This window comes from Gastrolobium bilobum, unplaced genomic scaffold, assembly GCF_033153095.1.
Source record: "Gastrolobium bilobum isolate Gb01-03AN ecotype WA unplaced genomic scaffold, APGP_CSIRO_Gbil_v1 utg5045, whole genome shotgun sequence".
Classification (NCBI taxonomy): domain Eukaryota; kingdom Viridiplantae; phylum Streptophyta; class Magnoliopsida; order Fabales; family Fabaceae; genus Gastrolobium; species Gastrolobium bilobum.
In genome coordinates this window covers 43,900-115,988 of record NW_026899460.1, presented here as the reverse complement: position 1 = coordinate 115,988, position 72,089 = coordinate 43,900, and the positions used below count along the sequence as shown (strand labels likewise).

General features: G+C 33.0%; 5 protein-coding genes, 1 long non-coding RNA gene, 1 other non-coding gene and 1 pseudogene across 12 annotated transcripts; 5 read left to right on the top strand and 3 right to left on the bottom strand.

Annotated features, from left to right (window-relative positions):
• The first annotated feature begins 13,088 nt into the window (after window positions 1–13,088).
• Window positions 13,089–15,348, top strand: LOC133290535 (uncharacterized). Of its 3 annotated transcripts, none has more exons than XM_061488630.1 (2): window positions 13,089–13,530; window positions 13,564–15,348. In XM_061488630.1, the coding sequence occupies exons 1-2, from the start codon at window positions 13,224–13,226 to the stop codon at window positions 14,436–14,438; spliced, it is 1,182 nt and encodes a 393-aa protein (XP_061344614.1). In that variant the 5' UTR covers window positions 13,089–13,223; the 3' UTR covers window positions 14,439–15,348. The 3 variants fall into 3 exon arrangements, with proteins under 3 accessions (XP_061344614.1, XP_061344615.1, XP_061344613.1); XM_061488631.1 differs by having other exon boundaries at window positions 13,089–14,082; window positions 14,116–15,348; XM_061488629.1 differs by having other exon boundaries at window positions 13,089–15,348.
• Window positions 14,971–15,050, top strand: LOC133290540 (small nucleolar RNA Z122). Its single transcript, XR_009748684.1, has one exon. It is a non-coding gene; the product is annotated as a small nucleolar RNA Z122 (small nucleolar RNA).
• Window positions 15,349–20,182: 4,834 nt separating the features above from the next.
• On the bottom strand, window positions 20,183–26,070 carry LOC133290538 (uncharacterized). Its single transcript, XM_061488637.1, has 3 exons — window positions 25,702–26,070; window positions 22,080–22,244; window positions 20,183–20,450 (listed from the first exon to the last, which is right to left on the bottom strand). Exons 1-3 carry the CDS (start codon window positions 25,919–25,921, stop codon window positions 20,422–20,424), a joined length of 414 nt encoding a protein of 137 aa, XP_061344621.1. The 5' UTR covers window positions 25,922–26,070; the 3' UTR covers window positions 20,183–20,421.
• Window positions 26,071–34,183: 8,113 nt separating this feature from the next.
• Window positions 34,184–35,765, top strand: LOC133290537 (uncharacterized). The gene is made up of 2 exons (XR_009748683.1): window positions 34,184–34,304; window positions 35,443–35,765. It is a non-coding gene; the product is annotated as an uncharacterized LOC133290537 (long non-coding RNA).
• A 1,097-nt stretch (window positions 35,766–36,862) lies between these two features.
• Window positions 36,863–39,134, bottom strand: LOC133290534 (pentatricopeptide repeat-containing protein At1g79080, chloroplastic-like). The gene has a single exon (XM_061488628.1). It carries the CDS (start codon window positions 38,997–38,999, stop codon window positions 37,302–37,304), a length of 1,698 nt encoding a protein of 565 aa, XP_061344612.1. The 5' UTR covers window positions 39,000–39,134; the 3' UTR covers window positions 36,863–37,301.
• Window positions 39,135–42,548: 3,414 nt separating this feature from the next.
• Window positions 42,549–49,059, top strand: LOC133290531 (pentatricopeptide repeat-containing protein At1g20230-like; annotated as a pseudogene).
• A 4,548-nt stretch (window positions 49,060–53,607) lies between these two features.
• LOC133290539 (SEED MATURATION PROTEIN 1-like) lies at window positions 53,608–54,144 on the top strand. Its single transcript, XM_061488638.1, has one exon. The coding sequence runs from the start codon at window positions 53,651–53,653 to the stop codon at window positions 53,963–53,965; it is 315 nt and encodes a 104-aa protein (XP_061344622.1). The 5' UTR covers window positions 53,608–53,650; the 3' UTR covers window positions 53,966–54,144.
• An 8,099-nt stretch (window positions 54,145–62,243) lies between these two features.
• On the bottom strand, window positions 62,244–65,153 carry LOC133290536 (sm-like protein LSM8). 4 transcript variants are annotated; one of them, XM_061488635.1, is made up of 7 exons: window positions 65,034–65,077; window positions 64,879–64,917; window positions 64,431–64,527; window positions 63,996–64,036; window positions 63,822–63,896; window positions 62,773–62,825; window positions 62,246–62,642 (listed from the first exon to the last, which is right to left on the bottom strand). In XM_061488635.1, the coding sequence occupies exons 3-7, from the start codon at window positions 64,465–64,467 to the stop codon at window positions 62,552–62,554; spliced, it is 297 nt and encodes a 98-aa protein (XP_061344619.1). In that variant the 5' UTR covers window positions 64,468–64,527; window positions 64,879–64,917; window positions 65,034–65,077; the 3' UTR covers window positions 62,246–62,551. The 4 variants fall into 4 exon arrangements, with proteins under 4 accessions (XP_061344620.1, XP_061344619.1, XP_061344618.1 ...); XM_061488636.1 differs by lacking the exon at window positions 64,879–64,917 and having other exon boundaries at window positions 62,244–62,642; window positions 64,431–64,506; window positions 65,034–65,108; XM_061488634.1 differs by lacking the exon at window positions 64,879–64,917 and having other exon boundaries at window positions 64,431–64,518; window positions 65,034–65,153.
• Between the last annotated feature and the right edge of the window lie 6,936 nt (window positions 65,154–72,089).

Here is a 72,089-nt window from a genome sequence, read left to right as displayed (position 1 = left end):
AATTTTGAAATTTTATTTTTGTGCTTGACGGGAAGAGTCCCGTTCCGACGTATCCCTCGGTACAATAGGGAACTCAAAGCTACGTCGTTCTGTAGAAAATATTGTGAGTTGATTGATTTTATTTTTTTGAAAGTAGGTTTAATTTGAAAGTTTTGGATTTGATGGTTTCAGACTATCAAACTGTCGCAGCTAAAATAATCTGAAACGATAATTGTAGGATTAACAAGCTATCTCAACTCAGCTAATCCTTTTTTAATAAATTAAATTTCATGTTATTATTTTCATTATTGTGAATTTTAAGATAAATTTGAATGAATTTTGAATCACCAAGCCGTCACGGCTAAAATGAGTCAAAATAAAATACACGGGGTTAACAAACCGTCACGGTTAAATTACCCCTTTGTTGAAAATCTTAATGTTTTAAGTTTCAATAACAAATTTTAGATAAATTTTGAATCACCGAGCCGTCACGGCTAAAATGAATCAAAAGATTATGTAAGGTTAACAAGTCGTCACGGCTCAGCTAATCCTTTTAAAACGAATTTCATGTTACTATTCCAATTATTCTAAAATAGATTTGAATGAATTTTGAATCACCAAACCGTCACGGCAAAAATGAATCAAAAAAATATACACGAGATTAACAGACCGTCACGGCTAAGTTAACCTTTTTTATAATAAACTTGAGGTTATTGTATTATTTTAATAAATTTTCATAAAGTCTAATTATATTATATAAAAAAAATGATATTGTAGCGCACTATACACTTAAGATATAAAGAGATGTTAGTGTGATTTACTGGACAAGAAAGAAAAAAAAAAGAAAAAAAAAATGCTAGTGTGCCGTTAATAATATAGTTCATAATAAGGCAACTTTAAATAAAATAAAAATTAACGAGAACATAAATGGAATCATAGAAAACAAGATGGTGTGTGTTGTTATCAAGATATCTCCACTAGTTATTAGTATCATGCATGTTTATAGATCTTATGTCTAGTGATCCATGAAAAAAAAAAATTAAAATATTCCACTAGAAACATAAGCTCGCAGGTTTGTATGTTTAGTGAGCCACTAAAAGCATTAGAATATTTTCGCTAGTATCTCCACTAGTTATTAGTATCATGCATGCTTATAGATCTTATGTCTAGTGATCCATGAAAAAAATATTAAAATATTCCACTAGAAACATAAGCTCGCAGGTTTGTATGTTTAGTGAGCCACTAAAAGCATTAGAATATTTTCGCTAGTGCACCTAAAAGCCAACAAGGTTTATGACATCTTAGATAAATGAATCAAATGGTTATGTAAATGCTCAAACAGTATGTCTAAAAAAGGGTGGCAGAAACATGACAGCAATAGAACTCTATGTTGGTTTATCATTCTTTTAAAGCTTAATATGAGTCAAAAAGAAAACTTTAAACCCAAATGAAAAAGAACCTGAGCGAGGGTATCAAAGGCAAAGATCCTTGTGGCAATGGTCATTCACAGTGGAAAATATCACAAGAGATATGCTAGACAGATGGTAGAGCGAGGTGGTGCGTGTGACAGTGGCAGCAACAACAGTGGTGTTAGCTCTCCTCAAATTCTTTTTGTTTTTTTTTTCTAAGTCTTTTCCTTTCTTTCTCTAAAAATTCTTTGGGTTTTAGAAATCTGTTGTCTTCCTAAGAATCCCTCATTTCTCTCTTTCAGTATTTCTGTTTTAGCACTACCTTTCCTTTCTGAAAACTTCCCAACCAATCCACAATAAAAACCACCCCTTTTCACAATCAAGTTCTTTGATATTTATAGAGTGAAGGCTGCTTTTTCTATTATTTCCCTTACCTCCCTAGACACGCCTCCCCTGCTTTTCTTATCCTCTTCCCCCGCCCTCCTAAACACATCACGTGGGGTTGTATATAGAGATCAACAAAATGAATTCACAAGCTATTGTTTGATAGTCGGTTAACCAAAGATGGCGGTTTCATATATAGGGCTATTAATGCACCTGATGGGTTAAAGGATGGGGCATGCAGGTTATGGGTTCTGCAAGACCTGGCATGTCAAGATGATGAAGGGATGGAGGTCACGTGGAGCAGTGTTTATTTTATTTTTCATTATTATTATTATTATTTTTATTTATTTTTATTTTATTTTCTTTTATTATTCTTTTATTGGTTTTTAGTGAGGACAAAATTGAGTGATTACAGTACCTGAGATCGGAGAGTATGAATTAAGCAGGAGGCAAAGGTGCAATGTGATAGATCGTAACAGAAGGGAAAAAGGTTGAGAAGATGGTTTAATGAGGAAGTAAGAGGAGGGTATCGAAGTTGAAAGATTTCTCAACCTGCGAAAACCAAAAGGCAGAGGGGTATGGGAGTAATTTCAAGGCTGACAAGACAGTTGAAAGACGTTTCAGACAATGGAAATTAATGAGAATACGGCGAATGCCACACGACGCGTTCGATTAAAAGGACACGTGGAAAAGCAATCATTCTGGACAGGACAAGAACCGTTTCTGGGAAGAAATCAAGAAAGATGCTATACCACGGCAGAATAGCTCGGGTGCAATGGCGTTTGGGAAAGACCGAGAAAAACTCGGATGCAATCTTGAAAGCCGGGCTCATAAGCCGAGCTAAAATGCAGATGACACGGGAGCCAGACTTAGACATCCCGGCATCGTGAAGACTCAGTCTACCGGGCTGGGGGGCAACTGTTATGGACCTGGGAAAGGCCCATGCCAGTAAGAGACCCAACCAGCACAAGCCCAAAGGTAAATTCTATAAATAGGAGCTAAAGACCACAGGTATGACTGATCTCTCTAACCCTATTTCATTCAAACACGACAGTGCACACACGCACCCCTTCTGGCTAAGGCCATCATATAGTGTGTAGTGATTCGCTGTCTCCAAGATACCTAATTCATATGTATCTAGAGAGAAAGCTACAGATCCAATATCAAACACTCGACCTACGGTCGGACACATATGCACAAGGCAGAACAATGATTATAATCTTTAAGAGAATGGGTAATCTTTTTAGTTTTTACGGTGCACTCCTCAAGATGGGAATAAATCTTTGGTGCTATTGTTGCACCAAGATTCAGAGCATCCCCCCAATAGAAGCATTACACATCCTAGGAGAGAGAAAAAATTTAACAGAGAAAAAAAACTTCAGCTGACATGTAATATTTCTATTAGTGGAGTGTACTAAATCTTTGGTGCAACAGTAGCACCATAGATTTATTCTGAAGATGGGTGCGCTATGGACTCATCTAGTTTACTTATTAGTGTAAGTTTTAGTAATCTATAAAAGGATTTTTTTCTTCTTCTTATTTCACAGTAAAGTCCTGCTAGAAATAACAATTTGAATTCTAGCTAGTCCCTAATAAAATTTTAACCTGTCGCTCCGACCAAACTTCAGTGAGTAGCATGTAATAATTTATAGTCATTATATCGTTTTTGGGGGGAGGTTTTAAATAATACACCCATTTTATTGACCACTTTTTCATTTATAGTGTTAGCAAATTGACAAAATCTTGTGTTATAAAATAAAGTGAATAAATTATGGATCATAAACTTATATTCCTTAATTAAATATGACTGAGTAAAATTATTATGGATAGAGTGATGAGATAGGATTCAAGAGAGATGTGTGAATATTTGCTTAATTAATTAATTTAATTTAAAATTAAAACATGGAAAAAAGAGAGGATAAAAAACCTGATTCATTCAAAGGTAATAGTTTTTTTTTTAAGATATACCACAGGCAATCGTGTTCGTTCAAAGGTAATAGCTAATTGCACTTTCATATTTATTTTCCTTTTTTTTTTTTTGAGGTTAGAAAGAATTGAACACAACACCCTACACTACACACACTCCTAACACACACACCCGACATCACTAGGCTAACCCTAGTGGTATTTTTTTTCCTTTTCTTATGCAGCTGATTTCATTATAATATTATTAATATTTAAATCAAACTCAAGGCTCACTTATTTTTACTCTATACTATCTTACTAGGGCTAATCTCTCCTGTTAATTATACTTAAAGTGATAAAGGTTAATTAAATGAGCTTGATTCAAGTAATACATATTTGATTCCGTTTAAGTAAGATCTTGGATTCAAATTATTATAAATGCAAAAAAAAAAAAATTGGAGAACTAGCTTCACCATAATATAGATGTTCCCCACTCGAACATGATTGACTCCTATAAAGAATACATATGATTTAAAAAAATATATTAAAAGTTAATTATGAGGACAAACATTATCATGGATTGTATCAAAATAATAATAATAAATAAATAAATAAAAATTTATCATGGATTGTTTATGTACCCTGCGGTACCCGAGTTCAATGAGTATCGAGGGTTTATTGTTTGTCTCACTTCACTGTTATGCATGTGCCTGTGCAAATTCTTTATGAAATAGTAGTCACGCCTGTCTTAGAACTTTTTACGAGTCAAACTTGTTCTGCTTTCATTTATAAGATGAAACATCTACTCATAGAACAAAACTTTGGTACTTGAGATGTATTTAATTGAGTACATTTTTTTTTACATTTGAAAAAAAATTAACCATTATTTTTAATAAAAAAAATCTCGCTACATTAAAAAAATTTCTCCTTTTAAAAAATATATACCCAATTGAGTACATATGATGCACACAAAAAAAAAAAAAAAAAAGTCACTACTTATCATGCTTTAAAAGAAAAAACTATAGACCATCTCATTTTCTACAAGTACAAAAGTTACTTATGAAAAAGACTTGACTGGTCAACAAAAGCCTTGTCTTGAGGATGAAGTTTTTTAATATCCTCAACGTGCTAGAGAAGGCTGTGGGTGGAAATGTGGAATGGATGCCTCTTATAGCTTGCTCTTCCCATGAGTGTAAGCATAATTATGGTTTCATTCATGCTATCTTGGGCCCAAAACTTGTCTGTGTAAGCTCTAATGTGGACCTAATTAAGCATGGGATCATATCATTAGTTCATTACAAAACACAAAGTATGTTTAATCCTATTGGTTTTTCCCCTTGTCAATCAGCGCAAAAGACAAAGGGTTTTTCTTTTCTTTCCATATTATATTAGGGGTTTGCATTTGTCATTTAACATGACACAACAAACTTTCCTACACACACAACATTTTGTCAGGCCCACATTTTTTGAAGAAAAAAAAAAGAAATTACGGCACGCAAAACGAATCTCTTTATATTACACAATTAATTTTCCTACAACATAACTCTTATAAAATCCATTATATTAATAAACAAAGATACAAGCATGTAGTTAAAATCTTGATTTATTATTATATTATTATATTTTTAGGATTTTTTTTCATCAAAATATTATTACCAATATTTCAAGTGCTTTTGCATTTTTACAAAAAAAATTCATTACAATTTTATGTTTTACGATTTTTTATCTCTTTTTTATTTTTATGTAAAATGTCATTTTTAACTACTTTGACACTAAGTATGTGCATCAATTGATATATGATTATTCTTATTTAATGGTTTCGAATTGAAAACATGAATACCCAATTTTAATGAAAATTAGATGGGAAGAATTGGGTCAACTTTATAGTTCTACCCGACTCAATCAAATTAATCGATGAATTGATAAAAAAATCTAAATGGCATAAAAATATATTATAACTATTAATTTAAATGGCAAGGAAATTTACTTCTTTTAATAAAAAATGGAAAAAATGATATTGAGAAAGTTGTCTTCAATACGAGTCTGAGCAACCGAATTGAATAAAAAAAAGACAAATTAAATATTACTATGAAATTCATTTTTTGTACTTAGTTATTATCAATCTAGAAATATCTCAGCCATTCTTTCTTGAATGGTATTTTCATTCCGTTGCACCCTGAGCTAGTATGTATATCAGCCCCAACCCAATTCATTGAACAAAGGAAAAAAGAATGTAAAATCACAAATACTTCATTGAAAAGACAAGAGAGAATCCAAAACAACACATTTTAAATATAATTTCCAATTACATAACCAATTTTAAGTTTTGTAAATACCTGTAACATTTTTTAGTTGTTGAGTCATATTTAATTCCAACTCTCTGTTTTCAGATTGAATTTCAAATCATGATCAATATGACATTGAAATTTCATATAAGCAGTTTTATTTTATTTATGAAAATTATTTTTGCAATAATTTAAGAGGGGCCGCAAAATGTCTATATTATTTTATTGTTTAATATTGTCCTCATAGAATTGTAAAAAAATAAAATAAAATCAATTATATATATAGAATAGCCTCAAATAAAAAATCAATGATATACACAAAACGCCAAAGAGACTTTAGCTATCCATTTAGTTACATAAATGTTGTCGGAATATTGTCTTGTAAAAGTTCATTAAAGTGCATTGCATTATTAGCTTACCGAAAAAAGAAAACTGTATTGCATTATTACTGTTTCCTTTGTCGGTTTCAGTTTTGTATCATTATTTTTTTCCCTGTCTCTCCAGATCATGATCATATGTACGCAGCAATGCTGTTTGGATGTATATACATATTCATTCTCGTGATTGTTTTGATCTTCCTGCTCAAATTATGCTGTCTGATTTTTATTTACTTTTCTTGGGGGGTCTAAGGTGTTAGGCTAAAATATATGATAAATGGCTTAACTATAATTAAATCATAAATTAAACAATTTTCAAAGAAATTTAATGTGACAATTGTGTAATAGAGGTCAAGGCCTTGTAGCAGCAAGAGCATAAATCACAATTTTTTTCCCTAACGAATTAATAAAAAATTAAGTTAATATAGTTTGAGCACAGTCAAATATTCATATAATTTTTTAGGAAAAAATATTTCTTATGTGACAGAACAGGAGAAAAAACTATATTTAACAGCCCAAAAGATGACATTTTATGGTATGAGAAAAAAATATAGAGTATTTTAAAAAAAAATTACTTTTCTTTCGTATAATAAGTTTTACTAAAATATACCGTATTTTATTTATTAAACTCCAAAACAACGTCGTTTTGAGGTTGCAGAAATAATTTTATTTCCGATTATAGTAGAAATGTTAAAAAAAAATTATTCTTAAATCTTAAAATTGAAACTTTTAATTAAATGGAAGAAACTCATGTTAACTTAATGAGAATAAATATTATTGTTGAAGATGCAATACAGCAATATACGTTAGCTGGGTGTGTTTTGGCATGACTATAAACAGAGAGACATAACACTGACATTCCCTATCTTTATATTAGTTTGTATACTTCTCACTAATAAGTATAAAATTACGGCCATTTGTACATTGTAGTTTTACAAGAATCACAAAACAGCGATGGGTTAAAAATTCTTGTGACTGACAAATAAAGACAAGTGCATAGTACCACGAAGAACGTTTCAAATAAATCATCTAGATTCTAGAGTTTGGTAAAATTCAGCTGTCCACATTATCGCTGCATCATACTATACAAAAAAATTTATTTTGAAATAATGTTGTTAGGGAAAATGAAGAGAACGAAATTAAAAAGGTATAGAGAGATCAGAAATAGAGAGACTAGAGAGAGTATTAAGGAGGATATTAGGACATAAGGAGAGATATTTGAATTATTGTATTCTTCTTCTTTTTTATGTGCTCAGTGAACTAATAATTTTTAGAATTACAACTTAAGATAAATAAATTCTAATTTGAATTTAAAACTAATAATACTCATAAGGTAACCACAAATAAGAATAAAAGATAAAGTAATCTAATAATAAATAACTAGAATAGAGGAATAATGATAAATCTTATTTATTTCATAAAATACAATGAGATTCAAATCAGTTGTTAATATATCCAATAAATAAAAATACGGGTGGATATGTGCGGGTTTTGGAGCATTCTTACGGGTAACAATAATGGGTTATGTTGGATTAAAAACAATGTTTATTTGTTGTCTTTAAGTACGAGTTGTCTGGTTTGCGATACTTGAGTGCTTCAGATGATCTTCTATTTTGACTTGCAATTGTGTTGAAGTTTTGGTCGGTCGGCTTAGCGAATACTGTTCATCCTACTTTGTATGTGCTGGCCCTATGGTTGATTGATGTCGAGCGGGCCTGTTGATGAAAGTATATAGACATACCTAGATGAGAGTGACCGTTATGAGTTAATAAGTTGAGAGTTAAGGTTATAAGGTTGCTGATATTGAAATCGCCCAAAGAATGATGGTTCATCAGAAAAATACGGGAACCAGCTTGTTGGTAAATCTCGAGAGGTGAATGTTGCCTTGGTTGAAGAGAGTGTGCGAAATGAGCAGTCAGTGTTTCTTTATGGATATTATCCTTTGGATTTGATTGCAGGAATAAGTTGGTGGGTCCATGGTGAATCAAGGAGCCACGTAGGTGAGGATCTTAATAACCTTGAAAGATCCAGAGGTTTAAAACAGAATCATATGATGTAATAAAGTGACATTCACCAATAACAAATGTGCCGATTGAAATAAAAGATATGTAGTTAAGTTCTTATTTGTTCGATCATTATCCTGCAAACAGCTAACATGCTAGCATTTTAAATAAGTGCCTAGATGTGTCTTTGGCCATCTAGTACTTTAACCGATGGTGGGGACTATCTCGGTAAAAGATGTTACCGAGGGTCAGGACCGGCCCAGTCTTCCTATTTTTCGAGGGTTAGAACCGGCCTGATCTTCTTATTTTTCGTGGATGAGAATCATCCCAGTTATTAGTGTAATTGAGGGCTTCTTTCCGCCCATAATAGAGTAACTGAGGGTGAAGACTGGCTCAGTCTTCGGGGGTATTTTTTCACCCGAAATTAAGAGTTGTCTCATTTGTATCCCGGGGGTCCGGTTTGCATCTCATTTGTATCCTAGGGGGCGGTCTTCATCTAATTTGTATTCCGGGGGCGATCTTCATGTTATTGACCATGTGAGTGTTGTTGGACACTCAACGTGTAAATGCTGAAGGTTGAATGTTGAGGATGGAGCAATGTAATGGTTAGCCATCTTGTTGGCTGGTCGGATGGATAACATGAAGGGCTGGTCATCCTATTTGCTGGTCAGATATGCAGCATGGAGGGCTGGCTATCTTGTCAATGTGGAGACCGGTCATCTAAGCATCTTTGATCCTGGTGTGCAGAGCAAATAGGTTGGTTATTGTCAGTGTATCTTTGTTGTTGGCCTTCTACATTAGTGACTTTATCTCATGTTTGCTTTTGAAGATGGCGGGTCCACAAAGAAATTAATTGAAGGTTTGAATTGTCAATTTTACTTTTGGTAAGTGGCGGGCTCCACGTTAGTAGCTTTCTTCCATGTTTGCTTAGTTTTAGGACTTTTGCCCATGCAATGCTTATTTGCACTTTTCACAAAAGCAAGTGTTCATAGATGTACCCTTAGAGGCAGTGGCGGACCTAGAAAATTTTATTTGTGTATGCACATTTATGGCAGGAGTTCGAGGGCTGGGCCTCTGAATTTTTTTTAAAAAAAACTCTTGCCATGTACATGATTCATGGAAGGGTATACAATAGATAGTCTTATCTTGCATTTGCAAAAGGTTAAATATAAGAATAAAACATGTGAATTTTGGGTACATGACCACAACACAACCCTTAAGACAAGAGAAAGTAACAACCTAGTAAATCTAAACTAAGTTAACTATACCATTAACAGATGGGTACTTAGTAGTACTGGTGACCACAGCTGCATTTAGATGGTCTTTATCATACCGATAAAGAAACATAGTACAAGGAAAACCATGTCTAAAACTTAAGGTCAGTTGCAGCTTTGCTCTCTTCATTTTATGTTGCACATTTTGCATGTTGAGTGGTGACATATGCCTAAAACTTAAGGTCAGCTACAACTTTTTAATAGAAAAAAAAACAAAAAATTAATTACTTTAGCAAGTTACTGTCTGCACTTGCCCACAGGGGCAATAGTGCAGGTCCGCCGATGCTTGGAGGGTGTAGTATGTTGATATAGGGATACTTCTAGCAGCTATGATATAGACCAAGACTTTGTTAAAGTTTTCCATGTAGGTGTATAAAGGGAGACTGTGTGTGGATGGCTAGAGTGGCTCTGAGGCAAAGTAACAACATAAGTGTAGAAGAAGATGATGCTCCTTAAAGGTGTGAGGGGGTATTTAGAGAGGAAAAATTCCTCTCAAGAGTGGGAGAGAGAAAGCATAGGGCGTCACCTAGCTAGCATAGGGTTGTCACCTAGCTAATATAGCCTTTTTCCAGGCTAGGCATGCTAAACCCTATGCCTAATGAGCAGGGGCAGCAAAAAAAAGAGGAAAAGGGAAACCACCCAGTGATGAGCCTCTATGGCTCTTCATGGGTACCTTCTAGAAGGTTTTAGGTATGGGCTTTGATATTGGAACCAACTGATTGGGCCTACAGATGTGGGCCGGCCAGAACAGGAGGTGATTATTATACATAATTAAAAGTTTCATCTATTTATTAAAGGGTTTTATAAATGTCCTGTAACAAAACATTATATTCCTCCTGTCGGTGACACAAAAAGGATGGCTCCATTTTTTTTTCTCTTAAGTGGGACCCACATCAAATTTATTAGAGTAACATGACACAAAAAATATCTTGTAATATAACATTCATAAAACTCTTTATTAAAATATTGCATGTACTTTTTAACACCTCTTTAGTACATCATAAAATAAAATTGCCACATGTTTCTATTAAGCAATGCATGTACCTACGAAAACAAATTGAAATTGAAACTGAAATTTAATACACTGTCAGTATAAAAGTTCTATATAATATAATCTAATTATAAGTTATTAGGCCATTTAAAAGTTTGACCTTTACAACAATAATTTGGCAATTTTAAAACTTTTAATAATGTGCTAGTAAAAGAATTACATCAAATTTAAATTTAAAGAATGTATATTATACTACAATAAAACTATGTATTATGTAATTCACACATTTTTGTAAGATGTATTTCAAAATTTAGAATGCATCACATGAATTTTTGTTTCATACAAATTTATATGAAATCAAATAACTATACACATTAATTTTTTTTATTTGTTTAATACTTTTAAGCAATACTTGCATTCTTTAATATACGAAATGTCATTAAGAGAAGTAGGTTTTTTTTAACACCTTTTGGTTTTGAGAATAATTTTTATGCAAGTATCACAACTATCCTCCTAACAAGTATTTTTCAACGAGTTTGAATTTTAACATTACAATAACCCTTTGCTAGATTCAACCTTGCTTCCCATCTAAGTCACTCCTTGTACCCAATTGAGTGACTTGTTTTGATTCAACCATTGTCTCTTAAATGGCAAATTAAATGACCATTATGATACCGAAAAATAAGTTGGCGGAAAACTATAACTTATAGGATTGTCCTAGTGGTCAAGGAGGAGTACTCCATAATTGGGTTTGAATTTTAGACAATTAGAAGCTAAAGTGAGGGGTGTGTGCCCTCAATTTTTTTCATAGATTAGTTGCTATGAAGACTAACATGTTCTTATTTTATTTGTATGAAAAAAAATATTTGTAGGGAAGACTAGGGTCTAAGAGTGTAAATTAGCTAGACCGACCTATATGAGCCTACGACCTAGTCTATATCAGGCTATATTTGACCTATTACAATTAGTTAAATAGAATAAGTCTAAGTTTTTTTTAAAAATTATTTAGAAAACATGCTATATGCTTTTTTGTACATCTTAGGCCTATAAACCTATAGGGCGACCTATATCATATTATTTATTTTAAATAAAATGAATAACATTATTATTTTAATAATTTAGAATAATAAAATAAAATTATTTTAATTATTTTTAAATTTTTGAATATTTAATAGACTTAAATAGGATAACTGGTCTAGACAAATAATTTTATTTTATAAATATATGTTAGGTCAAACTTATAATTTTTATAGAGGCTAACAGGTCAAATATTAAAAGCATTTCAACAATCAAATGAAAAATCTTCGAAGGGGAAGAATATTCTGAGTGAAATTGAGTTAATGATTTTATTTGGGCATATTTTTTTCCTTTTATACTTGGGGTGGGTTTGAATATTGACCATTTAAGCATTTTTGGCCGTTCAAACCGTTTAAGAGTCATTTAATTTGAATAGAACAAAAAAGACTAAGCTTTAAATGTGATATTTTTCCATTTAAGTTTGTCTGAATTCATTTACTTCAATTTTTTAATTTTATTTCTTATTTCTCATACGGTATTTTCCTTTCAAATTCATTTAAATTCTAATTTATTAATTAAAACGCGTCAAAAATACCCTTTTACAACGTATAATTTAACTCATTTCTCTGGTATGTTATCTTTAAATTAATTATAGACCCATATATATATAAAAAAAATCAGGCCTTTAAAGGTAGTTATTAAATAGCTCGACTGTGTAATAGCAAAATCCTAATTGTGAATTGAATCATGTTGGGACTTGGGAGCATCAAAATGGATATTTTTAGGTTAAAAAATAATAATATGATTATATGAAAAAATTACAATTATAATTTTATAATTTTATAATTTATCTATTTCTATATTATATGAAAAATGATAAAAAAAGATAAACTAATTATTATAATTTTATAAAATTAAAATCCTAATTGTAATTTTATAATTACAATTATAATTTTATAATTATATGAAAAAATCCTAAAGGTAAATTTATTTAAAAAAAAGATAAACTAATTATTATAATTTTATAATTATCTATTTTTATATTTTTTCTATTTTTCTTTATCACCATTGATCCATCTTTAAATAATTACGAATAATTTTTTTTTTTATAAACTCATATTATATTTTTTTAATATGTGAGAATTAACTCTTTTATAAATAATATTTTTATTTATATTCATATAGAAAGAAACAATCTTGCATCGGAATCAGTTTTGTCAATCAAATAAACTTTTTCTTTGCTTAAATAAGCAAGAACAATCTTTTTTATCATTAATGACAAATATTACTCTTTATACATATTAATAATCAAGCTATCACATGATAAAATCTAGGGTTACAAAAGAAAAAAGAAAAAAGAGAGAGAGAGAGGGTGATAGACACGTGGCCCTAGGTGCAAAATCTGTTATATATGTGCCTCCATGTAGCAGCCACCATATACACACACACTCTTTCTTTCTCCACTTCACAACAACAACTTCACAGAAACACATAGAAAAACCCTATCAATAAAAAATATCAGAGATCCCTCTCTTTATTTCTTTTACTATTTTCTTCTTAACCTTTTGGTTAGTGTTAACTGTGCATGATTAACAAACAATGGCTTCAGCGTGCGTTAACAACATCGGAATGTCGCCGGAGAACTTCCCCTCCTACGCCTGGCTCAGCCCTCGCGTCTCCTTCAGTCATGACTCTTCCGGATCCAACCCCTCCAACCCGGATCCGGAACCCGATTTCGAGTTCCGACTCGAAGATCCCGTCGCCATGCTCCCCGCCGATCAGCTCTTCTCCGACGGGAAGCTCGTACCGCTCCATCTCTCCTCGCTCAAGCCTTCCACCGCGGCTTCGCCGGACACCTCGTCGTCGCCGGAGAATTCCAAATCGTACCGGAGAATCGTATCCTCCGGCAAAGGCGGCGGCTCCGGATGCTCCGGCTCAGGTTCCGATCCATACCTGTTTTCGCCGAAGGCTCCTCGGTGTTCCAGCCGGTGGAAGGAGCTGCTTGGGCTGAAGAAGCTCTACCTGAACGCGAACGGAAACGGAAACGGAAACGGAACGTCGTCGAAGTGCGATTCGCAGAAGACGACGTCGTTTTCGTCGTCGTCTACTTCTTCTTCGACCAAATCGCTGAAGCACTTTCTCCACCGGAGCAGTTCCAAACCGGCGCCGTTTCCGTCGGAAAACGCTTCACTGAGCCTTCCTCTGTTGAAGGATTCGGACTGCGAATCCGTTTCAATGTCTTCTCGTCTCTCGCTCTCGTCCTCTTCCTCAGGTCACGAGCACGACGATCTCCCCAGGCTCTCGCTCGATTCGGACAAATCGAACCCGAACCATAACCCGAACCCGATTCAGATCTCAATCCACAGAAACCCTAACCCTAGAGTGCGGTTGGTGAAGCCGAGGGCGGGTTCCTTCGACAACAAAATGGATCAGTACCCGAATAACCGGGCCGGGAGGAGTCCGATCCCGAAGGAATCATCCGGTGCGGTAGGATGCAGGGGAGTGTCAGTGGATAGCCCCAGAATGAATTCTTCTGGGAAGATAGTGTTTCAGAGCTTGGAACGAAGCTCGAGCAGCCCTAGCAGCTTCAATGGAGGACCACGATTCAAGCATAGGGGAATGGAACGGTCCTACTCAGCCAACGTTAGGGTCACTCCGGTTCTCAATGTCCCTGTTTGTTCCCTTCGGGGCGGTTCAAAATCCGGTTCGGTTTTTGGGTTCGGTCAGCTTTTTTCTTCTCCGCAGAAGAAAGAAGGTTCGGTTGGTAACGGAGGTGGCAACAACAAGGGTAGGCATCGTTGTGACCGGAATTAACATAAACACTCTTAAAAAAAGCAGAGTAAGAGAGAGAGAGGGTAACGGTTAATTAGGCTTTTTTTGTGTGCCCTTTTTGCCACTTAATTTATGTTCATGTTTTCTAATCTTGGAATGAAAATATTGCAGGAGGACATTGTTGATTGGGGGTTACTTTGTTCTTTTGTTTGATTAACAAGCTTTTGATTAATGTAAATACGCAGAGTGGGATTTTTAGATGAGATAATGTTGATGATGGATCATCAAGTTCCTGTTTTTCTAACTTAGTTGAGCTTTTTTCAGTGCAATTTCCTGGCTGCTGTTTGTCATTTTCTGACCTCAAAGATTTGGAATCTCTACATTTTCTTTCTATTTAGCTTTTTCCTAATTTAATAGTGAGAATTTATCTTTTTTTAATATAAAAATTTCGAGATCTGTGGCAGTATCATGTTGAGCTTATCTAGTTTGTCTTCTTCTCTCTTTTTTTTTTTTTATTGAACTTTTTTTTATTTTTAAATTGATTTTCTTTGTTGTTTATTTTATACTGTGGAGTTTTGGGAAATGATGCTAAAGATTCAAACAGAGGCGCCAGCTCTGCTGAATTATTTTATTGCACGTCAGTCTGATCCCAAAACTTCATGTCTACTACTATTTTAATTTTTACTCTCCGATTGCATTTAAATTCAGTACTATTTATTTATTTTAGCTAAATGACAAATCAATATATAAAATATATGCATGCATATATTAATATTATATTAATATTTCTTGGGACGTTAATGGGGTGGAATAACTCTCTGGCTGAGTGGTCGGTGGTCCACCCCTGAGCTTCAGTGTGTACCCTTTATAGAAGATTCAATTGGGTGGGACAAGTTTCTTTTCTTTTAATCAAAATGTGTACTTTGATTGGGGACATGGGATGTGTTCCCAGAACGGATTATCATACTTCAATGAATAATTTAACACGATTTCACTATTAAGTTTACCTTTTCTGTGCGTCCAATATTTTGGTGGATGGGTGGAAAAGAACACCCACAATTTTTGTCATCTTTGTCCTCAACGTTTTATTTGATGAATTTCTTCCCTTGCCCTCTCCCATTGAAGTGAAAAGATCTCCCAGATTTGATTATCCCCGTATGGGTCCATCCTATATTACGTCCATATTCATACGGATATGATGTTAATTCTAAAAAATATTTAATATTAAATAATATTTATAATTTATATAGTATATATTATATTTAATATTTAATAATTTAACAAAAAATAAAATTAAACTTATAATACTCATTGATTTTCAAAGAAAGAGATATTTCAAATATTTATATTAAATTTAATAAAATTATAATTGTAATTAAACTAATTTAATAGTTAGAATTAAAAATGCAATGCAACGTAATTTTGGAATTTTTTTATTTTAAATTTTTGCAATGCCTGTTAGAGTATTATCGAACATGATGTACGTCATATTTCTTGAAGTATCGATGTATCCCTAATTAGATATGGTAGGTCCATGTCCTGTTTGCTGCAAGCAATTTGGTACCTTGCTAACCAAGTGTATAATTGAGAAATGGATAAGTTTATAATTTCAATGACTTTGGACCCGTCGTATTCTCCCCCAGAGTGATAGAAATGGTTTTTAGTTCCGTGGTACTATGGGCAGGACCGAGTCACGTAAAAATGATATGCTCGTGGAATTAACTTGTGATTAGACCCTATGTGATTAGTTGCCTCTGTTGATTCATTAATTACCAAACCCAAACCCGGTAGGGCTTTAGGACTAAAAAAATAAAATAAAATAAAATGCAGGCACCAAGCAAGGAGATATAGTGATCACACATCAATTTCTTTTGAAGGATATAAATATGCTAAAGCCACTTGGTTAACGTGTTGCCATACTTTTTGAACCTGGCTACCTTAAAAGCCAAACCCATGTGAAAGAGAGCGGGGTTTAATTGTTTAAATAAATAAATGAACAGTCTCCTGTTAGGTTTAATGTAACAGATGGAACGGCACAAACTATTTTTTAAATTCGGTTTTAATAAGATTGTCAGTGTTTCGTTTATTATTATTATTAAATTGAATAAAATAAATCTGTCTTTTCGAAAAGCTCTACCTTCTTTTATTTGAAGTGAAATTCCTTAATTATATAAAATTGATCGCAGATTTTACTTCTATTGTTATTTCTGTTTGCCTTCACTCTTCGTTCTACGATGTTTGATTATAGCAATTTTAAAACAACCCTATTATACTTGTACAAAAACAAAAAAACCCTATAACGCAACGTTAGATTATAGCATTTTTAGAACACCTATAAATCCATTAATAAATAGGAAAAAATATTTATCTTTTTAAATGATACAATTTGTATTATTTTATACTTACAAAAAGGTGAGATGTACAATCTTATTTTTTTTTATCTATTCTATTCTCATTTATCTATCTCTTACTTTTATTTAAAATAATATAATTTTATATTTTTTTAAATGACATATATTTTTTTTTAATAAATATCTTTACCCCTCTTAAAGATAGTGTTTTTGCTAAGGGTTTTATAAGAATAATGTAACATGATATAAGAAAATTTTTCTACTCTCACAATAAAGAAGAGAGAGAAAGTAAAATGATGAAGAAAAAAAAATGTGGACCTCACCTCTTAATTATGTGTGTAGAGAAAATTTTTTAGATTATGTGACATGATACTAATAAAATCATTTTACTAAAGGAAGAGTTCTTAATACAAATCCATCTTTTTTTTATTTCTCCTCAGATTGGACTACTAGTCACCATCATAATTTATTTTGCAAGTTTCGTATAAAAAATCAATTAATTTGGTCCAGACATGTGAGTTCGTTTTGCACAAAATTCAGTTGTCGTTGTCCACCAGAGTACCGGGGTTTTGTCGTGCCGAGTCCCGTCCCATCTTTCAAATTGCGCGCATGCATTGGGTTTTGTTGCTGTTTCTAAGAGTATGAACTAACACCTACTATTTGATTTGACATTTTACTCATTTTGTGTCATAGGCACATAAAATAGCTTGCACCCAAGAATCTATTTGTTTTGTTCCGGTGCATAGAGGCATGCTGCTATACGTTGAGGGTGTTTGGTAGAAAAAAAAAAAAATTTATCTGAGAATCTTGATTTTCAAAAATATAATTTTTATGTTTATGATGATATTCGAAAATTTAAAAAAAAAAAGTAGTTTCTTGGGAATCTTGGAGAATGACGCATACCAAACGTCGGAACGGTGATCAAAATATCAGTGTTCATTAAGTTTTTTAATTCAAATGCTATGCGAATAGTGTTATTTCTCAATATGTCACCTGGGTAAGTTCGTTGAGCACTATAGCGAATTCAGTTTATTGACGTGTCACATTTTTAGTAGACACCAAATTCACTACCTGGAGTAGCGAACTTGGTTGCAATACATAAAAATTATGCATTTCAACCAAGTTCGCTATCCCAAGTAGCAAACTTAATACTTAATATCCACTAAAAATGTAACACATCAACAAATTAAGTTCGTGTGCTCATGGAACTTGTCCACATGACTATTGAAAAATAACATTCGCGTTATATTTGAATAAAAAACTTGAGGAAGAGTGATTTTTTGATCCGTGTTCCACTTTTAACTTTCAAGCTACTTGTTAAACCGAGCTACATATAAAAAACCTAACCTAAGCTACCTAGGCAGCATTTGCAGCCATGAGCCTACTCATTTTTTTAGGTGTTTCCATTCATGCTCGATTTTTAATGCATTTGATAAGATATGATATGATAAGGGTGTGGTGTTTGACCAGTCCTAAGTGTATGCTCAATTATCATCACATTTGTTCCCATTAGAGTTTGGGCTTTGTGACAACGTGGAAATGGATGTACCCACCATCACATCTTTTGATAGTCATGCTGTGCCACTGTCTGTTTGGTGTGTCCCAATACAGCAGCGCAAGAAGGGTAGTTTTGTCTTTTCGCTTGTAGAGTCGCGTGCCCCATAATGATTCCCTAAATCCAAATAGTTTGAGGATTCTTGCCCCATAAAACCTTCCTGGATTCTTGCCAAGTTTGTGGTAATTAATTTGGATTCTTAATTGCACTATGGAACCCCTGGTCAGGGAGAATATTTTATGTGATTCAGTTTTTGGTATATTTTTCACTTATAATATAACACGTATCTTACTTTTTATCAAATTATTCTCTTATTTAATTTTAAAATAAATTATTTATTAATAATTTGATAACATGCGTAAAAGATACACTAAAACCATAGCACTGAAGAAGTTTTCCACGCCAGGATAGTGTGATGTGACTTATAGTAGTTTTGGTTAGTGAGCTCAACTTTGCCATTACTTTCTATTCACTTTATATAGGTTTGAGGATACGTGCAATCATTTCTATCTTGCGAGGTAAATCAGCTGAAAAGCAACCACAGGTTAATTAATATTGGAAGACAACAAAGTCTAAAAGATTCTATCTAAACCAAGCCACAAAGGGCCCCGTTGGGGAGTGTGTGTATTTAAAGCATGATCTTATTGATCTGATTTTCTTTTTCTTTTTTTGGGTTAAAATTAAATCAATTTGTTTGTTGAATAATGAAGGAGCCTGCAAAAGGCTGAAGAGGGTTTTGGGGTATCAAAGAAAGAACGTGCTCATGTACAGACGGGCCTCTGTGTAGATTCCCCCTCCTCCAATCCCTTTGAACTCTATCTTATGCATCTCTGCCCTCCCTCTCTCTCTCTCTCTCTCTCTCTCTCTCTCTCTTGTATTTAGGGGTCAGTGCACAAAAAGGGATGAGAAAGGGAGGTGCTTTTCCTAAAATGCAAACGGCTAAGATGTGGAAGGCAGACAAAAGTAACAAAGAATTTCTTTATAGTGAAGCTAAATGGCTAATAAGTTTTATGATTAAATTAGAAACTTACTATTAATTAGTCACTCTACTTTTCAAAATAACTTTTTTGACTTAATTTTGAGGTAAGATATGGCTGACATGGGAAATTTTCTGTGTACTCAACTTCATCTACATTGCAGTGTCCCCATAATAAGATTCAAGGCCAGGTGCATGGATGGATGTTTTAAAACAGAATAATGCTACTCTCATGAGGTACGTACTACAGTGTGGGGCATGTGAACTACTAGAGCTTACATCACAGTATCTCTATATGAGCTGGACTGGGAAGGATAATTTGTTGTTGCTATGTTAAGAGTATGCCATAAACTGCTATGGGGTTTGGGTCACTTTGGAATTTAGTACCTGCATGGACAAAAACTTTTACAGTTTTACTGTAGCTCAATCAGAAAGGTTGGAGCTGAGATATGTAGCCTTTTCTTGTTTTTTTCTTCTTTTCTCTAGTAGTGCAACAAAACGACAACGGCAAACCAAGGCATGATTCAGGCCAATTGTTTCAAGTAACAAGATTTGGTAATGCTTGGGAAAATTTGCATGTGTCACCAAATCCTTCAAATCTTTTGCATTTATATAAAAACAATGCACGGCCTTCTTATATTATGAGTCTATATCACTATCTAGGTGGTGCTGTGCCTGGTGGACCCAAGAGTTCAATTGAACTGGGTTGCACACTTTGTTTCAGAAGTTCAAAGAAAATTATGGGGCCAATTTACTACCAACCAAACCATGCTTCTTTTGATGGGGGGCACCTGCTAAGTAGCCCCACAGTGCTATGGTTCCTGTTTTCCTCATTTATTTTCGTTTCTAGCTGTCAGGAACGGATGAGTAGATGACTAATTCTTTATAGCACATGTATTGAAAATAATAAATTTGGAATAAAATGACTTGTAAATACAATCAAGTGATAGAATTTTTTGAGATTTTCAAACAGAAAGTGATAATCAAAAGCAAGCAAAATACTAGTAACGGGATGCCAATTTTGAAGTCCTTAACTGACACCAAGCAAGTATATGCCTAACAAGAATAATTCAATTTATAGGGTTAAGGGTGCATTACATAGTATATATGGAAACAATGGAAGTTTATTAAGCTGATGACAATTCACCCAGAACCTTCCGAGGTTGTTTTCTCTGCAAAATTTCATATAAAACGAATAGGTAGTTAGAATTGAATGGAAAAAAAGGTTAAAGTATACAAATTATTATTTTATTTTTTTGGATAAACTACATGTATCCTCCACGAGAAATAATAATCCTGTTCGAGCTGGGAACATCCACATCATGGTGGGGCTAGCTCTCCCAAAGAGAAATTTTTGCATTCACAAGCACTTGAACCCAAGACTTTGCTTAAACGGAATCAAGCATATATCACTTGAACCAATCCCTTTGGTACAAATTATTTTTCAAATCAATGCAAACAAGGATTAAGATGATGTCAATAATTTAATGCAAGCTGCGGTACAAGCCATTCATCATTGCAACAAAATAGTTTTATAAGTACCTCGGCAAAACTAGCTATCAACTACTAACCGTAGTAATTCCAAACATTCATCACTATCTTATCTGCTTGTTACAAAATATCTTATGCACACTAGACTTTCCTGTCATCTACAAAGGCATAGCCTTCACTTTGGTGAGTTATCAATTTTCTAAATCAGATTGTCACATGTCTGGGCTTCTGATAAGTTTGTCTAGTAGTCTATCCTAATCAGCTTGGGTGCCTTACTTTTTTCTGCAGAGACAGTACCTCAAGTTCTTTGGGTCTCGTTAGAATCATATTGTAGATATTATAACTAATAGGGTTGTCAAAATCATCAGTGGCCCTAGCAGCAGATTTAAGCATACAATGCTTACTGACCACTTTCCATATCAAGCCAGATCACAGCCGCGATGCTTCTGGGCTAGCTGATAAGATAACTATTATGATGAAGCTATGATTGAACTGCAGCATGCCAGCTAGAGTGATTGATCCCAGTTTTTCACTCATGGCAAGTGCATGTGGGTTCAAGAGTTTTCCATAAAGGATAAAACTCAATTGTAGAGTAAATAGAAAAGATGTCAAGGAACTTTCTCCAACTAAAAGGAAGCAGGTCACAGGCTGGCTAAGAGGAATCCTGAAGTCGTACATGGTGATGTACTGATGCAGTTCTGCTTATTAGCATGAAAGTGATAGAAGACAGGAATGATTAACTCCAAATATAGCACAAAATGACGGTTTTGCATGGGCATTTAAGTGGAAGGGAGTATTTAATAATTCATTTGGTAGATGAAATATCCGTAGTCTGAGGTTGAAATATAGCTAACAAGAATCAACATTGATGGCTGCCAAGCTAGTAAACCTGGACGTCTTATTTTGGAGTGACAACTTGGTCCTACAACACAAGCACTAAAGCAAAAGCCGGTTGAGATGATGGAAACAAATATTTATCACACCCAAACTAATAATAATAAGATGACCTACAAAAAAGAAAAAGAAAAAATGCTGCTATATGGAATATTTGCACAAATTTAGTTAAAAAGAAGGGAGAAAATTATAATAGGTCCGCCCAAGTAATCAGCTCATGTGCCATAGTTTTAGATTTTGCCATGTAAACGTTATTTGAACTTTGCGAAGGGCACTAAATTTGTATACTGGCTAAAGAGAGAGAGAGAGAGAGCATATATGTAGGGGAAAATACTCACACAAAAAAACCCAATAGTAACACTTACTAATTATTAGAAAATAACCATAAAATTAAGCCTCTGGAGACATGTATATACCATGAGTGGTGCCAATAGTCAGCATGCGGTCGATATTATCAATCCGCCCTTGTATGGATTTTAAAATTGAATTCAGTGAAGAAACTCTTTTCCTAACAATAGAAATCTTGGCAGCATGCTGCATTATGAACGGCAAAGGTGCATCTTCGAGTAACTGATCAAGTTCTGCCAAAAAGAAGAAGATAAATTTCAAGTTAGCAAATTATAGATATAGAGTATTAAGAAATTATGACATCATAGAGTAATAGAAGAAGCAGTAGGCAGTAGCAGAGGCATTATCATTAAGCATAACTGAACTGAAAGTATAGCAAAGGAAACCCATAAACTACAGCTGCAATTTTGACATGCCAATGAAGACTCCATGCAGAGCAGATTGCCAGAGAACCTGAATAGGTTAGTTGTCTAAGGAGGAGTGTAGTATTATTATTTTTTCTTTTAGTATGTGGAATATAAAAACCACTCTCCAAGAAATCCTGACTAGATAGGGTAAGGATGAGAGAAATCCTGTATGCAGCCATAACTTTGCTTTTTTGCAAAGAGACTATTCCTGAATTCAAATCCGTGACCTTTCAATCACAAAGGAGCAACTTTACCGGTGCTCCAATCTAATTGGCTTTATGGTGCAACAAACTTCTGGTCGCAGAATTCAAACTTCATGGTAAAACACTATTCACTGAAGGATAAGAAATGCATCTCTCATGCTAGACCTTATAGTTGCCGATTTAACTTCCTTATTTCACTGAGATGGAATTAAATGTGTTCATGTGTTTTGAATAAAATGGTTAAACCAAGGTTTTAGTTCCAATTAATATTCACACTTCTTTGTAAAACACTCCTGTTCAATTGGGTTGAACCGGTAACATCTACCTAGTAGAAGCTGGTGTTTCTATCTACGGATGAGTGGTAGAGATGTCTGATAATGGTGAGTCAGTATCTCCAACCAATAGTCCGATAGAAGTAATCAAGGGTGTGTGTGGGCGTGTGCACTTGAGGAAAGTGAGAATGCTCTGGATGGTGGAAAACAACGAGTGCTCCGATGTATGCATATGTGTCCCTCCTGACAATGTACCAGCCTTTTGTATTGGTCCGGTGGCAGTTGAGAGAATGTGGGGTGGTCCAGAGCAGGAAATCCGCAGGTGGTGTGGTAGTGGTGACAATGAGAATGCGGGAAAGAACTATGACGCAGGCTGAAGAGACATGGCAGGCTGGCCGGCAAAGGCGAGTTCCACCCATAGATATGGATCCCGAAGGCGAAGAAATGGATCCCTCATAGAACTTACTCATCTGGACCATATAACTTGCCAAAATTACTTACCTATTCCAATATACGAGTTTTATTATGAGGGTTAAGCCAAAGGTATTGTAAAGAACCTTGGGATACACCACCCCAAAAGCTAGCACAAAGGGTGGAAGTGCCCAAGGCCTTATAAACTCCACATTAGTTGCACATACAACCAATGTGAGACTATATATCTCAACACGCCCCCTCACACGAGAGCCCATTGGGCTTGAAGAGTGGACAATGCAACAGGCCCAGCCTACCTGTGCTAAGAAACGCCACAAGAGAAAGTGGGGGGCGGCGAGACTCTGATACCATGTAAAGAACCTTGGGATACATTACCCCAAAAGCTAGCTCAAAGGGTGGGAGTGCCCAAGGCCTTATAAACTCCACATTAGTTGCACATACAACCAATGTGAGACTATATATCTCAACAGGTATCGTACCAAATTAATACCAAAATATCAATTGCAAACGCTAATTTAAAGCTGCTAATAATTTTATCTGGCAGCAATATAAAATAAAACCTATTCCGAGTTGAGTGAATCGTATCATTATTTCCAGCTTTGTCTTTCTTAAGGTTGAAAAATCATAAAGAGGAAAAGAAAGGGAAAAGCAAGTCTATAGCAACTAAAGCTTAACTTCTTTAACCTTAAATTAGCATTAACAAAGTAACCAAATCTTCAAGAAAGCCAACACTAACTGCTACTTGTCCAATGGTACAGCAACTTCCTTCCCAACTTTTACTTTCCTGCCACGGAATCCATCTTCAAATGCTTGTGAGAAGAACAAAAAGCTCTAACCATAGAAATCAAAACTTTGTACACCCTTGTGCACCTCGAGTACATTAAGACAATGCATCTTCATGAATTACTCATTCTTCTTTCTTCTCAGTACATATAGAATAACAAATAATGTCTCGTCTCCTTATGCCTTTTCTGAGTTTCTAAAATAAAGCTTGTGACCAAGTAGTAAAGGTGCCTACTTTTCTCACTCAAAGCTTGGGTTCAAGCTGTTTCCAAAGCATCTGCTAGGGATAAAGCTAGGTACCACAGGCAAAGTAGTAGGAACCTACTGTTTCTCTCTTAACCCAATAACAACTCCTTACTGTACTGTAACAAGAAAAACAAATCTATAACACATAGGACCTGATTGCCTACCTGTGCACATGCAAATTCATATCAGGAATTTGACATGGATCTCCCTTCCCTAGGTAAACTAAGCCTATGTCCACTATGAAACTTTGTCAAATTTCAAAAACCATAACTCACTCTTAAAAACAAAACATGTTAATAGTGGTATAAAGGACAGAAAATTTCTCCAATAATAATAATGATATAATGTAACAGTCTAGTGGTATGGCTGAGCAGCCAACCGCCAAAACATCCCAACCTCCATCAGCTCTATAATCTAACACTCCGGCTACCATGCAGGTAACATCCCATCACCTAGCACCTCGAACGTCCGCCTGGTATGAGCGCACATCCCATTACCACGACAAAGTTTCCATGACAAGTTACTCCTCATAACCTACGTAACATCCACTCAGATAGACTCATAGGTAGGGGTGCAAATGGGTCAGACGACCTATGAGGAACCTACATCCTAGCCTACGTTAGGGCGGGGTAGAACAGGTTCAAGCCGTACAAAAGGACCATTTAGAGAAAAGCCATAAACCATTTACAAGCCTACAAGCCAGCTTATACCGCATTATCTTTTTAATTAAAATAAATACTTAAATAATTTTAGTTAATAAAATAATATTATTTTATTTATTTTTTGTAATTCTTGAGAAGTATTAAAAGCTTGATAGACTTAAATAGGTTAATAGGAAAACATTTTGAGTTTTTAATATAAATCAAACTAGGTCTATAATATAACTTATACTAAGCTAATAAGCTAGACCAGACTCAAAATACTTTGCATAGGTCTGGTCTATTTAGACCAAAGCCGAGTCTTACACAACCTAGGCACAAGCGGGCAGTTGACCTCTTCTATAAATACCTCTCCAAACTTTCAGGTACGCATCTTACTATTCACATTCACCATTCATTCATTTACTAACTTGAGCGTGAGAGTCCCAAGATCTACCATAACCAGTCCAGGTAATTCAGACTGAACAAATAATAATAACAAAATGGAAAACAAAAAAAAATAAAAAATTAACTCCTTGCTAACATAAGACATATAAATTGAGTCTAATTTAGGTATTTGAGAATATAAAGTAGGTATTTAAGTTTTTCAAAAACAAATAGCACAGTTACTAATATTCAAAATCTAGAATAATGTAGGACAATCACTGCAGAAGAAAAAATGGAATAAGCAAAAGTAACGTAACGTGACCTCGGGTGAGACGATCAATGGCGGAAGAGAGGTGGTCCTGGCTCCTGAGAGTTTCTTGAGCTCTGCAATCGAAATCCCTAATCACAGTTGAAAGAATCGATGACAAGCCTTTGGCCAAAACTTCGGAGCTCTTCAAGAGGGGATCATCGGCGTTCTCGCCGGCGTGGGAATTCGAAGGTTCCGTTCGATCAACGACGCTGTCGTTTTCCGAAGTTTCCATTGTCGGGGGGAAAATCTAAAGCTTTCTTCCACACACGTTCACGGAAGAGGTTTCATCGCGGCGGAGAAGGTGGTGGTGAGTGATTTTGCGGCGGAAGTTATGGTGGTAAAATTATGCTGCGACTGTGAGGAGAGTAGTAGTAGCTCATGACCTTAACCAGCTTTGCACATTACTTTTGTTTTATATTATTTTACATTAATTAATGATGTGTGATTTTCTAATTATGAACTTATATTAATTGGCTAATAATTTCACGGGAAAAGTTCACCAATGTCCCTGTGGTTTACTTCATAATCACTTATGTCCCTTTGATTTTTTTTATCACATATGCCCCTGTGATTTGTAAAAGAGTATGTTTTTTATCAAATATGCTCATGTGGTTTCTTAGTTTTTACAAAGCACAGGGCATATGTGATCGAAAAAAAATCACATGAGCATAAGTGATTCTGGAGTAAACCATGGGGGCATTTCGTGAACTTTTCCCTAATTTCATTGGAGACATCTTATTTATGTTATATAGATAAATACATGGCGCCTTTCTTTTATAAAAAAAAATAAAAATAAAATCAAAGGGACCATATGTTTATTTTTATGATATAAGAGATCCATTTTCAATAATTATTGATTCACTAAACATGTTTTGCTTAGTTAGTTTTATAAGTCTAAATTTGCAATTTTTTGTTATAATTTCTAGGGGCGTTCATCAACCGATCCAAACCAATTCAAACCGCGGTGACCGAACCGAAAAACCGATAACTGAAAATCGAAAAATCAAAAACCGAAATACCGGTAACCGAAAATCGAAAAATCAAAAATCGAAAAAAATCGCAAATTTTAATTGGATTGGATCGGTTTTTGGATGGGTTGATGAAAACCGATCCAATCCAAACCGATCCAATATATTAATTCCCCTCTACCTACTTGGGTCTTTCCCTAATCATAACTTACAAATTTCTAAATCCAAGACCCATTAAACCATCAACTAAACTCAAGAAAAAATCTAGTCTCATCTCATCAACAAAATTTTGTTTTTGTAGAGCTTCATATCTCATTGCCAAAAAAAAAAACCATATTACAGTTTACTAATGTTTTTGTATTTCAATTTTTTTTTTTTACAAAGCCAATATATACAAAAGATGTTATTTGCACAATAATCATGAAATAAATTTTAGAATTTTCAAAAAACTGAAAACCGATCCAATCCAAACCAAAAAAAATTGGATTGGATCGGATCGGATTTGAAAAAAAATTCAAACCGAATGGATAATTATATGATCAAACCGAAGTGATTGGATCAGATGATTTTTGCTTCCAAAACCGATCCAATCCAGACCGCGAACACCCCTAATAATTTGGCAGTATTTTATTTTTGAGAATTTATAATCTTTACAAGCATGTTAGTGACTATTAATGTTGTTGTATTTCTCTACATGCATCTAGCTTGCTGTGGGACAGTGACCATTTTGCACGCCTGACCAAAATATTTACCAGACTGCCACACCAACAGTAAATTTTCCCAGAATGCCACGCGACATAATTCACTCCACTATGCAGCGAAATATATTTGCAAATAATTCGCTCCACAGTGTAGCGAATTATGCCATGTCAGGCTGCACAGTCAGCAAAAATGACATGTGTCAAACAGGCGGTAATTCGCTACACTGTCTGCTTGGATGACTGCCTGTTTGACACGTGTCATTTTTGCTGACTGTGCAGTCTGACATGGCATAATTCGCTACACTGTGTAGCGAATTATTTGCAAACATATTTCGTTGCACAGTGTAGCGAATTATGCCGCGTGGCATTCTGGGAAAATTTATTGTTGGCGTGGCAGTCTGGTAAATATTTTGGCCAGGCGTGACAAAATGGTCACTGTTCCGCTTGCTGTCATTGTGTCTTTGAATAACGAAAAATGATGAATCTATGAAAAAAGGTTAAATACTTTATTTGAAGAGTTTTGTGTTTGTCATTTTAAATGACATAAGTTATGTCATTTTAGGATAAAGATAGACACAAAAAAATAGAAATAATGGGAGAGAGAAAGTGTGTGGTTTTTTTTTAATTTGAATTTTAAATAAAATACTCTCTCTTAAAATGACATAAATGCAGCATGCTCCGAAGGGTCATCTTCAAGCAAATACCCAAATAGGAGGTCCCCAGACTCAGTATTAGGCTTATGTGGCCTTGAAGAAGAAGGACAGTCCTGGCATTGCTTCGACCGTCTTTCGCCATCAGTGTTCCTTGATCGTTTGCGGGCAGCCATAACAATAACGAAAACCTACAATAATACAGGATAATTTATCAACAAACAAAAAACAAACATAATCATAATAAAAAAAACAAAAACAAAAAATAGAAATCAAATTTATGGGTTAAAAAAAAACTATGCAACCTAAACCCTAAACTACATACATAACCCTAAACCTAAATTAAACAACCATCAAGCCAAATAATCAAAATAAAAAACACAAGCCAATCAAACCAAACAATGTTGAGAAAAACTAGGTTCATAAATCACAAAAAGGAAGAAAATTGCGGTGTAAACCGATGAATACATACCAATATGTAGGAGAAATGAGCGATTGATGTTGTTTTGTGAACCCACCGAACGATTGGAGGAATATTTTGGGCAAAATCATGAATGAGGGCTTAGGGTTTAGTTATAATCAATTACAACCCCTTGTCAAATGAGGGTTTTTTAAAAAAGTTGCTGGCGTGGTTTAATCGATTAAGCCACCGTTGCTTAATCCATTAAATAACGGGGGTTCAAAAAAATGTTCCTAGCATTGTTTAATCGATTAAGCAATGATGACTTAATCGATTAACCACGGGGTCAAGGTTTTATATGTATTTTGACTGTGTAATCGATTAAGTCTAGTGTTGTAATCGATTAAGGAGAGGCAAGTTGGTGGAATATTTTATGTGGAAGCAAAATAATTATTTTTTAAATAACGAAGGGTAAAAGGGTCAAAAAGTCAAATTTGGTTAATATTTTAATTTCAAATAGAAGATGAAAGCATACATTATAAAATAATATTTTACCTAAGCTAAGTATTTTTTTTTTTTGGGTACAATTACATTAATATTTAATAAACTCATCTTTTCATAAGAATGGAATTATTCCTAAGCCAATAGGGTCATCAACTCATCATCACCCCCCCGAACTTTTTTAAAAAACCGTTCAAAATTCTTCAAGTTTTTAAATTATTTTAAAATATAATTTTAATCCTTTTATGAGTTATACTGTGGTCCTCTAATAATTTCAATTTAAACAAAATTTACATAAAGTTTCTTAATTTTTTGCAACATCGTTTACTAATAAAAGCATAACATACAAGGCCTACCAAAAAAAAATAACATAGGTAATTTTTTTAATTATATTAATATTTTTAAAAAAAATTATCACATTTAAAATATAAATATAATACAAAAATTCATATTTTTATTAAATAACAATATTACAAGTACTTAAGTAATTTTATTTATATTTTGTCCCTAAACACCAACACCATGTAATAAGAAATAAATGATAATAACAACTAAGTACATGGATCAATTAATATTTGATTAATAGTCTGGAATTTGAGTTCTATGTATGAAATTGTGAAAAAAATTTGATAAGAAAAACTTTATCACCCTTGTAATTTTACCCAACTTGACTGAATTAACTCATTAATTGATGAAATAATGGAGAAATTTTAAAGATAAAATAAACTAAAAGATTAATTTTTGAATATCGGAAATGCACAAAACAATATGGGGAGAAACACATCCAACACAGTTTTAAGGGTCTATTTAGTGTGATGTATAAGGCCTGATAGTATAAATTTATATTATACATTATGACATTTTTAGTTGTTTGATGTGACTATCGCATAATACAAGCTTATATAATAGAATCCCTTAATACATTAAAATGATGTATAAATTAATTAGGCCTAAGGGCATGTTTGGTGTGACGTATAAGGCCTGATAGTATAAGCTTATACTATACGTTATGACATTTTCAGTTGTTTGGTTTAACATCGTATAGTATAAGCTTATACAACAGAATCCCTTAATACATCAAAACGATGTATAACTTAATTCGACCTAAGGGGAAGGGATTAGGCCTGACGAGGGATTAGTGTATTAACATCGTTGAATAGTGCAATTCTCAAAAATTAATATATTATTCAATATTAATATATTAAAATAAAAATTAATTTTTCAATATATTAAATTTTAAAATATTGAATATTTTTATTTTTATAAAAAATAATTTATTTTTTGGACACACTGATCAATAGATTTTTATAGAAATTAATATCATATGCTATTTTTTGAAGAATTATATAAATTCTTTATTAAAAGATATTTTTATTAAAATAATTAATTTTATCCTATATAGTATTATACAGTGCATTACCAAATACTACATGATATTATCTTATACAATATATTTTTTATACAATGTCATGCCAAACGCTGTATAGTATTAAAATTCAATCAAGTCTTATACAATCAGGCCTTATACTATCAGGTCTTATACTATCAGGCCTTATCCTATACTATGCACCAAACATGCCCTGAGGGCCTGTTTGGTGTGATGTATAAGGCTTGATAGTATAAGCTTATACTATACGTTATGACATTTTCAGTTGTTTGGTGTGACTATCGTATAGTATAAACTTATACAACAAAACCCCTTAATACATTAGAATGATGTATAACTTAATCAAGCCTAAGGGGGTGAGATTAGGCCTTATAAGGGGTTGATATATTAGTATTGTCTACAAGTACAATTCTCAAAAATTAATATATCATTTCAATATTAATATATTAAAATAATTTTTTTAATATTATTAATTTTTAAAATATTGGAGGATATTATCTTATACAATACCATACCAAACGTTGGATATTATTAAAATTTAATCAGGCTTTATCCTATACTATGCACCAAACATGCCCTTTATGTATAATGCTTGATAATATAAGCTTATAGTATATGTTATGACATTTTTCATTGTTTGGTGTGACCATCGCATAATACAAGCTTGTATAACATAACCCCTCAGTACATCAAAATGATGTATAACTTAATTGGGCCTAAGGGCCTGTTTGATGTTATGAATAAGGCTTGACAGTATAAGCTTATACTATACATTTATGACATTTTCAGGTGTTTGGTGTGACCATCGTATAGTATAAACTTATACAGCAGAACCCCTTAATACATCAAAATGATGTATAACTTAATCATGCCTAGGGAGATGAGATTAGGCCTGATAAAGAGTTGATGTATTAACCAGTGCAATTCTCAATAATTAATATATTATTTTTATATTAACATATTAAATAAAATAGTATTTTAATATATAATTTTTTATAATATTGGAGATTTTTATTTTATAAAAAATAATATATTTTTTGGACACACTGATCAATAGATTTCTATAAAAATAACATAATATAACATATTTGGAAGAATTATTAAATTCTTTATTAAAAGGTATTTTTGTCAAAAATATTTATTTTTATCCTATATAATATTATACAATGCATTATCAAAACTGGATGATATTATCTTATACAATATATTATCTTATATAATACTATATCAAATGCTGGATAATATTAAAATTTAATCAGGTCTTATACAATCAGACCTTATACTATTACACCTTATATAATATTGTGTGCCAAACATGCCCTAAGGGGTATGATTAGGCCTGATAAGAGGTTGATGTATTAAGAATGCTGACCAGTGCAATTCTCAAGAATTAATAAAGTATTTTAATATTAATATATCAAAATAAAAATAAAATTTAATTATAATAATTTTTTAAACTTTGGAAATTTTATTTTCTAAAAACTAATATCTTTTTTTTTCACACACTAATTAATAGATTTTTATAAAAATTAATATCGCATGACATATTTGGAAGAATTATATAAATTCTTTTTTAAAAGATATTTTTGTCAAAAATATCTATTTTTATCCTATCTAGTATTATAAAAGTGCATTATCAAACATTGAATGATATTATCTTATACAATACATTATCTTATTTAATATCATGTCAAACTCTGAATAGTATTAAAATTTAATCAAGTCTGTTATCAAAAAAAAAATAAAAAATAATCAAGTCTTATTAATCCTATATTGTGCATCAAATATGCCCTAATGATATTCGAACGGAATTAAATCGGTTAACAAAAAAAAGGAAAAATGATTGTCCAAGGATGATCATTTTAATTAAAATCAAATTTTTATTTATAATTTATATCTTTTTCTCTCACTTAAAATAATATAATTTTATGTTCTTTAAAAGGACAAACACCAATTCCATAAAATTTTTATCAATCTAACGGTTATAATTTATTAGAATTTAATAATTAATTAATAAGTGTGACCCAATAAATTATAATTGTTAGATTGACAAAAATCGACGGTTAAAATTTAGTAATAAGAGATAATAAGAAAAAAAGGTAATAAGTATAACTTCGGAACAGTGACCAAAATGCCACCTTTTGACAAAAAATATATACAAATGCCACGCGAACAGTACTTTTTACCAGACTACCACGTAAGCATAATTCGCTACGACTGGTAGCAAATTATGTTCGCCAATGATTTTTTGAAACGTGACACACTTTCTCTTGAAAAAGCTGACGTGTCATAATTCGCTACCACTGGTAGCGAATTTAGTTTGCAATATGGCCACGTGTCACGAAATTATTGACCACGAAATTCGCTATGAGCGATAGCGAATTATGACATGTGGCAGTATGATAAAAAATACTATTTGCGTGGCATTTAAATGTGGCAATATGGGTTGAGCCCGACGGGTCAACCCGCCAACCCGCCAAAACGGGGCGGGTTGGGTTGAGGTTTTCAACCTACCAACCCACCCCGCCTAGAAGTGGGTCAAAACGGGTTCAACCCGTCGCGGGGCGGGTTGACCCGCCGGGTTATACTTTTTTTTTTTACAATTAGGTAGTATTTCATTAGTCCTTAAATTTTTGTGATATCCAAAAAAATTTTATCTTAATATTTCCTAGAAAAAAAATAAAGAATAACAATTTTATTTATGACAAATGTTATCTATATATAAGTTCCTAAATAATGTTTGACAAATATTAGTATACATTTAAGATTGAGACTAAACAAATATAGAGAAGTGTGAAATAAAATAAAATAATATTAGAAAAATTCTTAAAATATAATTTATTTTTGATTTTTAATTAATTTTTTTTAATTGGAGGGTTGGTGGGTTGACCCGCTAACCCGCCAATCCACCATAAAACGGGATGAGTTCGTTTTTCCAACCCATTTTTTGGCGGGTCAATCCGCCCCGTCCCGTCCTGTTTTTGGCGAGTTGATGGCGGGGCGGGACGAGACGGGTCAACCCAAATTGCCACCCCTAGTGGGCCTAGTGGCATTTGCATAAAAATTTGGCAAAATGTGGCATTTTGGTCACTGTTCCCATTGTTGTCAAAAACTAGTTACGTTTTTACCAGAGTGGTGCGTGTTAAAACGCAAGTAAAAATGGTCCTTGATAAAAACTGGTAAAAGCGCAGTGTAAAAACGGCAAAAACTTACGTTTGTACCGTTTTAACCGTTTTTACTTTTAAAACAATTTTTTTTTTTAAAATGAAATTAAAAAAAAATCAATGTTCGTTTTCCTCAAATCATATGCACATATCTTCATATCTTTTTGTTTGGATATATGTCTTTTATAATTATGTCTTATAAAACTGCAATTCTATTATAAGTTATGCTATGAGAATTGTTTTGTGTTTTTGAATCATTATGTGCATTGAAAGAAGTGAAATTATATCCTGATGAGCGATTATCCAAAATTGCAGAGTGTATGAAGCAGTTAGAACAAATTGGTTATCCATTACTTGTTAGTTATCTCTGTTTATAATTTTGATATTTGGTTATCAAAAATAATTTTCCTTTTTAGATAGATAAGTGACTCAACACACATCTTTATTATGTGATATTTTTTTACATGTATATATATAATTTTATATCTTGATCTTAAGTAGTATAATATAAAAATTTTACGTTTCGTGTCATTTTTACATTTTACGTTTCTACTACCCCTTTCCATTTCTACGTAAAAACTCGAGTTTGACAAGATTAAGTCTTGCTATAACTTCCTCTCTCCCTATATTTTATCCCAAATACAATTTTCCATTATTACAAACTTGCCCCTCCGCATAACCCGACCCATATTAGGATTTAGGGTTCCGCATTTTCACGAAACGCAGCACTATAAATACCCAAACGAGGGTTTTGCCCTCATCAGATTCAGTTACCTTCTTCTGCGAAAATTTGCCAACGTTGAAAGAAGCTTGAGAGCGTTCGTTATCCAAGATGAGAGCTAAGGTATATTCTTTTTCCTCATTTATCAGGCTCTGATTCTTTCTTTTTTTTAATCTAATTTTTTGGTTGATTTTTTTCTTTTATTTTTTAATCGTAGTTTTATCTTTTCTAATATGTTTTTACATGTTTAGTATTTTTTTGGATCAGAGCACAATTTTGATTTTGGTCCAGGTTCTTAGGAATTAGGATGATTCGTTCTATTGTTTAATGTTTGATATGGTAAAAAAGAGAATTCATATAGATTTTTTTCAATTTTGATTTTGCTTCATGGAAATGATTATGTGAACTGCTGAAGGAATAGGGGTATGTATGATTTCTGTGGTTGGTTGTTGTCTTCGATTTATAGAAATTTGTTGCGCTTTTTGATTTTGGGTGTTGAAACGGAGGTGGTGTTGATTTTGCTTATGGAAATTGATCATGTATTTAATAAGAGATAATGAAGTGCCTTAAGTGGTCAATGTAAAATTAGATTAGATTTGATTGAATGTTGTTCCAGAGATAGCTAATGTTTCCCTGTGAAACCCTGTTTACCATTTTGCTACTGGTACTGGTTCATCCTCTTACAGCCCAAATAATAAGAATATAGTATAGTGGGATCATTAAGATGCCGGTGGAAGTGTTTGATTTTATAAAAGGAAATTAGGTTCATCAGTCATTAAACAATTAGCCTACAGCATATTAGGCTTTGATCAATAGTTAGTATTCATGTCAGTTTCAGACATTTAAGGAAATTAGGTTCATCAATCATTAAACAATTGCTTCCAGACTCCAGTATGTCAGGCTTTGAACAATAGTTAGTGTTCGTGTCAGCATCGAACTTTCTTGAATACTATGGTTTGGTCTAACTTGTAAATTATGTATTGAATGGAATGGTTCTGCATTTGTGTTAAGCAGAGTTAGCAAAATATGACTCTTTGAGCAGGGCTAGTGGCACTAACGCTAGGGCAAAAAAAAGCTGCTCGCCCTCCATTTCTTTAAGGTGGTGGAATAAATTTGTGTACAGGGTCAATAAACATTGCTTCTTCAGGAGTGTAAAAAGTTCCATATCATGATTGATACGTTATGTTCTGTAGTGATTGTTGTCTTGAGTTTCTATTTTGCCTTTTCTTATTGGTTTCAACGCAATGTTGTTTTGTATCAGTGGAAGAAGAAGCGTATGAGGAGGTTGAAGAGGAAGCGCCGAAAGATGAGACAAAGATCTAAGTAGGTTAATGGGCTAGATGAGCCTTACATCCTGATGCAACACCAGCTTCATGACGTTTTAGGCAGTCGTGGCCCTAGTGATCTTGAGGTCTGGTTGTCGTGACGGGAGGCCTTTTTCTAGACTCAGTTTAGCAGTACTAGACTGATACTATTGTGTGTGTGGGTTAGTTGTAATGTTGGGCATTTTGTGGTATCCAAACATGTGCTTGTTTGCTATACTTATATTGTTATGGCTTTTAATTATATTAGCATTTTGAGACTTATGTCAAAATTTGATCCTTTAATAAGCTTTTAAGTGACCCCTAATCATCAGAGCGCATAATTCAATCCAATTTGTGCTAGGCTATAATATGCGTGTAGTGATATTGTGGCTTAATTGGGTTATTTAAAGACCAGGCTTTTGCTGTACTTTAGTACAACATCTTTTATGATAATAAAGATATGCTAATCAAGTAAATGTATTAAACAAAATGGTAATTGTGAGATTATGTAAAATTTTCTTTTGAATTTGAAAATTCAGGTGAAAATACAATGGATTATGTACACGAACCTCGAGCCACAAGTTTATATCGACATTTATAGTTAGTGTTGTTGAATTTCGAATGGGGCGATGTTTACGACCATCTCTTCTATTGACTGAGAAAGTAGTAAGCATTGTAGTCGATTTTGTGGCATTCAAATTTCTTAGTAATATAAACCGGAAATTGCCAGGGAAGTTCATGCATACAATACCTATTGATCTCAAGCTTTCTATCTTCGGTCTATTACCCTAGTCCATATATCTTGTTATGCAACAATGTCAAAACGAAACAGTATGAGCCCGCAGTTATTGATGTCAATGTTTTCATAGCAACATAAATTTACATTTTCAGTTTCAGTTTCATGTCAATCGTCTGATCCATCATCAGCATGTAGTAAAACATTTCAGATGTAAGTTTATGCAACTCAGAAAATGCTGCATAGCTGTCCTGTCATTTTGTTTATAACATAAAATTTGCACCTGAATTTATCATTCATTAAGTTGGAAAACACCCGAGTCATCAACATCCATTGGACAGCTCAATGCTGGCAGATAAAGCAGCATATCGAATGCTTCATTTCAGAAAGTGCTTCATAACAATCAGTGTTAGGATCCTACTCTTGTGTCCATTTACTGCTGAATCACTCAATTACGACCAGCTCTCCCCGTCATGTAGTGCCAAAAGAAAGAGGAAAATTTAAAATGATAAGCAGCATTGCTGTTTACAATAGATGGCTATTCTAAGTCACAGTGAGGTGCAAGTTATCAAGTTAGCTGCAAATATACATTACATTATTCTCAGAAGTGCTTAGGATATTTCAAGAGCACGTAGAAGAAAAGGAAAGTAGGGAGCAACAATCTGCCGAGACTTCAGCATTTACAACAGCAGTAAATGATAGTACACAGCAATGAGATTGGCAAACACAAAACAAATTTGTGTTCCAAGTAGTAAATCAACAAATCGACAAATGAATAGTACACATTATTTAAAGAACTAAGATCTCTCCATTCACAAAAGCAGCGTTGAAATTTAAAGCATGGAAGAAAATGCTGTCAGTAATAAAATTCTCTGCTTGAACCTTTTCATCATTCATCTCTAAACATTCAATCCAATCAAAATTTCAAGCATTTGGGAACTCTGTTTCACTGACCAAAAACAATCTATATCAAGTACTTAAGTTGAGAAAACTCCATTCATATCTGAAAGTAGTCATCAGTCATAACCCTACTTACTTTCATTTGTTTTATACTTTTGAAGATATATATCTCTAACCCTTTTATTCCTTGAAGTCGTATTGCATAGAAAGTCTTTCAAAAGTACTTTGGCTCACAACCTCTTTCACATATAACTCTTTCAACAACTCGGCTGCTATATCCATTTCTTCTTCACAAGCAAGCCCTTCAACAAGTATGGTATAGGTTGTCTCATTAGGCATACATCCTTTGTGAATCATCATCTGAAGTATCTCTATTGACAAGTCTGTTCTTTGATATTTGCAATTTCCAAGTATTAGTGCATTGTAGTTATCAATATCAGGCCTATAGTCATTTTCTTCCAAAATCCTGAATATCTCAATAGCCTCATCTAACATTCCCTCTCTACACATTCCTCTTATCAAAGATGAATAAGTATAGGAATCTGGAGTAAATCCATACTTTGCCATTTCATATAATACCTGAAAAGCTGGATATGTGTTCCCTTTCCTACACAAGCTTGAAATCACATATTTGTAAAAGTCATGCATAGGGTAGCTTTGTTTACTACCTAACCTTTGGATTATAAAGAAAGCTTCCCGCAACTTCCCTCGCTCACAAAGCATAGCTATAGCATTGTATGTTCCTTCATTAGGATTATAGTGTCGATGAATCATTTGATCTAGACACTGAACAACAAGATCCACCTTCCCTTCCTTGCAAAGGTGGGCAATAATTGGATTATAGCTTGCAGCAGTCACCTTGAACCCACTCCTTGTCATTTCATCTAAAACTTTGAAAGCTTGGTTGGTTCTTCCATGCAGGGAAAGAGAAGTAATTAATATGTTGTAAGTAACAACAGAAGGAGACAAGTTAACTTTATCCATCTCTTCCAAGAGTTCATTTGCTTCCTCCCACTGCTCTTCATAGCACAAATTCCTTAGTAAAATGTTATAACTCACAACACTAGGATTGAACCCTTTTGCAGGCAATTCCCTGAAAAGCTTAATAGCTTCTTCAGTTCTACCTTCCTTGCACAACCCAGTTAACAACACATTGTAACTAACTAAATTAGGCTTCCCACCTTTGGCAATTATCTCATCTAGAAGATTCATGGCTTCATCTACACCCCTTTCCTTATAAGCAGCTCCAAGCAAGAAAGAATATGTGAATGCATTTGGGACCAAGCCCTTCTTTGTTAATCTATCTAAAAGCTGCAAGCCATGGTTTAAATTCCCATGTATGCAAATCCCTTTAACTAATGTGTTATAGGTAACAGTATTAGTTGGAAAGCCATGCCCTTCCATCTTTTCAACCAATTGTATTGCATACCCAACATTGCCTCTCTTGCACAAATAATTGACCAAGTATATGTAGGAAGCTGCATCAGGTATAATACCTGAATCTACCATCATCTCCATCACCTTAACAGCTTTCCTTGCTTTATTGGACTTGCAAAGATCATACAAAAGCTGAGTTGCTTGAGTTACCTCAGGCTTATGGCCCTTACCCACCATATACTCTAAATGAAGAAATGCATCATTAATCCTTAGCTCCTTACTTTTTTGGTCATTCTTCCCAACTTTCCAATTGGGCAGAGTAAAGACAGAATCTTTTGGAGAAATAGTAATCTGGGCCAAAGCCAAAACACTAGAAAAACCCTTGTTGAGGGAAAAAGTATGAAGATTTGTAACCTGGGAATACAAGAAACCATAACCGTTTCTTTTTATTTTTGCTGATAAATTTGTAGCTGGAGACACCGTATTCAGCAGTGTAGACATGATTGAAGTAGGTAGTAATGATAGTGAATCCTATGTAACCTTTGCATACAGAACAAAAATCAACATTATGGGGTTGGTTCTACTTGGCAAAATTACTACTACTTTCAATGGCATCACTGTGATTACACTAATGATTGATCCTTCACATGAATGAATGAGCGAGAATGGAGAGAGAGAGGTGTACTAATACTAGTAAGCGATTTTCAACCACAACCACGTTTTTTTTTTTTCTTGTTTTATCCTAACCTAACCCAAATGCTTCAATATCCACGCGTCATCATAGTGAACACATGATCCCTTTTTCTCAAACAAGTCCATTTTTCACACTTATTTTAAAGTAAATTACGTTTTACTTACGGGAAATAGTTATCTTATTTTGCTCGAAATATCTTATCTTATGTGAGTGAGACAATTTTTTATGTGGAGCCCACTTTATAATTAAAAAAACAAAAAGAAAAAAACAAATGGGCACTGTTGCTGTGAGTGCAGGAAAAAAATCTCAATTCCTGCTGCAGAAGAAAACATAAGCCCTTTACTTATTAAATGTTATTGGCATGTCTCTGACATAGTGTTTGGTAGAAGATTTATTTTGAGATTGATAGAAAAGTGTAAGTGAATATTGGAAAATACCACGTTTGGTTTAGGTTTTTTAAAAAAAATACTAGGCAAATAGGATAGATGGAGAAATGACTTTTGTGTTAATTTTTGAATGAAATTCACTGTTACAGAATACCACCTGAGATGTGGTATTTTGAGATAACTCGAGAAGTGAAAAACAGGTGCGAAATTCCTCCCAAACATAGATTTTGCAAATTTAAATAAATTTCTCTGGTAATATTTCAGTCAACCAAACAACTTTTTTTACATTTTCCTACCAAACTCACTTTCCAACCATTTCCCTAGTAATTACATTTTCCTAGTATTCAAAAAATTTCTCCTCGACCAAAACGCTCCCTAAATTCATTTTTTATTTAAAGCTTACAGTTTATCTCGTTAAATGTATTCCATTGGACCAGCCTCAAAAGTCATATAAAGGGTTACATTTATTCATTCCTAGGGAGATAATTAGAATCTCATCACACATAATCTCATTCTTTATGCACATGTAACTCAAGCGTTAGGTGAGTATGTTTCTCTCACATTCAGTGGGTGATTACGGTTTTCTTTTACTCGTCGTTGAATAATTTTCTCGTACATATATATATATATATATATATATATATATAGGACTTATCGTTTCTCAAGCTGCTTGAGAGAATCTTATTTCCGGCTAGTAAATCATAACCATACAAAGATGGATCAATGGTGATAAAGGAAGAGAGAGAAAAAGAGAATTATAACCATTCAAAAATGAATCAATTAATATAAGGAAATAAATAAATAAAACGACGTAGTTTTGAAGTAGCTGGAGATAAACTTATCTCAAGCTGCTTGAGAAATATTTTTCCCATATATATATATGACAAAATGATTTCTAATGTGACTATATATAAGCATTGGTGCAGTCACCTAAAAACTACGTCGTTTTGAGTGGGATAAAGAAAGTTCGCATTTAAAATTAATTGTAGAAAATAAAAATATTATAGATTCCCCATATTTAATGTTTTATATTTATTTCCACCTTTGTATCATTATTATTTCCCATATTTAATGCTTTTACATTATAAAACAACGTAGTTTTATAAGACTGCACCAATCCTTAGGTGCAGTCACTTTACATCCGTTAAACCCTATATATATATAGAGGTAGAATCCTTTGACACCGGTGTCAAATTTCAATTTTGACACTTCATCTGAGAGCCGTTAGATCAAAAAAGATCAACGGTGTCACATGCTTGCAAATCAGAGTCGTTTATCTTTTTTGATCTAACGGCTCTCAGGTGAGGTGTCAAAATTGAAATTTGACACCGGTGTCAAAGGATCCTACCTCATATATATATATAAGCAAGGTTATACTTACAATTTATTTTCATTTACAACTTCTTACAACCATATCTTAACCGTTGATTTTCGCCAATCAACGGTTATCATTTATTGTGAATTAATAATTAATTAATGAGTTTAATTTTAAAAAATAATAACCGTTGATTGACGGAAATTAACTGTGTTAAGATAAGGTTGTAAGAAGTTGTAAACAAAAATAGGTTGTAAGTATAACCTTCCTATATATATATAGATATATATATATATATATATATGTATATATAAATATATATATAGGAAATGTTATAGTTACTACCTATTTTTATTACTACTTGTTACTATTAAATCTTAATTGTTGATTTTCGTTAATCTAACGGTTATAATTTATTACAAAATAATAATTAATTAATAAATATGACCCCATAAATTATAACCGTTAGATTGACGGAAATCAACGGTTAATATTTGGTAGTAACAAGTAGTAAGAAAAATAGCTAGTAACTATAACCTCTCCCTATATATATATATATATATATATATATATATCATTAAAGAGACATTCCTCCAATTCATTGTAATATTTTAAAAAATATAATAATAATAATAAATAAAATATAAAATATCTTAGATATTTAAATAAAATATTTTGGATAATTACAATAAAATATCTTAGATATTTATAAACAGAAAAATATTTCTGCAGTTATTGCAGATAAGTTATCTGCATTTACTTCCAAAACGACGTCGTTTTGGAATTGAAAGATTAAAAAATTATAATTATAAAGACTATAATAACAGAAAATTAGACTTGAAATGTGTAGTTTCTTGTGATTCAAGTAACAGTGATTTATTGTGTTTAGATAATGATACCGTTCATTTGGTTTCTAGGGTGGAATCAATGGAATTTACTCTTGATTCTTGAGTGATTCAAGAATTATGGTGAGTTACTAAATTAAAATTTTTGTTGAAATGGTAATTAGTAGCTTAATGATTATAGTATGATGTGTGTTGTGATCATACTTGTATCTTGTTATAGGTGTTACTAGTGAGAAACTAATGTGGACCTTGTGTTGTGAACACTTAGATAGATAGCATGAGCTTGAAGAAAGTATTGTGTAGGAAGCTACTTGAGGTAAGCTTTCAGACATTGAGATTTATCCCTCAATTGTTTCACCAAACTCCGTGAGAGTGTAGTTTTATGATGGTGTATGTAAATGCGATAAGAATTGATATAATGCATAGTATGTTTATATGCTTGTATTATATGTATATTCGAGGTGAAATGCCTTGTGTGTGATGTACACTAGTTGTTTTCTCTGGCCAATAGAATATTGTTTGTTAGTTGATGCCTGGAAAGAGGTGAGCCCGTAGGGACTCTTTTCAAAAGTGCTTTAGGAGGGGGAGAATAGTAGGGACTTCTTTTAAAATAGAATGTTTGCTTGTTGATGGCCTGAAAAGTGTGAGCCCGTAGGGACTCTTTTCGAGTGTATCTTGGGAAGGGGTGAGCCCATATGGAATTCTCTTAAGGTATGGATCGTGGACTTCTTTTAAAAAGGGGTGAGCCCGTAAGGACTCTTTTCGAAAGTTCCATTTGAGTATCTCAGTGATGGCATGTTGGATAGAGGGATGGCTTGTATGAGATTGATTTACTTGCATTGATATATTATGTATTATCTTTGCTTACTACTTATATACCTGCAGTGAACTCTGGGAAGGAGAAATCCTCCAATGATCCTTAGTTTACTGAGATGTTTATCTCATCTCGTGTGGAGACCCTACTTCAGGGATAGGTACTATTGGTGTTGGAGCATCACGTGGCAAGAAGCCAGGATAGAGTCTATTTACATGACATTAGACTTTTGATGCTTATTTATGTATATGCGTCTCACCTGACGAGTATATATTTTGAGAGAGCATAGAAAGTGTCTATGCCTATTTTGTATAAGACTTGTATATTATGTTTAGAGAAACATGTATAGGTTTATGCAAGATATGTGTTTATATTACTTCTGCCAAATGATATAATCATGTCATGTTCATTTGGATTGATTATTTTGAGATATGAAATATGTAATGTATAGCCTAAGCAATGGGTTCCTAGGCAATGTAATTTATACCATGTATGACTTCTATTAATCCTATGTATGTTAATGCAATTTATGTTTATGATGTAAAATGATGGTATTGAGCCTTTGATGAAAATCCATGGATGAATTTAAAGTTTTAGAGCCTTGAAGTGACCAAGTTTATGTATAAACTATGGTGAATGATCAATTACATGAATAATGAGCTACGGAAGTAATTATACAACATTTATGCAATTTAAAACAAAATTTTCTGGTTGTTGTCACAATAGTAATCGATTACTCGCTGTTAGTAACGGATTTCCTTAATTGGACAAGATGAGCATGGTTTAGTAAAATAGACATAACTTGAGCTAGGAAACTCCAAATTGAATGCGGTTTGGACCTATGTGAAGTTAACACATGGGGCTACAACCCTATGAAATCTTAGAGTCATTGGATGAGAGGTCTAGTCCCAGTTTAATTTTGAGTTCACTACCCTATTTTTAGGAAGTCTGATTTGAAGCAGTTGGCTTGCGACGAACGTATCTTGAGTTATACAAGTTCAATTGAGACTTATAATATGTTGTTGAAAAGATCAAGATGTCTAGTTTAACATAGTAAAAGATCAAAATTTATGGTAAATAGTTATTGTCCCAACTTTAGAAAATGTGCGCGCTATTTAGTGCTAGTACAGTTCCAAGTATGATTTTTAACATGTTAGTCTATGGTGGTTACATGGTGAATGACTTAGAGTATGTTCTATATGCTTTTAGGTTATGATATTACCTAATAAGATATTGTAAAATAAAGATTGACGTTTCTGAATAATATAAGAATTATAATTAGAGTATTTGCTAGAATTGAATACGGAATTCAATAATTGTAATAAATGAAAAACTAAAAGAAAAAGTTTATTCACGTTTTTATATCAGTCTATTTGTGAATCATTAAGTATAGTTTCTGTGTTTTATTTAATTAAATATGTTGTGTTTAATATCATTCTGATGTTAACAAATCGGTCCGAAATAGAGTGTTACAATGAAATTTTGCATTGTGGTAGTGCATAAACTGTTTCGATCATAAAGAAATAAACTTAATTAAGACTTGTAGTTGAAGATTTATATTGTTTGAAATTGTAAAATAAGTGTAGACAATTTAAAGTGATAAAAATTATCACAATTTATTTAATTGTGAAAGTTAAAAATAATTGAGGATCACAATCACTGGATGCAAGAATTGCAGTTAGAAATGCTTTTCTAGTCGATGATTATGATGCAATTTTTATTTGGTCACATCCCATGTGATTAAGATAATGATGATTATTTTATTTTTGGGTTCGCTTTTTTTGCAGTTACTGCAGATAAGTTATCTGCAGTAAGCCTATGACGTCGTTTTGGGCAGAAATCATGGTGTTTTTATAATTTTCATTTATTTTAGGGTTATAATAGTCTGTATATTTATAATTTTTTAAGATTTCAATACCAAAACGACATCATTTTGAGAATAAATGCAGATAACTTATCAGTAGTAACTGCAGAAATATTTTTTCATTTATTTTTACTATATATTTAGGGGAAAGGATATATACTAACAACATCTTTTTTCTTATAACCTCTTGCAATTACTTTTATGGCTGTTGAATCAAAAATAAATCAACTGGTTCTCATTTAATATCATTATAATCGTTAATTTTATTTTAATTCAAAAACCATAAAAATAATTATAAGAGAAAACTTGTTGGAAATATAATTTCTTTCTATATTTAGTGATTTCAACTTATAAACTCTGATGCACGAACAAGCTTTTTGGGGGAAAAAATGTGTGTCGGACACTGATATGCGATCAATGCTTTCTGACACTTTTTTTTATATCCAATTTTTTTTTTTATCTTTTTAACTAAACACGAAAAATTAATTTATAAATCAAATATTTTCTGTTATGAAATTTGACCTAAAAAATTAATTATACATGATTTTTTTTTATATTTATGTTATAATATTTGAATATTTGATTGATTATATAATTTATTATGAGCTGCTATATGTATTAAATATAAACTATATTATATATATTAAAACTATTATTTAAGATCAAAACATATTCTAACTTGTCGAAATCTAATATTTTTTAAAATTAACATATCAACATGTTGTGTCGTATTGCATTCCATATCTCATACCGTGGTCGGTACAACATATCTTATCAATTGATTTTGTTCTACAAATTTAATTATTGATTGGCGTGCTTTATTTTGCAATTCTCTGTTTGTGTCCATGGGATTATGTCCCCATTATTAAATGGTAATAACACAATACGAACCAATGCATATTGTGGTTGCTTTTCAAAGATTAAAGAACATATTCTCATTTTTAATTTTCATTATAAAATTTATTTTCATATTTTTTTGAGTATTATTTTGTAACCAAATGTATTTCAAAAATTGATTTAATTTATAAATAAATTAAGGATTTTGCCGGTCTTCACTTGATTTCAATTCACATACTAGCATATATTCTACGGTATATATCTAATTGTTAAATTAATCACTTTAAATTGAAATTATAGCCCATTAGTATTCTGGCAGTGTTATGAATTTCAATAAAATTCATAATACGAAAACGAACATAAAATTTTTAAAATATGTTTTTTCTAAACCCAAAATAATGCTGTTTTGAGTTGCCTAAAATAATATATATATATATATATATATGGTTCATATTTTCTACGGTTAATGTAGATAAAGAGCCCGAAACAATGTCGTTTTGGGACAGAAATCAAGATATTTTTATAATTATAATTTATTTGAGGGTTATAATAGTCTTTCTCATTATAATCTTTTAATTTTTTAATCCAAAACGATGTCGTTTTGAGAGTGAATGTAGATAAGTTATCTACATTCACTATATAAATATTAAAGCCATATATATATATATATATATATATATATATATATATATATATAGTTATCTATATTCACTCCTAAAACGACATCGTTTTTGGTTAAAAAATTATAATGAAAAAGATTATTATAACCATAAAATAAATTATAATTACAAAAATACCTTAATTTCTGTCCCAAAAGAACCATATATATATATATATATATATATATATATATGGGAAAATATTTCTCCGGCAACTTGAGATAAGTTTATCTCTGGCCACCTCAAAATTACGTCGCTTTATTTATTTATTTCCTTATATTATTTGATTCTCCTTTGAATGATTATGATTTTCTTTTTCTCTCTCTTCTTTTATCACCATTGATCCATCTTTGAATGGTTATGATTTAGTAGCCGAAGATAAAATTATCTCGAGCAGCTTGAGAAATGATAAACATATATATATATATGAGAAAAATATTTCCCCTGCAAGTATTTTACAAATTTCACTTTTCTTTTATATAATGAATTTTACTAAAATAACCTTTTTTTCTTCTTAAATTCCAATACTACATCATTTTAAATAAGATTCATGGAGATAATTTATCTCCTATTTCATAAGCATTAATCCCATTTTTTAAAGGGTTTCATTTTTCTTATGGTGAGAGAAAAAAATTATCTTATGCAAAAAAAATTAATATTTATTATAGGTAAGTAGTCATGTTGTAGAAATAAAATTACAAGTGGGATTCACATGTAAAAGAAGAGAGAAAAAAGAGTGGTGAGATCCAATTTTTTTTGTGTGTAGGAAAGTTGTTTATATCATGTAAAATGAGATAAATATAACTCATAGTTATAATAGTAAAATTATTTTTTTTCCACTATGCCACATTAGCCAGGAAAGAAAAAAATAAAATAATTTTCATGTTATAATTATCTATCTATTACATAAATTTTTTATTTTTTTTTCATGAGATAATTTCTTTTGCAGCAAGTAAGAAAATGATTTTCTTTTTTTAAATCCGAATGCTTGTGAATTTGGCTGTGCGACACTGCCACCTTTCTTCCTCTTGCTCATTCTCACTTCCACTCTCATACTTTCTCTTCAGCAGTTTCCTCCATCACTGAAGCAAAGGTGGCTCCCTCTGTGCCCACCAACATTCCATCACACGTGGGTCTCAAGCTCGTTAAAGCAGCCTTAAATGTAGGCGATTTAAGGCGTGCCCACCAACTGTTTGATAATATTCCTCAACCAGACCCCACCACTTGTTCCACATTGATTTCAGCTTTTACCACTCGTGGACTTCCAAATGAGACTATAAAGCTCTATGCTTCGCCGCGGGCACGGGGAATCAAACCCCACAAGTTGGTGTTTTTGGCTGTTGCCAAGGCTTGTGCTGCCTCTGGTGATGCCTTGAGAGCCAAGGAGGTTCATGATGATGCAATTCAATGGGGGATGGTGTCAGATGTTTTCTTGTGCAGCGCATTGATTCATGCCTATGGTAAATGTAAATCTGTCGAGGGTGCAAGGCGTGTTTTTGATGATTTGGTTGTGAAAGATGTGGTTTCTTGGACCTCGTTGTCCTCATGCTATGTTAATTGTGGATTGCCTAGGCTAGGCCTGGCTGTTATTCGTGAAATGGTTTGGAATGGGGTGAGACCAGATTCGCTGACCGTGTCTAGCATTTTGCCTGCGTGCTTGGAATTGAAAGATTTGAACTCAGGAAAAGCAATTCATGGATTTGCACTGAGACATGAAATGGTAGAAAATGTGTTTGTTTGCAGTGCACTTGTAAGCATGTATGCAAGATGTCTAAGTGTAAAACAAGCTCGAATAGTATTTGATTTGATGCCACATCGAAATGTTGTGTCTTGGAATGCAGTTTTGACGGCATACTTCACAAACAAAGAATATGAGAAGGGTCTTGCCCTGTTTTCCCAGATGAGCAGAGAAGGAGTCAAAGCTACATGGAATGCTGTTATTGGTGGATGCATGGAAAATGGGCAAACAGAGGAGGCATTGGAGATGCTTAGGAAGATGCAAAATATGGGGTTTAAATTAAACCTGATCAGATAACAATTAGTAGTATCTTACCAGCTTGCTCTATTTTAGAAAGCTTGAGGATGGGCAAGGAGGTACACTGCTATGTCTATAGGCATTGGTTGACTGGGGACATAATAAGCACAACGGCTCTAGTATATATGTATGCTAAATGTGGTGACTTGAATCTTTCAAGGAATGTCTTTGATAAGATGCACAGAAAGAATGTTGTTGCTTGGAGCACGATGATCATTGCAAACGCAATGCATGGGAATGGAAAAGAAGTGCTTTTGCTGTTTGAGAACATGCTACAGTCAGGGGTCAAGCCCAACTCCATTACTTTTACTGGTGTTCTGTCTGGTAGCCACTCAAGGCTAGTAGAGGAAGGACTTCAGATTTTTAATTCAATGAGTAGGGATCATCTAGTAGGACCTAGTGCTATTCACTATTCATGTATGGTGGATGTCTTTACCCGTGCCGGTCGCCTTGATGAGGCATATGAGTTTATACAGAGAATGCCTATGGCACCAACTGCTCATGCTTGGGGAGCACTTCTTGCTGCCTGTAGAGTTTATAGGAATGTGGAGTTGGCAAAAATTTCTGCCAAGAAACTATTTGAGATTGCGCCCAACAACCCCGGAACTTATATTTTATTATTCAACATCCTTGTCACTCCCAAATTGTGGAGCGAAGCTTCAGAAACCAGAATATTGATGAAAGGGAGAGGAATCACAAAAACTGCAGGCTGTAGTTGGCTTCAAGTGGGAAATAGAGTTCACACTTTTGTTGTTGGAGACAAAAGTAACAAGGAGAGTGATAAAATCTATAACTTTTTGAATGAGTTGGGTGAGAAAATGAAATTGGCTGGATATAAGCCTGACACTGATTATGTTCTGCGAGATGTTGATGAAGAGGATAAAGCTGAGTTTCTTTGCAACCACAGTGAGAAGCTTGCTGTTGCCTTTGGGATACTTAATTTGAATGGACAATCATCTATAAGGGTTTTTAAGAATTTTAGAATCTGTGGTGACTGTCACAATGCCATTAAATACATGTCTAAGGTTGTTGGTGTGACAATCATTGTCAGAGACTCCTTTAGGTTTCATCACTTCAGAAATGGAAATTGTTCTTGTCAAGACTTCTGGTGATTATTTGAATCAGGTTGTTGGGATTAAGTGGTATCAGTTATTCACTTATTCTATCTGAATCTGTCTTAACCAAATTTCAGTAGACTTAGTGTTTTGCTATAAATACAATTGGAAAGTACAACTCTGTGATTTCGGTATTAACAGCGGAAAGTATTGAAGCATTCATTCTTTGATTGAAAAACTGAAAAACTACATTGAGATTAGCTGATTTATATATCAGCTAGTTACTGTACAATCAACGAAAGAAAAGAACTGAAATAAGCTAACTAACATAACGGTTAACTAACTTATTAATTAACTACAATCTGTTATAACAGAAAGAGAAACTGATAAATCCACATCAGCATTTCAGTCTCCTTATATGTTAATACCCCCCGTCAAGTTGGAAGGCAAATGTCCATGAGCCCCAACTTGGAAATAATCGAATGAAAAGGAGTAGGATGTAAAGCCTTGGTCATCACGTCAGCTAACTGGTCCTTGGTAGAAACCGGCAGCAGATGAACCAATCCATTGATGATCTTTTCGCGGATTATATGACAATCCATTTCAATATGTTTGCTCCTCTCATGGAAACTGGGATTGTGTGCCAAATATATTGCAGATTGGCTATCACAATACACAGAGGATGGTTTGGATGTAGGAACATGAAGATCATGCAACAAGTAGTTCACCCATTGAATTTCACAGGCCATGCTAGCAAGAGCACGATATTCTGCCTCGGTAGAGGATCTTGAGATAGTTGTCTGCTTTTTCGATCTCCAAGTAACAAGAGCTGCGCCAAGGAAAACACATAAACCAGAAACTGATTTGCAGGTATCAACACAGCAACCCCAATCAGCATCAGCAAAACCAGAGAGGGAAAGGTCATTTGAGCTAGGAAAGAATAACCCCTTACTTGGAGAACCTTTAATATAACGAAGAATCCGTTGAGCAGCCTGCATATGAACATCCATTGGGTTGGATACATATTGGCTGATTTGTTGGACCGCAAAGGAAAGATCTGGACGGGTGGTAGTAAGGTAAAGCAAACGACCCACCAATCTTCGGTAGGATGAAGGATCAGTGTAAGGTGAACCTTGTATGCGTTGAAGTTTCTTGGTAGGATCCATTGGAGTGGAGCAGGGTTTACATCCGAGAAGGCCTGCATCATCCAGTAATTCCAAGGCATATTTACGTTGGTTCATAATAATTCCAGTAGAGGAACGAGAGATCTCAATTCCAAGGAAGAACCGTAAGGAACCTAAATCCTTGATTCGAAACTGATTGTCCAGATGTCTTTTAACTCGAGAAATTTCACTGATATCATTTCCTGCAAGAATTATGTCATCGACATAAACTAAAAGTGCAGTAAAGGAATGATCTGAGTTTCGGACTGAAATGCTGATGTGGATTTATCAGTTTCCTTATATGTTAATATTCGGTGAGTTGGAGACATTAACATTAACTGAGGGTAGATCAGCTAATACCCATGTCAGAGATTCTTAGCAATAAAAACAAATTTCTGTCAAGAAAATGTCTCTGTGGGGCTACAGGCACTGTGCATACAAGCAAGTTTAAATGATATTATTCTTTCCATTGTGATTTGTTGAAGAAAACTTAAGTGGGTTCAAAGAAATGCAGCTCTCAAAGGATGGAAAGGCAGATTCCAATAGAAAAGCAACAGCAGTTTTTGGCTGCTATTGCATCCGTAATTGCTGATTTCTTGTGCTTCTATCAATAGAAACAGAACATTGGAAGTAATATTTACTCCTCACAATTGGCTGAGTGCTGGCCAGTTTAGAAAATTTGCAGGAGTGGTTATTTGGATAAAGCTCCTCTAAAAGTGAAAGTCAGCAAGTAAAGATTTATCCATCTTTTATTTAATTTAAAATACATCATGATCCTAATGCACTAAAATTAGATATACTCTTGCTCACTTTAGAAAGAAACACACTTTACAAAAATGTTTTCCTTGGTTATTCTCAAGAATTTGTGACAAAGATAACCTATATGCTTTACTTGTAGGAATAGAATACAATGCATCTACATAAGTTGATTTATCCTTTTTTTTTAAGAAATGTACTTGCCCATCTATTCCTATTTAGAAGTAAGAAATATGGCAATCAAAAAATTCATTTGTATAAATCACAGGTTGTATGTTGAAAGAATCGTGAGAAAAATTATCAAATTGTTTGTCATTTGAAAATGCCCGTTCCACTTTGTGCTTGAATGAATTAAATATAGCAACTGGGTATATTGTATCTGCTAGTGACTACAAAATATTACAAAGTGAACCAATGTACAATATTAATCTTATGCAATTTGAACACAGATAAAGATAACAATTTGTTCTTCTACAAACAAAAATGCATCTGGTTATACATAAAATTAAGGTGGAGAACTGATCAGCAAGAGTCCTAATTGTTCTACTCCTACCAGAGCTAGTCTTATAAGAGGAAAGAGAACAAGACTAGATTATACCCAGTGCAAACCACATTGTAGATATCTTTTTTGTTTTGACCATTACGGAGCTTCCTTAATGCCAGACCGATTAGCTGACTTGGACTCTGCTAGCCCTAACCAGTTTCAAAACGTTTTAAAAAAATAAAAATAAAATAAAATAAAATTGAAGAGAGAAAGAGAGAGAACTCTAATCTAATCAGAAAATTGGGAATTCAAGTGTTTGCAATAAGGCTGGGATCAATGTGGATGGAAATATTCAATCTCTAGTAGTAAGCTTTGCATTTTTTGAGAAAGATTGTAGGTACTTTAATCAGAAAGATAGTAGCCTAAGATTGGGGACTGGAGATGCTGAAGCAATTCAAAACTATTTTGTTCGAATGCAAAAGTCAAATAGTAGTTTCTATTATGTGATGAACTTGGATGAAGAGTGCCGATTTAAGGCTGCAAATGAATATTTTGAAGATGTTGTAACATTTGACACCTCATATTTAACAAATAAATATAACATACCCCTTGCTCATTTTGTAGGAGTGAATCATCATGGACAATCAAATGAAGATTCTGAAACTGTTACATGGTTGTTTCAAACATAACTGGCATGTATATCTGGACAAACTCGAAATGCCATATAAAGCAATAAAAACTGCTAATTGAGATTGTGTTCCCAAAAGCTCATCATCATTGGTGCTTATGGCACTTAATGAAAAGGGTAACTGAAAAGTTGAAAGAATACCCTCAGTATGAGTCAATCAAAACAGAATTGCACGGTGCTGTATATGATTCTTTCAGTAAAGATGATTTCAGTGGAAGTTGAAAAAAATTAATTGATAGTTATAACCTTCATGACAATGAATGGTTGAATAGCCTATACAATGAGTGACAACGTTGGGTTCCTGTATATGTCAAAGACACATTTTGGGCTGGAATGTCTACAATGGATCAAAGTGAAAGTGTGCATGCATTTTTTTATGGATATGTTTACTCGAACACAAGTTTGAAGCAGTTTGACAATGCTATGAAAGATAAAGTTGAAAAAGAGTGCTTATCATGTATTGCAATGCTTCTTTTGAGAGGAAAGAAGGCTTGGTTTCAGCATATTCTGTTGTTGAGAGTAAAAAAGTTCAAGAGGCAATCAAATACATAACTTTCAATGTTCATTTTAATGAAGAAGATTTTGAACTGATCATTAGACTAATATCTGTTGGACTGATCATTAGACTAATAGTAAAAAAATCACAACTAGTATACTGCAAGTAAGTATTCTGACAAACCTGCAGCTATTCACTATGAATCATTACTAAGCTTAATCATATTTTTTTCCTTCTACTATGATTAGCATGCAATTTTAAATTTTTACAAATTTAATTTTTGATTTTTTAATTACTGAAATTAAGTCTTGTCTATAACTTTTCTCTACTTAAAACTTCCAAATGCTCTTCTTTTATTCAAATAATTGGGACTTTAGAACAAATTCGGAATAAAAAAAAGTTTAAACAGTTTAGAATTTGAAAATTTGGTACAAATTTTTAAAACAAAAAATTCTAAGAAGTGAGCTTAGGAATTTTTTTTAAAAAAATTGATATTTAGATAGAAGAGTTTTGAACATAAGAAGATTTTAAAACTAAGTAGAAAATGAAGATTTGGGGTTTTTAAATAAAAGAAAACTGATGGAATGACTTAATTGTAAGAATTAAAAATTTAAGGAATAAATTTAACAAAAAATATAAAAAAGAAAAACTAAAATGTTACGTTATCCATAATAAAAATGTTCAAAGTGAAATTAAGTCTTATATTTTTATTCGTTTTTATTGTAAGATATTAGTGTTTAATATTCTTACTATGAATTGTTACTATTCTCTACATAGAACAAACTCAATGGTTCTGGACTTGTGTTCCCTTTCATTTCCACCAATATCAACCACTTGTCACCAATTTGAGGACACTTGTCACCAATTTGAGGACACTTGTCACCAATTTGAGGACACTTGTCACATAATTGTGCTATGAACTAGCCACGCATCACAATGCCTTTTGGCCAATAAATCCACCCCATTTCAGCACTTTTTTCAAATCTTTACTTACTTCTATTTAAGCACATACACATAAGAGTGTTGAATCAATTGCAAGCTAGCAACTACAACCTACAAGCATGGCCAAGAGTAAAGATGATATAACTTATGCAACATCACAGGCAAGGCTATTAGAGGATGAAGCAGTGAGAGTAGCCTACAAGCATGGCACACCACTTGAAGGAGGAAAGATTGCAGAGTCTGAACCAGTTGATATGTTTCAAAGTGCACACATTGTTTCAAAAGGTGACCAAATTGATGATTCTAATAACAATGATCAGTCTCAGTTGCAACATGACCATGCAGACATGAACGAAGGAGGTTCTAAAGAGTTCACCCCTGGGGCTCCTTGCTTACCCAAAAAAGGGTATCCAACAATTGGTCATAAATTTTGAAGACAAGTAGATAACCATATAAAATATGTGTGTACTCTATATGTTTATGTTCAATTTTGTGTTCTTTCTTGTACCCTTTGTTTCTTTTGTATTCTGATATACTTATGTAGCCATGGCATATCATGAATGAGGCTTGAACTAATAAAGTATGAGGCTTTACCTATGAGTTTTTCTCCTCTCCTCCTCCTAATAAAGTAGAAAATTTGTTTAGAAACGATTTCATGATTCTAAGCAAATGAAACGATTACATCATTTGGTTCCTAGGTAAATTCCTAAACCAAAAACAAAATGTTATTAAGTAAATTAAGTGAGTATTACTTTATAACAAGGAGTGACAAATAAAGTAGACACACCATTTTGCAATTAAAAGAAGGGAAATATACCTATAAAAAAAAGGAGTTTACTAATCTCATGAGATAGTACTCACATGAGTGATACAAATATGTTCACAATTTAAAATAAAAAAATTTGTCACAAAATTCTATGAATATATGTTATAAGATAATTGTCTTATCTCAGTGAGGCTATTATTTTTCAAGGAAAATATGTTTCTCGTTTGTACACGAGACAACCTTTATGAGTTGTCTTTGAAGTACAAACCAAAAGGCTTTGTGAAGCTTAGCACGCCATCAAAACTTGGGATAAAGTCAACTACATAAAACACAACATTAAAAGGTGAAGTAGCCATTGATTTTCCATTAAGTTTGTGGCTTGAAGAGCATTGAGTGAAACCGGGCAAAAAGGAAGTTGAATACATCGAAGAAAGACAGAGTTGGGTTATTCCTGTACAAGGATGTTGGTATTCCTTCTTGCTGTGTTATTGCTCCCTGAGCGCGACAGTAAACGATAATATTCAATTTTGAGAGAAAGCCAGATCTCACCTTAATCCCTTATATATGTAAAATACGCGTTTGGCATAAAAGAAAATTTTGTTAACTAGGAAAATAATGGGCAAAGAAATTTACTCGTAAAGTAAATAAAAAGTTGTTTGGTTATAATGAAATATTACCGAATAAATTAAATAAGTTTCAAAATCTATGTTAGGTAGAAAGTAAAATATTGATGGAATAATTTGTTAAATTACCAAAGTAGGCATTGTAACTTTTGGCGCTCATCATCACTCACATTGAACAATAAACAAAGGTCATTTTGGATAATACTTTGGCGCTCATTTTTTTCTTTCCCAGTAAGCCACCAATTACCACCCACGAAGTGGGTATTAAGAACAGTGTCAGCATCTCATTTTTACACATGATTCATGTTGCCTGAGTATAGCATTTTGCTAGCATATTTTTTTAGAGTCTTCTACCAAACTTTGACAAACTCAATTCCCTATCTAATTTGCCTAGCCATTTATTACAAAGACTGCTAACAAACGCCCTCTAACAGGCGTTTGGCGAGGATAAATTGTTTTACGTTTGGAATATGATTACCACGAATATGGTGAGAAAGTTATCTTTTCAGGAATATTACTAAAAAATTGTTTGTTAGGTAAAAAAAAACTACACGAATTTTGTTTCAAAAAAAGTGTAAAATTTTTCTAACACCTGGGGTTTGAAGAATACCATCCCTTTTGTGGTATTCTTCGATGACATTTTGAAATAAAATTGTACACAAAACAACATTCGGGAAAATCAGATTCTTAGGAAAAATTTTAGAAACCTTATACCGAACGTGGGTAAATAAGATTATCACTATCTTTTTTTCAGAATTCTCAAAATATTCCTCCTACCAAACACTCCCTTAATTGTGGCAATTAAGGGCAAGGATAATTTTGTCTTAAAACTAATAAATATGTTTAATTGATTCAATATTAAACAATATTATACATTTATTGTGCAGTGCGGGTAATTGTTTTAATTGAAAGTACAAGGTGACTTTTTGAAAAATCACCTAAGTTTAAGGTGATATCATGTAATTTTCCCTAAAAGAAATCATGGCTTTTGTTTATATATACTGACCTTAATTATCTCTTTGAGACGAGTCGGCTATCTGGGAATCTCTACAAGCTTTAACTCTGAGTTGGCTATGATACTAACCTCGAGTCGGGGTTTAGTCACAGTTAAAACTCTTTGCCCCTCCCCAAAGATGTATTTTGTTAGAATCGAACCCAAATTCACTCCCTACCTACTCAACCTATGTCGCTAAGGGTGTTAATAGGTTAGGCTAGACTTTTGCTTGAATAGCCTAGGCCTGTTAGCCTGTTTAAACCTATTAAATATTCAATAATTAAAAAAAGTTCATTTTTCTGCAATTAATATAGATAAGTTATCTGTATTGAGCTTAAAATGATGTCATTTTTGAGCGAAAATCAAGGTGTTTTGTAATTATTATTTATTCCAAGGTTATAAAGTCTTTATCATTGAAATTTTTTAGTCTTTCAACCCAAAACGATGTCCTTTTGGGAGTAAATGTAAATAATTTATCTGTACTCACTGTAGAAACATTAAAACCTTAAAAAAATAATTAAAATTATATTACTTTATTATTCAAAATTATTAAAATAATAATTTTATTTAAAATAAATAATATAATATAGGCTGATCTCTAGGCTGATAGGCTCAATATGTAAAAAAAAAATATCTATGATCTATTTTCTAAATAGGCTTTTTTAAAAGTTTAGGTATGTTACTATATATAATAAGCCAAGTTTGATCTGATATAAGCTAGGCGGTAAGCCCCTATAAATCGGCATAATCCATTTATACCCCTATATGTCGCCAACTGATACACCTATCCGTAGGGGTGTGCAAAAAAACTGGTTCACTTGCCCTGCCTTTGATCTGACCTTGACCTGGTCCATAAATACCTATTTTTTTAACTGGGTTTAAATACTGATCCACTTTTATTTGGGTCAGCTTTAGACCTGACTTGTTTTAATAATGACCCATTGACCCAAAACTTGACTCACACCCATTATGTGAAGAAAAAAATCACAATTATGGTTTTCTTTTCTCTCTGTCACATTCTTGCACTCTACCAAAGAGGATCTCCCATATGCTTCTCAACTTTTCTTGTGTTCAATCCCGAGCTTCTTGATTAATTTAAATTCATATGGTATGATATGCCTAAATACCTTATTGATGTTATGTTTTGCTATAATGATCTTTGTTATTGGCTATGGATTTAACTCTCTGATCCTTCCAACATCGCCTCCTTCATTTCATAACAAGCAGTAGATTTCCTTTCTCTCTATTCCTTCGTTTTTTATTTTATTTTAATGGCTTTTACATCGTATCTTTTCTAGTAAAAATTAGGTGCATGGTAATTGAGAATTTTCATAAATGTCTCGCATAATAATCTTGAAGGCTCGCTGCCGATTGAGCTCAGCAAATTAGCAACTACTTCTTTGTCCAATTTTTATTTTAGTCATTATGTGTGGAGTTACAATTATTACTTTAATGAAAAAGTTTCTATACAACCATTCTACCTATATAATATGTCATTGTTTATCAATCTAATTCCTTTACATTTTCTATTTTCTTTGTTGTTGATAACTAAAATTATATATGTACAATCATATTAGCCAAGAGTTTCCTTAAACTAATTAATCTTTCCCTAATAATAATTGTGTAATTTGGGTTTAAATTTATGAATTTCCTATCAGTAGACAATATGTAATTTTATAATATATCATTGTTAAAATTAGTGATTTGTCATCTTAAGATGGGAAGAGCGTTCTCTCATCCTTTACTTTTCATTAATTTTCACTAATTTTGCTTCACAAGTGCACGGGGCTTAAAATTACATTTCTTGTTTTAAAAAAAAATTACATTCCTTTATTTATTCAACAAATATCAAATTTATTATAAAATTTATATATTTTAAAATAAATAAATAATTAAATTACATAAGTTTTTTGAAAAGCAAAAATTACATAAGTTTAAAAAATAAATCAATAACTATAAAAAAAATCAAATTAAAAACATGTTTTGAAACCAAGTCAAAAACGGGTCAGGTCGGATTTGACTCACTTCAGAAACCAAGTCAAGTCATATCCGACCCGGTTCTGAACTAGTTCAAAAAAATGTAAACCAAGTCAAACCTGACTTGGATCAAATTAAACCGGATCAGATCAAAATACCTGACCTATAAAAATCAAGTTTGGTCGAGTCAGCACAAAAACCTGACTCGGCCTGACCCATGCACACCCCTACCTATCCGAATGAGTCCTATGGCCACCTACTAATCCCGAGTCATGGCCTTTTAAGATATGACTATCATTGACCCCTAAATAAAAAAAATTAAATAAAATGAGATATTTACTTCCCAATGCCTTGCAACCATAACAAACATTCACTTATTCCATGAACATTCACTTAAAATTACAGTATTTTTTTTCTGTCACATTCATAGATCCACTCACTTTTTTTTTTCCAGGTAGTTGAGACCCACACACTTTATATATAAAAGCAAAAGCAGAAACATATTTAAAATTATAAAAACGTACAAATAATTAAAAGAAAAATGTTTAGAACATATTTAAAATTAAATGTAGAATATTCATACTACCAAATTTTTCTAGTACCACTCTAATTATCATTATATTCAAAACTTATTTTCCTTTTCTCTTTCTTCGTTTAATTTTTTTTCTAATCCAATAGTGATTAAAATGGTAGAGGAGTAATAATAGAAAAAAATTAATAGTATGAATCCTACCTCTCTCTTTTTTGGTATCCTTTTTTTTGGTATCCTGGATGGGGCATGACCCCAAAGAGGCTAGAAAGAAGAAATACAACGAGTTCTACCAAAACCACTTAAATCAGCTAAATATAGTAAATAAATACCATATGGGGGATTTGAAAAAGTACATTAATCCTCTTGATCTAGATTTTCAAAGGGGAGAATAGAGAGCCAATCTGCACAGCAATTCCCTTCTCTATATGTGAGATTTATCTTCACTATCCAATCTTTATCCATCCATGCCCGTATGCGAGTCACAATATGAGACTCACAGGTTGACTTTCCTTTTGGGTGAGCCACGTGACTGCCACTTCAGAGTCACTTTCAAAGATAACTTTCCTCCGACCTGCTTCTCATGCCATCTCAATCCCCTTCAAAATTCCCCATAGTTCTGCCACATTCGCATTGCAAATACGAATCCGATAAGAGAATCCATTCAACCACTTAGCAGAACAATCTCTAATCACTCCCCCACACGCTGCTATACCCGGATTTCCTTTGACTGCTCCATCACTGTTGACTTTAACCCACCCTATTTCAGGAAATTTCCAGTGTATTAAAATCTCCTCTTTTATTCCATGATTGACACCATTCTCTTTCCTATTAGCAACTGTCCAGACCTCCTCTGCGTATCGAAGTATACTATTAGGATTGTATTCGGTTAGATGGCCTTGGACGCCATGTAGCCTTTAATTCCTCCATTGCCAAATCTTCCAAACAGCCACCGCAAATATTGTATGCCAAAGAATACCTCTTATTACTTCTGTAGTTACCTTCAAGTTGGAAATGATCCAATCCTATTCATCGGATGTTAGGAAATTTGCACATACTGTATTAGCTTGTAATATGTCCCATAATTTCCTAGCATAGTAACAGTCTCTCAAAGTACGCATTAGAGTTTCATCTCCATTGTTACAAGAATATACTTTGGATCCCCTAGTTGTAAGCTTGCCATCCTTTTCTTCGTTAGGAGCTTTCCATGAGCTACTTTCCATAGAAACAGTTTGATTCTCTGGGAACCTTTCTATGTCCATATATCTTTCCAAACTTCAGATCTCTCACTTGTGGTCATTGTCTGATTAGTTAGTAGCTTATATATGCCACTCACCGAGACAGCCCCTTTGCCAGAGACATTCCACTTTAAATGATCAGTACCATCTAAGGGATTGGGAGGGAGATGACTTCAAATTGTTTGAATTTCCTCATAAGGAAGCCACCAAGATAACTCTTCAATTTTCCATCCACCAGCATCATTAACATAGTCAGCTACCTTTTTCGTTGCCTCTTCCCACGGTATTGGCTCCAAAGTCCTGTCTATGAGTCTGCCATTTCTGATTGCCCACCTGTCTTGCCAAAACATAACACTATTTCCATTTGCTATCTCCCAATTAGTATGGTCTTCCATTTTCCTCCACACTAAACAGATATTTTTCCATAACATAGAGTCCCCAACTTTACATGTATATATTTCTATACCTGTTTGGTTTCCAGCATATTTAGCCCTTAATAATTTTGCCACAGCGTTTGGGGATTGGTAAATATACTCCACGCCATTTTAGCTAAAAAAGCATCATTAAATAATGTTGTTTTCTTTAGCCCCAAACCCCTTCAATCTTAGGTGTGGTCAAAATATTCCAAATTTCCAAGTGCATTTTTTTTCCATCCTTATCACCCCAAATAATTTGTCTTTATATTTTCTCCAACTCATTACATACTCCAATGGGTAGTTTACCACATTGCATTTGGAATGAAGGGATAGTGGCCAATACCGATTGTGTAAGAGTAACCCTCCCCGTCTGTGAAAGACATTTTGCTTGCCATCCAAATAGTCTTTGCCTGACACTGTCTATAATATATCCATAATGTTGTTTATTCACTCTACCATGTTGCATCCAAGCCCCCAAATATCTCCCAACATTTTTCACTCTTTTAAAACCACACAAGTCTGTAATTCTAGATGCTACAACTTCCTCTGTATTTCTTGAAAAGAAAATGCTTCTTTTTTGCACATTAATTTTTTGACCTGATGTTTCTTCAAATAAATTTAGGCATTGCATCATATTCTGAATCTAGACTTCATTCGCTTCAGCAAACAAAACTAAATCATCAGCAAAAATGAGGTGGGATATTAACGGCCCCTCTTTACCAGCTCTAATTGGCAGCCAAATGTCCCCTATAACTGCAATATCTATAATATGGGTCAACTTTTTCATTCCCAAAACAAAAAGATATGGTGAAATAGGGTCACCTTGACAGATACCTCTAGTTGGTTGGAATTCCTGGGTCATCCCTCCATTTCAAAGAATATCAATAGTGGTTGATTTCACTGACACCATTATTTTATATCAATTACCTTATATGGAATTTGAGCTTCCTTTAGGATCTGATGTATGAAATTCCAATTGAGCCTATCATAAGCTTTTTCCAAATCTATTTTAACTGCCATAAGTGCTTTTCTTCCCCTCATTCGATGCATACTATGGATAAGCTCTTGGACAATCACAATATTATCATGAATATGTCTCCAACGGACGAAACTAGCTTGTGTTGGTGAGATAAGCTTCTCTAAATTCGATCTCAGGCGTTGAACTACCAATTTGGATATCAGTTTATACAGAACTGTACATAGTGAAATCGATTTGAGCTGCTTGATGTTTGTTGGACCTTGGACCTTAGGGATAAGCACCAGCAATGTAGAATTTATTGTTAATAACATACTTGGATTCTGCCATATTTCATGGACAAAATTAACCATCTGTTCCTTAATGCTATTCCAATTCCTTTGAAAGAAAAGAGCCGGGAAACCATCAATTCCTAGAGCCTTATAAGGTTGCATATCAAAGATGCAATGTTTGATTTTCTCAAAAGAGGGTTTCCTCACCATATTGCACTGCTCTTGACTGGGTAAAGAAGGTCACAAACTAGCTGATTCCAACCACCTCCCATTAGCATTATCTTCAGTAAAGAGATTTTTGTAAAACAAAATAATCATTTCTTTTAGTCCCTCAGGATCCAAAATCCATTGATTACTGTCATTCTGTAGACAGTTAATCTTGTTGGAATTACGTCTGATTACTGTATTCAAATGATAAAATCTTGTGTTACGATCTCCATCTGCTATCCACTTGTGACTGGACTTTTGAAACCACAGAAGCTCCTCCTACCTCTTAAAATTATAAAAACATACAAATAATTAATTAGATTTAATTCAAAAAATTATATATTAAAAATAATTTTAAGTTTATAAAAAGATTTAATTAATTTGAAAAAAAAAAATTAAATTAGAACGACCATTTTTACAAAAGATATACTAAAATATTAAAGCTTAAGGAGTGGGGCAGTTTATTTTATTTTATTTTTTTGAAAAAAAAACAAACTTTAATATAAAAAATGAAAAAATAAAATAAAAAATACAAACAACTAATATTTGAACTTTTGAAGAAAAATTAACTTAAAATGAAAAAAATGAAAATAAAAGTAACTGGAATTCAGGAAGAAAGAAAAAACTTCAATGAAAAAAATTAAAAGAAATTAATAATATAAGAGTTTTTAAAAAAAATTAAATACTAATCAGCGGTGAAACTATCACATTGTAAGAAAAAAGAGTACAATAAAACTCATGCCACTCTCAAAAGTGAAATTCTATTTTATCATATAAAGTGGATTGCCAAATAGAAGACAGTTTCTCCACCTTAGATAGTCGAAGTTGTTGCAGCCATTCGTTTAACAAGACTCACATGCTAAACATCAAGAAGCAAAATCGAAGCATTTAGTAATATTGTGCTGACTGCATAATCTTACACATCGTTTCACAGCTTTATGTCCTATATAATGTAGCAACTTTCATACCTTTTCCAACAAACAGGCATGCATCCATTAACAACCAATACATTGTATTTCACCTCAATGGACAACAGGTTTTAAGGGATGAGCTCTAAGTTTTGACAAATCCAGACTAGAATCCAGATCTTCATCTAGTTCACCAACAACACTTCTGCAATGACCAAAGGGAAACCATACAAGTTTTAGGGCACATACATAGAAGAAATAGGTCACGGGTAGAGTGCCATAATAAGAAATCTATATGATGCACAAATTTAAATGTGATGGAGTAAGGGACATACATGTTGTCACCCCTAATGATGTACAAACCAAGAACAAGTTGTTGTACACCTTCCTATCATTAGAAACATGAATGAGACTGACATCAGGACGACTAAGAAAAATTAAGCAAGGCTAAATTCATGACTTCCAAGAAAAAAATCTGCAGCTAATACAAAGCTTATATTCGAAGTCACAGTTATGGTGAGGAGAGAAGGTACAACAAAATTAACAATCACACAAATTTTCCATATAAATGAGGTACGGATTTGAGTAAGAGAAAATATATAACTCTAGATAGTAGATGTGCAATATAAACTCATACAGCCATAAGCCAGAAAAGCTATTGGTAGCAAAACCTTAAAACAAAAGAAAGTAAACAGCTCTAACCTCCAAGGCAAAAAGTCCATGGTTTTATAGTTACCTGTCTCTATCTATAAAGAAAAGGCAATGAATTTCCACATCATAAAAAGACATGGCCAAAAAGTCTGATTAAGTCTTTGAAATTTTTTTTTTTCTAATCACAAAAAAAAAAAAAAAAATTAACTATGGTAGAGAAATTGTGAAGAGAAGCATGACTTAAACTCAAATAATACCCCCATGGTCATTAAAATAGCATTGACAGTCACGGATTTAGGGGACAGTTCTGTTTTCAAGATTCATTTTAAGACACAAACACAGACAATAACAACAAAAGCAAAGTAACAAAACAAGCTCATCTAATGCCTCATCTCATCACAAAATATGCCAAACTTGTGATATTCTGAATCTAATAAAAAAAAGTTGTTACAAATAATGACTAAAAGACTTGTTGTATCTGAATAGAGTGTCATAATTTTTTCAATATCAGGCAGATCAGAACTGCAGCACATTTTTCATAGCAGACAAGTCCCAAGATAGTTTGTGAAACTTGATTGTTTGATGAATTTCAATTTCAGCAGATTTATCATGACAAAGAATTGATAATTCCTAGTATAACAATCTACAGTTCAAAGGCAGATACAAATATTATTAATAGAAGGCGTGGCTCATTAATCTTTAAAGGGATTTTTCTGCATAAATTCATCCATACCTTGGTAGAATAAACTCGTTCATGGGATTCATCAAGAATTATATTTGTAGCCTGGTCAAAACCTTTCAGGACTCCCTAAACAAAAAAGCATTGTAATTAGATGTTAGAGCAATGACACCCATTACCACACTAGATACAGTCAAGAGCTAATTTTGTACATAAACTAAAACTTACCACTATATTTCGTCCATCATTCGTAATGACTGAAATTGTCTCTGCCAACAACCAAAAGACTCAGTAAAAGGAAGCAACTACTAGCATGGTTCAAAGCATATTTCAGGGAAATACAATTTGATGCAGAATCAGTTTCAGATGTTCCATTAACTTAAATGGTTTTTGGTAATAAGCGCAGCAAATAACACAACTATTTATAGAATACAAATCCACCCCTCCACCATTCCCCATTAAACCCCGACTAGCGAGGGTAGAGGTGAAGGCAATCCTTATATGCAGCTTTACCTTTGCATATCTGCAAAGAGGCCATTTTCCGGATTTGAACCCGTGACCTTTCGGTCACAAAGGAGCAGTTTTACTACGGCTCCAGACTCACCCTCTTTTATAGAATACAAAATATCGACAAAAAACATAAATATGTTACAGATGGCTTACGATCCACAAGAGACTCGAGACCGGGCCCAGTTGACATCTTGGGGGAGTAAGGTACTTTTTCAGTTTGCTATTGCACCTATCCTCACACCTTTAGAAGCTTCAATATCAAAACATTAATTGAAAACAAGCTAAATTCAGAATAAAGCAGAAATATGATGTCAGAACTCACAAATCAATCAAGCAATAACCTCAGTTGAAAGATTAATGAGATTTCATATTTAGTACACTATTATGAAAAATTCCTGTCAAAACGATAAATGCCCCAACTATCCTATCTGACATAGACAAAAACAAAATCAAAAACAAAAAAAACAAAAAAACAAAAAACAAACCTTATTAATCCAGAAATCACGAATAGAATCAATGTTCGATAAAATGAAAAAATAAATAAATCTCAGTAAACCATATCCCACTTAAAACCTAATCAGAAACATAATCAAGAGTGTACCACCGCAACAAGTACTGATATGAGTCCGTTAATCAAAACCTAAGTAGTAAACGGTAGTGTTTTAGGGCCAGAAATCACATCGTTTACACAAAAATAAATTAAAATAACCTTATAAAGAAATGTTGAGAGGGAAAGATAAGATTAAGGTGAATCACCTGGTGAAGAAGATACGCGTGAAGTTTAGCAGCAAATAGAGGCCAGAGGAAGGTTTTGGGTTTTGCGTTTTGCGTTATGGGGATTTTGAATGAAATGTAGATAGAAGTTTACGATTTTTTATTTTTATTTTCTACAATCTGTTTTTGTTTTTTAATTATAAGATTAGTAAAATTTATACCGTATACAGATCATTTTTAATTATAAATAATTTAATAATGGGAATATAATTTTTATTTTGTATAAGATAATTTGTTTCATATAATACACATAAAATATGTAAAAAAAAAAAAAATCTCTTTTCTTTAATGAATTTTGCTCACTTTTTTTTTATGTGTTGCGATGAGAAATAATATCTCATCTCCTTTTATAATAATAATGGAACTAAAATTTAAATTTATGAACTCGTTAAAACTACCTCAACCCTTATATAGAGGCGATTTAACTTTCACAAGGTGATATCATATCATATGCATAGCAATAAACTATAAATTCTGATCACGACAATATATTATGAGACCCAAGAGGTTAGTTTATTAAACATAATTAATTACTTGCATTAGGTTCTGATCACGAAGGATACAAATATTAGAATTTCCATATTCAAGCATCCCAACCATTTACAAGAAAAGAATTTCAACTTATGTTCATGTGAGAGAAATAGTTATTTAATCTATTGAAATCGTTGATAGGCATTTAATTCATCTACTTTAAAGCCATGAACCTCTCCAAACTTTCTAAAGAGATCCCATTTTTCCTTGTTTACCCTTAATTTTCATATTTTGAACACGGAAGTATTCGAATACTGCCACCAAAGCCCAATCCTAAATTTTTCATGGTGAATCACTTCACATTGGGTCTAATATATTGGTCCAGGATAATTATCTGTAATTTTGTGTTTCACTTGATGGAGTGTTGAGATATAAGAAATGTAAAGCCTTGTAACAAATGATAAAAAAAGATATTACATACCTTGGTTGGGTGTGACAACCCTTTAAGCTGATAATAATGATTTGTTATGATGATGATCCTGATTTTTTATTGATGATGATCTTAGTTCAAACTGATGATGATCTTAATTTTATAAATTGCTAAATTGGTTGAAAACAGTTGCTGGAGAGTGGTTGGTGAGCCATTGTCCTTAATTGTAGAGCAAATAATATGGAACATAATAATCCAAAGGTGATCACTTAATAATTAGAGAGCGACTTTGTTTATGAAGTTTTTTCAATTGTTAGGATAGGGGGTGTGATAAATAATGATCACTAGCTCGCCTTCCCTGAATTTTGGGGTATAATCTTGAAGAGTATTGTCGTCAGAGAAATCGTTATCCCGAAGTGAATTGTTATTGGAGAAATCATAATCCTGAAGAGGATTTTTATTAGAGAAATTGCAATCATGAAGATGATTGTTGATCTGGACCTACCACATGCGAAATAGAGACACAATTGTTGAAGGTCCAAAAGGCCCATAGAACCCTTGCGACATAGCCACAAAGGCAATCCATCTCGCACCAGAAGCATGGATCTTGCTTCAGACTTGGCAAGCAAACCAAACGCGAACTTAGCCTAAAAGGAACCAGACAAGTTGACTACTACCAGGAACCAATGAAAGGATGGCAGCTCCAGCTTGCCACCATACCTACTATTGAATATAGGCTTGCCATCCAAGGAATGCCTGAGAGAGGTGATATGTCTCCAAAATGACACTTAAATGGTATAAATTGATGATCTTAAATTGAAGGAAAATGAGTAATAAATTTTCTGTTTGCAATGCAATTCATGATAAATTGGCTTTGGTGTTTCAATGTACACAAAACTCATGGACTGAATCTTTTGGTTGTTAATTGCATAATATTGAAGGCCCAAATGTGTAAGTGAGCTAAAGTCCAAACAAGAGAATAAAATAAAAAGGTAAAAGCTCAACAAGTCAGCCCAAATAGCAAGTGTACTCAAGGACAAGGGTGGAAAAACATAAAAGAAGAAAGGATATAAGTGGCAAAAGAATAGAAGAAAGAGAAAAGAAGGGTAATTTAGAGACAAACACCAACTTTCATCGAGAAACATCTGGTCCCAATTGAGAGGAAGCAGAAACCCTAACCTTTCCTTTCTTAGAGGTTGTTTGTATGGACTTTTGAAAAAAGTCTTTTTTATCACTTCCTTATTTTAAAAGTACTTTTTATAAAAGTTACAGCTATTTAGATTTTTTTAAAAATATTTGTTTTTTGAAAAAAATATTTGACTTTTGACTTCTGCTTTTCTTAAAAGCTAAAAATTTTAGCTTCCGAAAAAAGTAGATTTTTAGCTTTTTTTATAACTTCTACTTTTTTTAAAAGCAAGCATCCAAACAGACTTTTTTCGAGAAGTACTTTTTTTTTCTTTAAAAAAGCAGCTTTTGAAGAAAAAAAAGCTCATCCAAACGGGTTCTTATTCCTTTTCATCTTTGAACATCTATGACCCACACAAATCAAACGTCAACCATATTGTCTTTCACTTAAGCCAAACCCATAACCCAATTCTCCACTTTTCCCAAAGCTATAGATCCACTCAAACCTACAATCCAAACAAGCCCAAAGAAACCAGAAAAAGAAATAAAGAAATACAAAAATCTGAGCTGTCATTTTAGGCTGAGTTAGTTACACGGTTGTGAGTATGACCACTTGCAAGCGTGGGTTATGAGGAGCGCTACAAGGAAGGATCGTGTGGTTTATGTGAGGGAATCCACGTGGAAGATGATCCAAGGGTTTTTAGAGCTATTGCATGCAGAGGAGCTAATATAAAAGGAGCGAACCTAGGGTGGACTTCTTCCTCTTTCTTACTTGTTGATATATTTTTAGAGTCTATTTTTATTTTTAGTTTTACAGTAGCAAGGCTGATCTTATGATTTAGCCTCTGTTTAGTTTGATTTTTTAATTGTTATTTTCCTTCTGTTTCATTTCTGTTTTGAGCTCAACTTTTATAGGTATGAGCTAGTCCGGTTAGGTCTAGGTGATACCCGAATCTCAGTGTTTGGATGAATGTTTGATTATCTGGATTTTAAAGTTTAAACTCAGTTGTTCAATGCTATTTCTAATGTTGAAGTTTTCTAGATTGTAGCCAAATGTTAGAGGCTTGTAGAGGGATGCGTTGTTGGGAAACAACTCATAATTGACCTTGCATTGAACGCGTGGACTTGGATGAAGGATCATTCAAGGGATCTCACTTCAGACATGAAGGAGACTACCGTGTAGCCTTGAACTTGAGCTTCAAGACTCCAACTGTCATCTACATAGGGATATGTATATGGGTGAACCATGGAGAAAATAATTTTTAAGGGATTAAGAATTAACTTGAGTGTTCTGCTGATTGAAAATAATTGATGAAGCAATTTTGATAATTAATCAATTCATTCAAGTGTTATAGGTAAGGCAGCCGAAAACCTAATCTATTTTTCTAAATATTTTCACCAACTCATTTTCTTTTCTCTGACTTAGAATTTAATCACCTTTCTGTTTTACATTTCTTTATAAAAATGATTTTACATCAAAAAAAAAAAACACTTCTTAAATTGATTTCTTATTTATTTCCATCTTTTAGAACAATTGAATCCAAAATTAATTCAGAAAAGTCTAAAAATAAAATAGTAATGTGGTCATTGCTATTTCAGATTAGTCTTGTGATTATTTTATTTTTATTATTTTTAAAATTGAATTTAGTTATAACAATTACAAATTTTAGTCAAGTTAAAAACGCCAAAGATCCTTGTGGGAACGATACCTAGGACTTAAACAAGCCCTATATTACTTGTTGTCGCGTATACTTGAGCGCATACTTGCATAATTGTTAGCAAGGTAACAAGAGGCCACCCTCTCCACCAATAAACGTGAACAACGTCTTATGAAAAATAGTGAGAAACAAAGACGCTCAAGCACTATAAATACATAGGCTTATAGCCTAAGTATGATATCTCTCTTTGAGTACTTGAACCTCCTAGAATACTGAACTGACTTGAGTGTCAGAATGTCATTGCAGGTACCACCAGTCTCTTCCAAACTGCCCAGATACGCAAAAGTACTGATCAACCATCTCCCCAAGCATTTTTCTATCTCTTCAAGTATCCCAACATCTCGGCAACAACACACATGTTATTCCTTTTCCTCATCAACATCCTCTCACTTTAACTATGTGTGATTAGGCCCAGCCCAACTTGTGTTGAACTCATCAATTGTTATTGGAGAAATCTTACTTTTGATTAAGATTGTTATTAGAGATATCGCAATCCTGAAGCAAATTGTTATTGGAGACGTTAAATCGAGGTTATTATTGGGGATATCATAATTTTGAAAAGTTTTGTTATTTGAGACGTTGTATTTGGAGAATTTGCATTAGAGAAATCACATAGAAGATATTAGAAATCAAGTGTTTTAACCAATGGGTATCACACATTTTAGCCAAAGGAAATCACAAACTAACCGATCTAATCTTATAAATATCTTTTTTTGGATATAATAGTGGCACGAAGGTTTGAACCTATGGCCTCATGCAAACTACCCAAATCCCTCCCCACTAAACCACTTCTAGTAGCTTAATCTTATAAATATTTAAATATTTACATGAAATTTTTTTTTTTGGTAATCTACATGACATTTTAAATATTCCTAAGAAATATATATGATATTTATTAGACAGTTTATATACCCTCCCTCTGAATTTCAAAAATTTTATTAATTTAATATGCTTGGTTATTTTACAATTTGAGGATATTGACATGTCTTTGGGATACGTGAATTAATAATTTTTATAAAATTAATTGTACTTTAAGGGATGGCTTAACAAGATCACAATCTAATTAATAATTAATTAAGAAATTATAAGATAACTATAATTATATAGAATAAACTTCCTTTATGTTTTTTTACCAACAGACCCGTTCTAAAATCCTCTTCTAAATTATGTCTGAAAAATTAGAGTGTGATGGATTCTTCAAATAGTGAATATCATTTACCCCAAATTTGACTAGCACATTTTTTTTTTTGGATTTCATCATTAGTTCATTGATTACCCGACTAGTTTGTTCGAGTCAAGCGGGACCACAAGGGCAGCATAACTCTCCGTATTTAGTTTTTAACACGGCTGCATATCGAGGACTCAAACTTGAGACCATTGGCTTTAGTAGATTTCTTCATATACAATTATATTCTTCTTCTTTATAAGTGAGAATTAAATGACAAATATGGATTATTTTTAATGGTTTTTAAATTTCCTCATAAGTTTGGGGAAGTAAGGAGAATTGTTCAATAAGGCTACGTGTTTGCTGATCCTAGAGGAGACAAAGCGGGTAACTAATTTCGCTTTTGAAAATGGATTGAAAATCTCAACCCTCCCTACTGCCTCGTTAACCCGCCTATATATTGAATTTGGCAAAATAAATACGAAAAACTTGTGTTGCCCAGAAAGGTAAAGGGTAATAAACGAAAACCAAAGAGCTATAAAAAGGTCGATCACTATTTATTTTTTTTAAATTCCAGGGGTTAATCCGTCCAATGGCAGGTTCAATTCGTTTTGACCTGCATTTATGTAAGGCCGACTGAAACAAGTTCATAGTCCCAACCTAACTCACCATATATGATCGGTTAGATGGGCCAACTCTATGAGTTTGACGCGTTTTGCAACGTATAGACTTTACCCCTTATCCGTAATATGACTGGTAGAAGTTTCAGAATATTAACTTGCAAGGAAAAGCTACTTTAGTAGAAAAACAGGCAACTAATTTTCATTGGATTGGAATAAATCTGTTTTGAATTTTGAAAAAATCGATCTTAGTAAACTAAATCATATGGGGAAAAAAGAATAAATGAATACTAGTTACCAAGAAAGTCTATTTCTACAGGAAAAAAATACTAGAAAGTTGTTAAAAGTGATGATAATAACAATATATATTAGGGGGCATAATTCAATTTTGTTTTCTATGCTAAATCAAACGATTTTAGTGCTTTGGTTTGGGATATTGTTTCGATTTTATGGGTTCTGATTTTTACTTCTTTACAAACCAATTTCAATTCCAAACTAATTTAGAATCAATTTAAAGAAGAAAATAAAATGAAAAATGAAAAACTTGTAATAGTTAAAGAAAAAGAACTGTTTCGGTTCTTTTAGTTCTTGAACAGATTCGAACAAAGTGGTTCGATTCTTGAACTAGATTTATATAAAGTGGTTTGGTTCTTAAACCAGTTTGAAAAAAAGTGTTATTTTATGATGTTTAATTCAGTTTACAATCTAGTTCGGTTCTTTTGGATTTTTTTACACTCCCCTAATATATATTGTGCTTCATTATGATCAATCCACAACAGTTATGCATACACAAATAATCGAAAGATTTTCTAACATAAAAGTGTCTGGAGTGCACAGTCAAACAAGTGAGAGGTCAGAAATGCTTTTACATTATTCATCTTAGTGTAATGTCATGGATTTACTAATACCTATTTTTGTCACAATTATTTAAAAATAAAAAATCAAATAAAATTATGAACACCTACGTTTGTCCAGGTTTTTAGTTGATATCAAAAATCATTTAAGAAAATAAATGAATGAAAGAAATATTGAAGTCCCACATGGGTAGAAGTCATATCCATTCTCTTTTAAGTCCCACATTGAAGATGTCTTGTCTCCTCGTCCTCATTTCTCCTCTATATAAGGAGTCTTTCCTTATGTATTTTAACACCCAAGATTTTTTCAAGAGTTAAAAACAAAATACTTGAGCTTAATACTAAGTTTAAAACTTATGTCATATTAAATTTTTTAAGGAGAATTGGGGTGGCTATCCACAAGTTGATTCCACGGTGGGAATGTTGTCACCATTGAATAGTATAGGATAAGATCTGATAGTATAAGGCCTGATTGTATAAGACCTGATTGAATTTTAATACTATCAAGCGTTTGGCACAGTATTGTATAAAATAATATATTGTATAAGATAATATCATCTAGTATTTGGTAATGCACTGTATAATACTATATATGATAAAAATAAATATTTTTAATAAAAATATCCTTTAATAAAGAATTTATATAATTCTTCAA

Coding starts and splice junctions, on each gene's coding strand:
- LOC133290535 (XM_061488629.1), top strand. CDS start 13,224: ATGGCTTCAGCGTGCGTTAACAACATCGGAATGTCGCCGGAGAACTTC.
- LOC133290538 (XM_061488637.1), bottom strand. CDS start 25,921: ATGGAAACTTCGGAAAACGACAGCGTCGTTGATCGAACGGAACCTTCG. Junction 22,245..25,701: donor CATTGATCGTCTCACCCGAG/GTCACGTTACGT, acceptor TCTTTTTGGCAG/AACTTGATCAGTTACTCGAA. Junction 20,451..22,079: donor GACTATTGGCACCACTCATG/GTATATACATGT, acceptor GAAATTTTGCAG/AGAAAACAACCTCGGAAGGT.
- LOC133290534 (XM_061488628.1), bottom strand. CDS start 38,999: ATGTCTACACTGCTGAATACGGTGTCTCCAGCTACAAATTTATCAGCA.
- LOC133290539 (XM_061488638.1), top strand. CDS start 53,651: ATGGCCAAGAGTAAAGATGATATAACTTATGCAACATCACAGGCAAGG.
- LOC133290536 (XM_061488634.1), bottom strand. CDS start 64,467: ATGTCAACTGGGCCCGGTCTCGAGTCTCTTGTGGATC. Junction 63,897..63,995: donor ATGATGGACGAAATATAGTG/GTAAGTTTTAGT, acceptor TTTTTTGTTTAG/GGAGTCCTGAAAGGTTTTGA. Junction 62,643..62,772: donor ATCATTAGGGGTGACAACAT/GTATGTCCCTTA, acceptor TGGTCATTGCAG/AAGTGTTGTTGGTGAACTAG.